Consider the following 72,089-nt stretch of genomic DNA (forward strand, 5'->3'; position numbering starts at 1 on the left):
TCCCATCCCAAAAAACAAAAAGATAGCTAAATAGAATGTCTTGTCACCTAACGAGTGGGAAAAAAAAAAAAAAAAATACTCGCATCAGAATTTCCGATTCATCACAGGATTTTATATTCCTTTGAAATAAACAAAAATCACAATGCAATGTTGGCATCAAAGTTTTCATTTAATCGGATTTCATAAAATGTTTCTTTCATCTCATCATTATAATTTTCTCAATTTTTCATTTAAAATATAATAAACAATTCAATTTTTTTAAATCTCAACTTAAAACTTTTTCAAATATCAAAATAATAATAATAATAATAAATAATATTCTAACAATATTTTTTTCAACTTTCATCTTTTATCTAAAATTATATCATCTAATATCTGAATTCAAAACAGCAAAGATACTTTCTTTATGAGCATTGTTCTAATATGTAGTGGGTATTTCCATTTTTCACTCTAATACATTGTACATGATAAAAACTAGTTGCTTCCACTGAATGATAGATTTACAGCATAAATTTCATAGCAGAAAGAAAAATAAAATAACAGAGAGAATGAGAACTCGGAATTGAAAATATATTGATGGTTCTAGTCATGATCTTCTGAGTCAAGATGATGATCAGCTTCTCACCCTCCAATATGATATGTTCATTAAATTTAGAGCCAGCACTATTGGGACAGATCGTTTGCAAATTCAAAGAGGTGGTCCACCATTTAGATGCAGGTTTAGATTTACAAGATCCACGTTGCCTTCCTGCAATGAATTTTTATTATGACACTGTTGGGATTTGGCAGTCGGAACAGATGTGTGTATATATATATATATATATATATATATATATATATATATATATATTTACCATCTTCATCCCGATCTCAGGTTTCTTAATTAGCCCTTTATATCTACCCCGAGTACTATGGTCCATACCCTTGTACTCGTAGAATCGTAGTTCATACAGCCTAATTTTAGAGGACCTCGATAATTATTTACATGCATGGGCGCAGGAGGGAGGTTGATCTTGATCGTTCGATGCATGGACTTTTTGGGCTATTGATCTCATTGACCGAGACAGACTAAACATCATGATGTTTATATATAGCTTGCGGCTTGAATTAATAGTCGAAGGATTTTTAGGTACTTCTATTAATTAGTAAGGTGGTCCAGGGTTTAATTACGTGGATGAGCCTATCTAAAGAAAAGCATGTAGTACACACAGAATATAGAATGGTTATTCCATCTCTGCACACTGTACATGATGATGCAGGATAAAAAGTGCAAAAAAAAAAATATATATATATATATATATATATAAAATATAAAAACAGATTCTTAAAATCGAAATATAAATTATTTTTGATTTTCTATAACTGTTTAACACTACAAGAAAAATAAATATTTATGACTGATTATTTGTGACGATAACGATTATTTGCGATAAAAATAAATTTATTTTTACAAAAAATAACCAATTTTATTAAAAAATATAATTGATAACAAATAAATAATTTTCGTATTTTTTTATTTAAAAATGGTAAAAAGCGAGGCCAAGACTTCTCAGCTTGCATTTGACCCCATAGAGAACCCAAAGTCACTTTTCTATCTTCATCAAATTATATATATCGGTTGAATTCTTTCGCAAGAAAATTTATTTATAAATTTGTTTGTTGACACTGCAATTAAATATATACGCTATTGATGTGAGAGTATATTAATTAAATTGTCATATCAATTAGTATAAAAATATTTTTTTAATTTTAAAATTTCTTACATTAACTCTTATGAATTCCACGACAAGGGGTGTGCTTAAGCCCCCTAGTATTTGGGTAACATTTTCCTGCTTATCAAAAGAAGTATCTTCATTTATTTTCCTCAATCTTTGACAATCGACTGCTCTCTCTCTCTCTATATGTATTATTCCTTTAACATATTAACAATATTACTGTTTTAGAAGTATGTTCGGTCAAAAACAAGAGTGGAGAACATGGCTATGGAGAAGTAGCTTAACTAGGCATGAAGATGATAACGTATAAAATAATTCCCTCGATCTTGTTCACTGAATCAGGGGACCCATTTTTCTGACTGATGGGAAGAAATACTTAATATATAATTTCATTATATATGTGTAGAAGTTACCCCTGATCACATGAATAACTATACATATAATAATATATTTTTCCAGCAGCCTCTTGTTGTAGATTCTAAGGAATTAATATATATATAGTTTATGATATTTGAGTACTAATGTGAGAGTAGATATATATATATATATATATATTAAATTACTAAGAAATTACATGAACTTGGCCTACTCAATCTTGGCAACAATTAACTAAAAGTAACAGACTTTGGCCTGCTCTTATTCTTTATCCTCTATTGAGAATCTTAAAACCAATTGATTTAGCAGTACTTGATCTTTATGACATAGGAAAATACGATTTCTCATATTTTAATCCTTACTTTTACATCATTTTTCATAATATTTTATGTAAGATCGAAGTTTACATTGCATGATGCATCTTGGGATCCACATTCTTTTTAATTCAGAGCCACAAGAAATTGACCACTCTAAGATGAAATGACAGACAAAACTCACATGTGAAATAGTATGTGCAGATAAAATGTCATTGCTTTTCAATCATATATATATATTTTCAAATCTAAAGCTTAAGAAGTATAAAAGTCAATAGTATCTTTTGTTTTGTTGCAGCTTGTTCTTTAATTCTCGATCCATCTAATTAAAAGTCAGGTTATTTCCGGTAAATTCATGTTTTTCTAGATTGCCGGCCAGCTCGTATAATGCATGATTTCATCACTAGTGTTGGGTTGTATTCAGTAAAGTCATCCGAATTCTCACAACATGCAGGAGAAATATATATAATGCGATGACTCTCAATATTTCTCATATGAAGGTTTTATTATTGTCGTTCATGTACGACGTTGCTATGATTATCGTTATAACTAATACCACCACCATCATCAACCAAAATTAATGATAGGTTATGTTTGGGTGTCAAACCAATCTCAAACTAATTATTGATGAAATTTATTACTTTTTTTTTTTTTATAAAAATTAAATATATCTTAACATTCTCCATATATTCAAATACATGTAACTGGAATCTACAAAATATTACTATTTATATATTAACTTAAATTATTTAAGATCACATCAACACTGAAACGTAACTAAAAGAATCAAATGGCGACTAAAAAATAAGAAAAAGAAAGAAAGGAATTAGCTATATATATATATATATATATATATATATAAATGATAGAGGTAGGGGACTTGGCACAGGGATTGTGCACGACAAGCAAACAGATCCACGAAAAAAAAATGATGTGGTGCGTCTCGGTTTCACTCTTCCATCTTTTCGTTTTTCCTCTTCCATTTTTCTCCAACTTCTATTTTCGACGGACTCCCTCCTCCATTGTCTGTCAATCCAACCAGTTTCAACTGTATTAATTTGCTTGGTCAAATCCTCCAAAGTCCATAAAAAAAGGGGAAAAGATGAAATGATTCTCTACCTTTATGATTTTTAACAAATATCATGAACCAAATGACCATAAGCAAGCTGAGTGCTAATTAAATGGCATGCACGACAGTCATGAATAAGAAGAAGAGAGAAAATTCGTCAAGGGTTTTGTGTGCAAATATATAATATGTGGTTGAGAGTAAAGATAGAGAAAGTCTAGTCTGAGTCTTTAAAGAAAAACGATCAGACGATCCTATATTATATTATATAGATATATATTATATATAGCACAAACTAATAATAGAAACGATAAGATTATGATTTATGAGCAACAAACAGTACTCATGTGAGTGCATCAAATCAGGTTGCTCCCCTGTCATTTTATGTTTGATTATTTTCGACTAATCTGCACGGCATGCTTATTAAAATTAAATGAATTAAAGAGACTCCAAACTATTATAAGCAGGAAAATGAAACCAATTATTTCTCCCATGTCACGTACGTGACGTACGTACATTATGCTCATTTTAGCTGCAAACCCATACTAATTAACGGTCGTCAATTGATCAAGATAACTTCTCGCTCTCGCTATATAGAAGATAAATATTAGGTGAGAACAATCTGAGAAACTGTCTTGCTCTTTCTTCCCTTCCGTAAAAATTAATTAATGAACCATATTCATTTATTTTTCTTTTTCTTTTTTAAGAACGCTTAAGGCTATTTGAGAAGATCAGTAATTATTATGTGCTATGGATATATACGTAATGCTTGTGTCTTATCGTAGTATGTCATGTTAATTAAAATTAATAATTATAAAAATAAATTTAAATATTATATCATGACATGTTTATGATAGGATGAGAGTATCATGTCATGTATTCATGCATCCATATTTTGAAAATATCTGATAGTTTTTTTATTTTTTAAAAACCTCCTTATCGACTTAGCAAATTTTATAGAATAAAAAACTTATAACCAAGGAAAGCAGACAGAGTAGTCCAGATATTAGAATTCTGCATGCATGATATTATTCATCGATCGCTACCACTCTGTAGGACAATGGGCTTCTACTTCTCGCACTTGTTGGATATTTTGTATATATAGAGTTGTTGCTGATGATAATAAAGTATTTCTTTTTCTTTTCCTATTTTTTTTCTCGGGGTTGGGTTCCGGACAAGGTGAGCCATATCTGTTGGAAGGTGGATTCATGTACTGTTGTAGCCTTCAGGGCTGGCAAAGTTCGATCGGTATTTTAATCATAAATTAATTTTAAGACTTTTGGACCTTTTTTTCTAATTCATGTGGGACACCGCCTTTGTTTCCTCACATCATCCTCAACTAAAATCTTCAAAACCTGCCCTGTTAATAGGGGTTTTGAAAAATATATATATAAGTTTTAAAGACAGTACACATGCATGCATGTAGATGGTAATTAATTACTTCCAGTGAAGTTTTTCTGTTTAAGAAGTCAATAAACTTTGCTTGCCGTTCACTTATCAAATCTTTTGTTCTGACACTTGACCGATAATTAATGCATGCATGGCGTTCTGAACTTGGAACATTTGACATTTTCTGTATATATCGTCCCTCGATCGTACATTAATCATTAAATATGTATGGATTCATTGGAAAGTTTGCAATTTTCGGTTCAGAATGTCTCGTCCCTCCTACATTAGTAATCAAACATGCGTTCATTGTATACTGTACACTGTTAGCTAGTTCTAACCCCCCAACTAACGTAGAGAAAAAGAAAAGCAGGACTTCCACTTTCCAAGCTCCAAAAAAAATTAAAAAACCTCCTTTGACTCTAAATAACAATAAAACAACTACTTGGTATCGCTTACATGCATACATGATGTGTACGTGTATATATATATATATATATTAATTCAAACAACTAGATTTATGATAATAATTTTATAAATTAACGTGATTTAATGTGGTATATTAAATTATAAAATTATTTATATTATAAAATATATATAACATATCATATAAAATTATATCAATTTATGAATATATTTTTTTTAAAATCTAAACTGTAATACTTTATATATATACACACGCAGAACGCTGTAAGTCGACCGACCACGCATGGTCTTATTTTTACACTCAGTTGGACACGTCAACTAATCAGACATGAATCCATGATTTCAGTATCATCTTACTTTGAACAACTTGCCCATATATAGTTAAATATAATTCAAAGTATCGCATTCCAAAGCATTTTATTTCGAATTTCAAACTTTTGATACATAAACATATATATAGTTTTAATTACCCAAGAAGTTAAATTATTTACCAATTCAGCCATCACAGCCTATCTCATGTCGGTGGACGCTTTAGAGCACTTTTTGTTGTCTTATCCCATGTACCGCGACTAGAGAGGTCATCATAAGGACGACCACGTCGGACGAATCAAATGCTGAAATGTCACAGCTCACTGATCAAATATGTGATGGATGGCCACAGATGGCAGATGCAATTAATGCGGGTCCAACGTGCTCCATCTGTCTGTCAGAATGTCATTCATTGGGTGGGGATGATATAATCACGTGATAGTTATCCCACGCCAAAGTCTTATGTTTCCTCCAACCTATATAAAGCCTATGGCCCAGGACCACGTGGCCTGACAAACCCACGACTCCCCTCCGAGCCAAGAGTTAGATTATGGGAGAGGAAAAAGCAAAAGAAAAAGAAAAGTGTGGACCTTTTTTCTAAAAAAAAAAAACCCAAATAGATGTGGGAAAAGATTTTAAGATTTCGTTTGGAAGCTCAACTTACTTCAACTCATCATTATAATTTTTTTAAATTTTAATATAAAATATAATAAATTATTCAACTTTTTCAAATTCTAAAATAATAATAATATTAAAAAATAATATTTTAATAATATTTTATCAACTCAACTCAATTCAACATCCAAACATACTCTAAAAATACGTACTTCAAGGTTACCTAATTATTAAGGATGATTTGGTTACACAATTAAATTATCTTATTTTATTTCATATAATTATTATAATTTTTTTAAATTTTTACATAAAATATAATAAATAATTTAACTTTTTTAAACCCAAAAATAAAAATAATATTATAATAATATTTTATTCAATTTTCAACAAAACAACTCATCTCATTTCATAACCTTAATCTCTAGCAATAACCGTACGTCTTGCGTTTTCTTTGTTGGTTTGATAAAAGAGAGTAAAAATTAAGTGCATCTGCGAAAAGAAAATACTGCCACATACAATATATTCGAAATATTTTGCAACAGTTCAGAAAATGTCACGGTTTCACTAGCCAAATTACAGAATGCATTTTAGAATAAAAGAAAACAAATTCACATATATGGATATATCATGTACAGTCCATTTGTTACAAAAATTACGTGATGTTTGGAAAGCAACCTCGCAGAAAAAAGCTCCACAAAACCCTCAAAATCTGATTTCTAATATCGTAGATGATAGAGCTCCTCCATCTTGGTGCTTCTAAATATTATTATTACTAAATGACCACTTCAACGTACAATCATTATTCTGCCTGCGAGCTGCAAGCCTAATGACCGTTCTTTGCTTTCGAGGAGAAGAACCTGGTAAATCCACGCGAATGTCTCTCAGGAGTCGGGGCGGAAGAAGATGACGAGGAGGTTGACTTGGTGGCCCGGTGTTTTGGATGATGCTTTGAGCTGATCGGTGACCTTTGGTGATGGTTTCCCTCCGTATCGGACGGGCTACATGGCGAACTATACAAGTCAATGGGAGACTCGCCACCAAGGTTTTGCACATTGGCAGAAGCAGCAGTGTCCATTTCAGCTAGATCAGAGTCTTGCAAGTTCATGCTACTAGCAGGTTCAGTCTCCATACCCCTCTGACTCCTCTCGCTGTAAGGAGATCCAATAAGCTCTGTTTGAGGACGCAAATATTTCAACTGCTTGCCAAGAAGAAAAATGGTTTCCTGACACTCCGCTAGCTTCTCTGCGGCAGCTGCTAACTCTGTGTCCTGTGATGAGAGAAGCGGGTTCAAATGCTTAGATCTCACTCTCCCTTTTTTCATATTGGTCAGTACTATCGACAAAACAAGGAAAAAAGCAAGCATTCATCAAGCAATGCGCTAAAATGAAGAAAATCCGGTGCTTTGATTGTGTACAAGTGATACTCTCTCCGCTTCTTAAATGCTTGCATGCTGAAATAGGGACTTTGTACATGCTCAGCAGAATATAAAGCTTCTTTTTATTTAATAAATAATGCCAATGAATATGTGTATCTGTAATTTCCCTGGCCTCACCTGTTTGGTCTTGAGATCAATATCGGCTTCTGAAGCACAAACAGAGCAGCTCCCATTCCTAAAAATAATAGGCATTTACGAGTTAGAAATAAAACCAAATCTAGATCAAGCATGGGGAGACATCCCTAATCTAAAACAAATACGAAGCATTAAGGTGTGTATTAACAATGCCATGCAAATCCATGGACCAAAACCAATAACTTAATTGCTCAAAAGCTACTGAAATAGAAACAATCAATAAATGAAACCATTTAATTGGAAGAGCGGCATAAATAAAATGTATTCTGGCCTTAAAAAATGCAACCCATAATTGCCCAGAAGGTATTTTAAGCTTTCTCCTGTCTGATCTAAGATGAGGAGAGTATCAATTTGGAAAAGGCAGATGGCTGATTCTGATCAACTATAAGAGAAGGTTTGATCCTAACCTTTGCAATTGTTGTTGAAGTTCCCCACATCTGGCAAGAGCATCCTGATGACTCTTCTTTTCCCCATGTAGCTCATTTTCCAATGTTTCTGTTTTAGCTCGCAAAAAGTTCAGCTCAGTTTCTAACTCTGCTGCATGTGCTTCAAGCGATCTGTACGACTCCGCCATACATTTCAGCTGTGTCTCAGACAGGCTGTTTGACTTTTGAGCAGATGCTAATTGTGATTTAGCATCTGCTAGAAGGTGCTCAGTTTCCTGTAACTGCGATTTTGTAATCTCCAAGTTCTCGGTATATCTTGCTAGGTCCACGGCCAATCTATCCTTCTCTGATTTCAATTCCTCAAACTCCTCCAATGAGAACTTACAAGATATGGAATTTGATACATACCCTGAGACTAGATTTCCATCATCAGGAACCTCAAGGTCAGAAGTGGGATTAGAAATGTGGTCACAACCACTGTGATATCTTTCCCCTGATAAATCCTTTTGAAGTTCTCTATTCTCAGGTAAAGCGACCTTGTCTATGCAATCAGGACTGCTAATTTCTGCATCAGCATCCTTGTAGCCCAGGACGTTGAACCTGAGTTCACTGGCTTTAGCTAAAACATGAGAAAGGTCAATTATATAATCAGCCAAAGTAGTATTACTGCAAATGACTTTGTTAGAGGTCACAGAGAATAACTCAATTTTTTTACTCAATCCACTGTCATCAGGGGATGAATCATGGACTCCCATTGCCACTTTGCCCAAAAACAATATGAAGTCGTGAATCTGTGAAATGGCAGCAGCAAAATCTTGGCTTATCATATTCACAGTTTCTATAGCTGGCTGTAATAAAGAAGTTTCCATATCTGCAGTTTGCACACCATGTTCCAGATCAGACTTCCTTTCAGATGCAGCATCAGAACAGTGAACTTCCTTGGAAACACAAGTCACAGGGTGCTGACACAGAGAATCATGTGCTTCAAGTAGAACATGCTTAATATCCTCCAAAATTTTCCCCATATCAGCATCCTTGGGCACAGATTCAAATACCATTGAAAGTTTTGATCGGAGCTTCGTCAATGATAGCTGGTCTACACGGGAGCCGTGATTCGATACTGACAATTCCATGCTAGAGCATACCGGATTTTCTAATGCATTTAAGTCATGGTGCTGTTCAGACTGGAGATTTTTCTCAGCATTCACTTCTGATGCATCATGGTTTAGAATTTCAGGTATCTGATCATTTGACAAGTTCCTGATGGAGCTAGCACCATTTGAATTATTTGATAGACAAGCTAACTTCTCCATCTCTAGAAAATCATCCATAAGCTCCAAGTGATTTGAATTTTCAACCCTGTTAGATTTCCCATTGTTCTTTTCTTTCTTCAATTGGGAGAGCTCAGAAATCAATGATGTAGACCAAGACTCAGCGCAACTTCTCTCGTCATCATTTCCATCTTCAGACATGGAGGTCAAGCTCGGTGGATTGCTTGCATTTTGACTTGAAGAACCTTCAGCAGTCATATGAATGATAGATTTTGTCAAACTTTTCTGTTGATTGCAGCCTTGTATTTGTGCTTCTAAACTTTGAACCTTGCTAGCTGTCTTAGCACACAAATTCCTTGAAGCCTGCAATTCACTGTTACGCTTTGCCAAGGCTTCTTTGAGCATCTTTGTTTCTTCTTCCACTGCCAATAGCCGTTCAGTGAGAAACTCATTCTCTTTATGGAACTTTTGTGCATTGCTAAGGGAAAACTCAGGCACTGGAGAGAGGTGTGGAGTAGAAGGCTTAACAGGAGACCCCCTCAGTCGAGTTTCTCCATAATCTCGGCCTAAATTCTCAACCTCTAGCCTCATTTGGGCCAGCGCAGCTGGACCGGGCAACTTCTTCCTCACAAGACCACGTAATCTTTGGCATTCTGCTTCAAGCTTAACTATTTTTTTAACACCCTCCATATGCTGCTTGTTTGCTACTTCTGCAGACCTCATGCTCATGTTCTTTTCTTCATTCCGAATTTCCAGCTCTTTGGAAACAACGTGCAGTTCATATTTAAGAGAACTTATTTCCCTTTGACATGATTCAACATCGCTCTTCAAAAGCTCAATGTCAGCCTCGGCTTGTGACTTTTCTTCATTTATCTTGATTAGCATGTTTGAACGTTCCTGCAAAGATCTTGAAACAGCCGCATTGTCAGAAGCAGACTTCCGGAGGTCCTGGTCTAAGTTAGCTATCTTAACTTCAAACTCATGCTTAATTTTGTCCCACTGCTTGGTTCTAGTAAGAACCACTTCTTGCAATTTCTGTTCATGTTCTTCCTTCAAATTTCGTATCTGTCGCATGCACTCTTTAAGGGCACCATCTAAATGCGATGCCCTATCTTCAGCAGTGAGTTTGGCAAGTGTGACAGATTCTAGATGATTCTTCAATGCTAAAGCTTCTGCTTCAGCCTTTTCCCAACCTGTATAAAAAAAGTACGTACCGATTCGGAAAGTTGAGGCCAATAAATTGAGGGAGACTCTATCATTAACCCCACAGGTATTCAATAATGAACCAAGATTAGATCAGCATCATACCTGAGACAGCTTCTTCAGCAACTTTGGCATGCTGCTTTACCAAGTTTTCCTTGGTAGTCATCTCTGAATGAGCTGCTGACAATTTTTTCGTTCAATTCCTTGATCTGATCCTCCAGTTTCTCCACTTGTTCCTCATATGTCTTCACTTGATCCTCCAAACTATTCAGATGTGTATATGACTCCACAGAAATTTGAACATAGTTCGGTTTTTTGTAGTTTTCCTGTTTTATAAAAGAAGTAAACCACAAAGAGTAACTATGAAGTTATTCAATGAAAAATGCTCAATAACAAGAAGTTACTAAAAAAACTGCCTCATCTACGCTAATAGTATCAATTCCCTACACAATACACATAAGTAGTACAAATAAGATATCACAAAAATGGAGGGGGAAAGGTAAACATGTCTCAATTCCGTAGTTCATATCTTGATAAAAAAAAAAAAAAAGTATTATCAGTTTAGAGTATATTCATGTGATGGCAAATAATTATAGTCTAATGAGCTTCACAAACTAGGCAGCTTGGAGGATCACGCCAACCACCTATTGTCAATAAACAAATGGCAGGCAAGAAAGATTGAAAACCCCTCAATGAATTCACCTGATCAGACAGAGCAGCAACCACCTTTTCAGCAGCTGCCTTGTCAGATGCTTTTTTCTTCCACGGCCAACTCCGTCGGTCCATCTCAGACTGTAAAGTTTGCACAAATGTGAGTTAAAATAAAAAAGGAGCAGTTTGGGAATAATTTCTTTTAGGTGTCAATTGGAGGATAAAAGAATAAAAAAGATACAACTGATTAATAGTATTGCCTTAGTCTCGAACCAACCGTTATTTTAAGCACCTAAGGAATAACTAAACTTCGTAATTAGTAATCCTAGGCTGGAGTTATTAGTAAAGTTTTTCAACATTCCTACTTAGTTAACGTTTTGTTTCCCATGCACATGGGAAATATAATATAGCAAGACCATGGATATGATGTATGGTTATACCTAGAACAAATGTCTTAAAGTTTCACTCAATTATTATGTATTGACATCTATTCTCAACTGGTAGATAGATTCAGAAACTTTATTGCGCCGGACAGCACAAGATAGATTCAGCCAAGGCTATCATATACAGGCATAATGAGTCAAAGTTGTGTTTTTGAAAGCCACGCATTGGCTATCAAACAAAGACATTTGAATCCCTTAGATAGTTAACCATATTTGGTTTGTAGTCCTATTGTGTGCAATGAGACCTTCCGTTGTTGGAACAGGATCTCTCAAGCTCTAGGCGATCAAACAGAGGAATCTTTCATAAGAAACAGATCAAATCTCTAACTGGCAATACCAATGACGAGAGAAAGAGAGAGAGAGAGAGAGAGATGTGAACGATGCTGGAGTAAATGGCTGTTCAATCGCTAGACTAGTTTCCATACTCGTTGAGGAGGACTCCCAATTATAATCCCAAAAATTGAGCAAATAACTTTAAAACTTCATCTAAGGTTCTTGAAGCACGACTCACTGCACATGTTCACTCTAAGACACAAAGCACAATTCCTTCTGAGAAGTTTGTCTGACTTTCTACGGCACGACGGTGGCATTTTGTAATTCATTGGCACAGGCCGAGATCATTAAACAACTGGATGCACATATACAAAACCAATAATTCCGCTTCAGGTTGCAGGAAAAACTTCGAAGAAAAAACACTCGAGCCGCCAAAGTCAAATAGTGGAATAGGTCAGAGGCAGCCGGTGGTGCCGGGGATTTTCTTAGGTTTCAAACAACGAAAACTATTTATTCATAATAGGATTTTTTTATTTCCTTTTCGTACATTTTTCACGACAAAAAACGTAGCCCCTGTAGTGGAAAACGCAGTTCCGACTTTTTTTTTTTTTCTTTTTTAATGGAAGCAGCTACTCGAAAGTACAACCATTCAGAAACAAAAACAAAAAAAAATTTACAGACCGCAAGCACGGATAATGATATACGGTTCTGAATGTCCTCCCAAAAATTTATTTGTTTGTATTTGTGAGTAAGATAAGAAATTGTCTATAATCACATACACCATCCTGTCTTTGATATCAATCTGAAGCTATCAAACATCAAGACAGTGAGAGGGTTTCATTGTATGAAATTGGTATGCACGCCACCATACCAATGCAATGAGGTTAATTATCAAGATCTATCCGCAGGGCTATCTATTGCCGAAGATCCCGATACTACAGAAGAAATTTCAGGACAATCGCAGAAGTTGTGGAATTAGAAACTGTATCGAACACACTGAAAACATAAATTCAACTATATACATAGTGTTAGTTTATTCATCCAGCTTTAGAAGGATTAACATCCTGCTAAGCTAATTTAGATCCAAGTTACTCAGATACACCATGAACAACTTCCAGATGAGTGGCACCGACACAAACTAGACAAAGAAGCAAAAATGATCATTTTCAAAGTCTAATGTAAACAGAGAAAAAAAAGGGGGGAGCGAAGAGAGAGATAGAGAGAGAGAGAATGAATAGAGCACAGAACCGGAACAGGGAACTTTGACGAAGTAAATACCCGAATAAAAACTAGATGTTTTGAGAAAACAGAAGGGAGAGTTCAAAAAATGAAAATCAAGAGGGAACACAACAGATGCTCAGAGAATCCACCGGTTCCCACACACAGAGACAATGCGTTGCAAGCAAGCTTACCGAGTGAAATGCAGCTCCAAGAGCTGTTCTCGGAGAATATGGCAGAAGTGGACGACGCTAGAGATGGCCGTGCTATTCGAGATACAGCAATGGAGATCCCAAATTAGGGTTCTCTGGAGGGGAGAGGGAGAGAGAGAGACGGAGGAGATGGGGGAGTGGTGGTGGGAGGAGGAGGTGGTGGTAATGGTGGGTGAAATATTCAGGACTTCGGTGTCACTTAAAAGGCAAGACGTTGGAAAAGCTCCCAAACCCATCACCTTTAAAAAATAATAATAAAAATAATAATCTATTTTCTATTTTCTATTTTCTATTTTATTTTTCCCCTAATTGTGACAAAAATAAACAATATTAGAAAAATATTTACCCAAATGCCTATTTGATTGTGATTTAAAAATTACCAGAATCTTGGGATGTTTACTAATCGATCGGTATTGGTTCAACCATATGACGTATTTGCCCCTTCAAAGCTTGGGAATGGCGACAGGGTTCCCCCACGGCCCACGCTTGTGGCAGAAGCAACGGCTGAGCTGTACACGATATTTGGAAAGTTCTGTTTTTTCAATATTGTATGTTTTTTACGACTTTGGACCACCGTCACTTACTGCACAGCTCATACGCTCGGTGTTTTGCCGTGCTGAGGATGCGCCGTGTACCGCCACTGCATGACACTCTCATGGTCCACAAAATCAGGACCATCCATCTATCCACTTTCTTTCTTCCCTACGTTTTCAATATGAATCGAAGTGGGAATAAGTCAAATTTGTTTGCTAGAAAGAGGACAGAGCACAAATCAATTAAAAATATTTTTTTATGGAGGTTTTAATATTAATTACGGTGACGGATGTAAAACAAAAAATAAAAATAAATAAATAATTCACTTTAATCATATCTTGAAAATTAGGGTAAGAGTTGTCTAATATTTTTAGCAATTTGGATGAATTAACGATTGTGGGCTCGACGAGTAAATAAACTAATTAATGTCTGGTCGTAGAGATGTGGAAACGTTAATAGAACTAAACCCCTCCCCAAAGGTAATTTATTAGTATGGTTGGGGGTCTATTATTTAAAAGAAAACGGCACTGTGGACAAAGAACAGGTAACATCAATCACGTTTCAAGATGGGTTGTTTGGGAAGTGTCCTCTCTATATTTTTCTTTTATTTACCGTAATCTTTCCAAAATTCATGGTATAAATACATGTTAAATTTATGACTCCATCTAAGTACTATTTTATTTACCTATAATTTAGAAGAGACCAATTAAGTTGTGATTAAATCGATCAAATTATTATAAATTATAGAAACATTTCATTTTTTTAAATAACTAAAAATAAATCATCTTAATTTTGATATTATAATCTTCTCCTCATAAGTCTCCAACACTATGAGTCCCGCATCTTTTGAGTTGACTTTGATACCATTTGTAATAATATAAATAGAATCTTAATGTATAATTGTATTATATATTATTGAATAATTAATTGATTTAAACTTTTTATAATCCTTATAAACTAAATAATTATCGTCGTTCTAAATATTAATACATATACTCTAAAAATATTAGTGAATCAAATTTTTTACAATTTTATAAATGACAAAAAATCCTTTCGCTAAATAATTGTTGGTAGCCTTTCTATAAAGGTGGGGATATAATTACTAATAAATAGACGATTAAAAATGAAAATGAAATTAGCGACTTGCTTAGTTTCTGTACATTTGATATATATATATATATATATATATATATATATATATAAAGTAGGTTTTCCATTGATAGCCAAGCTGGCTTTTGGGATTCTTCACCCACTGAGAAAGTGGGTAGTGAAAAATCATTTTCACCATTAAAAAGAAAAAGAAAAATAAAAATAAAGTGCTAAGCTTGCTTTCGTAACTACTCTTAGATTACGAAAAACTGTACGCAACAACTTAACTATTCCCTTATTGCTCTTAAAAATTGTCAATTTGTTTCACATTCATACCAACTCATTATATCTATATCGATGATGTTATCAAACGTAAGCTTCTAGAGATTATTTATCATTTTAAAAAATCTTTGAAAAAATCAATTATATTCCCACGATTGAGCATGAGATGTAAAATAATTCCATTTAACTTCATAGTTTTGCATGACGTCTGAATCGGAACACTTCGTTTTATAATTTATCGATCCACCTTTTATATATATATATATATATATATATATATAGTTGTGTCCCCAATTCCATGTCCACAAGAAACCAAACGATGTCATCTCTTGCCTGAAACCAGTTCCCTAAAATGACAAACAGGGCATCAATCAAAGATGTTGACTTTTTGCTTATATATTTTATTTTTTAAGGTACAAATACGAAAAAAAAAAATTAAAATTAGTACAATTCAATAGAATTTCTTAGTCTAATGTTAAAGAGATGGAGTACGACGGTGTAAAACGTAGCACATAAAGTAAGTCGGGCAATTATTTCAGTACCATGCCTATTAAAATGTTACACCTCATTTCTACTGCTGTACGGTCATAAATAAGAAGATTCTTATGTTTTTAGCATAAAATAATTTATAATTTCTTATACTGACGTTAAATAGTTTTTCATTTTTAATTATAAGGATTTTGAAAAAATACTGTTATTTATTTGGAAAATGAAAATTAATGCGATTGGATTTTTTTCAGGAATAGATACAATGAGTAATTATAGATAAAAAAGTGAATTTTTTCCGACGAGTTTTGTTTAAAAGGAAATTGTAAAAGTCAAATTTTAAATAAAATATAACTACTTTTGTTAATGAATTTCTTTACCAGAAAATAAAAAGGAAGAGAATGTGTTAACTGGGAAGACCATAAAATTTGTGTCAGAACGTCAAAAATATTTCTGAGGGATAATAAAAGCTGGAACAGCTACAACCGCAGATTAATGAGATAGCTAACTAGTTCGTACCCAGCTCCTTGAAAAGACAACCTTTTTGGGTTTATCTGATCTATCTATTTACAGCTCAATCTTAAACAAAAAAACAAAACAAATTTGGAAAAAAAAAAAAAAAAAAAAACGCCGACAACCTCGTTAAATTAGGTTTAGATATTGAAGTGAATTGAATTGAGTTAAATTGGATTGAAATAATAAATATTATTATTATTTTAAAATTTTAAAATATTAAAATATTTATTATATTTTATATAAAATTTTAAAAAATTATAATAATAAATTAAAATGAATTAAAAAGAGTTTGAAATCCAATTCAAGATTAAAGATCATTTCAACTTGCACGAAACAGACAGACTTACATATGTTTTTTCTTAAATATTAGAAGCTCCATCTCTCGATTTAGAAATGAGTTCTATTATTTATTAATATTACTTATTATGAGGTTGTACCGATTATTTTATTATAATATTATTTTATATTAATTGGTGCCATAAATTTAACTGGCTTTTACGTTGTTGTCTGGTTTGTATCGAAAAACTTTCAATTTCATTTCATTTTATTTTATTTTATTTTAATATTAAAATTTTAATTTTTTCATCTAATTACTACTTAATCATTATAATATTTTCAGACTTAAAAAAAATACAAAAAAAAAAAATCAACTTGCTTAAATTCTAAAACAAAAATTATATTAAAAAATTTAATATTTTAAATTTTAATTCAAATAATTTTAATATTACTTACAGAGTATTTCACTATTATTTAAGTGTCGTTTTGATATCAAGTTGAGATGAGATAAAATATGAAAATTGAATAAACTATTACTAGAATATTATTTTTTAATATTATTATTATTTGAAAATTTTAAAAAATAAATTATTTCTTATATTTTATTTTAAAATTTAAAAAACTTATAATAATAAAATAATACGTGATAAAATATTTCTCTCATAGAAGCTTGCTTTCTCATCTTATCTTGACTCATTATAAGAGCATTAGTATTGAATTATTTAACTGTCAATGAAATGTAAAATTTGACTTATTTTGCATAAGATTACCTACATTGAATTATCCAAATAGAAAAATATATAACTTTTAGCTACAGTGTGTTAGTATTGTGAGTCATATATGGTTGTCTGTTGTATAATGACCAAAATTTATTTTTATTTAATAAACCGCCGATTTCTTTTTGTACACTTCCTGCATCCATATCTCAAATTATTGGCGAGATTTAGATAATTACTGTACTTGATTGCTAATTTTGGTGGGTAGATTTCTACACTCTAATTTGATTTGTGACTTAAAGAAATTGTGGGTAATTTTGTAGGCAGATAAATGTATTTGTAGGCAGTTTGGTTTTAATTAATAGAAAAAAAAAAAGAAAAAAATTATTGAATTTATAATATTTTATTATTATTTTAACTAATAAATATATAATTTAATGTGAAAATAAATTTCCGTCGATGAATTTAGTTTGACATTTTACCCTCACCGTACATTTCTGATCAATTCTATCTGCATACGAGCTACAGTGAATCGAAATTTCTCGGTCGTCCACGTGAACTTGTCCACTGATTACCGCCGTCAGAAGACAAGCTCCCATATTATACTCAACAAAATAGTGGCGCGTATATACAACCGTAAAACATGGAATTAAATATTACATCTTTAAAATTCATTTTCATGCTCCGATAAATAGTTCCAATATTTTTTAGGAATTGAAAATTCCAATTTGTACTCTTTGGGTTTAACTATTAGGGTATCATTTTATTTCTTTTAAATGTTTTAAAAACTTACTGGTAGTAATTTTATATAGAGTCGGGCTAGCCCGCTCAAAGGTTACCGTCTCTCACATTTTTAAAATATCTCTATACACTTAAAATTACTTTTTTAATTACTAAATAAAAAAAATAACAAATGGTCAAATGGAGCGGTAAGATTGAGAGGGTAAAATAGTATTTCTCTTTTATATATTTTTAATATTTAAAAAATTAATTAGAGCTAGCCGGTGCAATAACATAATCCTTTGAGAAATGTTATGGCAGGAGTGATTTAGGAGAAAAGATAAAATACAGCTTATCCGGTAAGAAATGATAAGATTACAACATGTGGGTATTTTTCCTCTTTATATTGGCGGTGGTGATCAGTGCAGTGCGAACAGAATGGGAAAGTACCCAAAACGGAGCGAGTGGGGCCCTGCACGTGTAGAAGCGCGTTGAAGATAAGGCGTATAAAAAAGAACGCAGTCCCTCCACCAAATACATAGTGGAGCAGAGCGGGAGAGAAAACAAAGCAGCATCCAATGATGTCGAGAAAAAAGACACGTGGTCCCTACACACACACGTATGAGTGTTAACAACCTTTTTTCAATGAAGTGGGGACCAGCTGTCCCCACTCCTCTAAGAGCTTCATTGGCACGTGTCGGCAGAAAGCGACCACGTTTTATAGAACCCAGATACTCGGGTCTTGACTCTTGATTACCGAAATGTACAGCGTCGGCAGAGAGAAGAGAGAGCCTTTAGATATAAGTGACGACAAATTTAATGATTAAAAAAAACATATTATTTTTAACCCCACCAAAAAAAAAAAAAAAAAAAAAAAACTCGATCTGGAACATCAGACATTACTTGAAGTGAAAAAAAATAAAAAATAAAAAGCAAAAATAAATTTTTGCGTCTGGCAAATGTGAACATCACAACTCTTATAATGGCTTCAAAGTCATTGACACCCTGTCAAGGCAGTGAGTGAACTTTCCGTGACAGTTTGGAAAATTGTTTTTTTTTAGTTTGAATTTCACTATAAAAAATGTTAATTAAAATTTAAACCTAAAAAAATATGGATAAAAGTGATTGATTGATTTTTTTTATTTTTAAGTTTTAAGTTTTTTTATTTAATTATTAAAGAATTGAATATTAATGAATTATTTTTTTATTTTTTAAAAATATTTAAAAAAATATAAAAAAAGAGAGACAAAAATATAAAAGTACATTTGCACTTATCTTTTTGAATTCTTAGTTGATTATATGCTCTTGTAGCGCTACCCTTTCATTATTTGTAATCATAATTTATTATGTGATATATCTTAAATAATTTAGATAAAGTTAAATAAAACATGTAGTATCAACAAGTGTATTATGATATTTTAAATAACCACAAGGGTTTTTCATATACTCTTATTTTTTATTAAAAAATTCAAAGTTTTACTATTTTTATAAAGTGTCGTTCTTAAGAAAAATTTTAAAAACCATATCATTGTATTTCATTAGAATGCATGTGGAGAGATAAAGATAAGAGTAATACTAGATATAATTTTAGAATATATAAATTTCGTATACCTATTTTAAAAAAAATAAAATCCATCATTTAAAAATATTTTTTTTTTTATGTTAGACCTAAATTTATTTATTTATTTTTTAAAAAGAATGTGCATAACTAACACAGCCTAGCTAAAACCAATAATAAAATGTAAAGAACGGTAATTCCAAGAAATTAAGGGGATTTTACTTTATTTTAGTGAATATCAGACCAACAACACGTCCTTTCTTTAAAGCGAGGATGCACAAATCAATCCTTTGCAATTATGATACCTCTCTTTAAAAGTATGTTAAATCATTACATTCACCTTGTAATGCGTCCAACGCAAGGATTTCTTGTGGGGAAGAACTTAGCCAAAGTGTCTATCTAATTCCCTCATCTAGCACATGAAAAATGACTTTCTGCATATACTTTGACACTTTTAATATTATTTTTATTTTGAAATTTAAAAAAGTTGTATTTTTATTTTGTTTTGTTTAAAAATTTGAAAAAAAATTTAATGATTAAATGAGATGAGATGAGAATGAGTGTGAAAACAAACAAGCTAGACCTTATTAAGTGCTAGTTACCACTTCAACTCTAACAAAAATCATGCTTAATTGGTGTCTAAACTGGCTCTTAAGCAACATGCACAGATCAATTCGATAAGTACTCTTTAAGCGAACTTTTATAATTAATGTTGCTTATTTTCTTAAAATGGTATGTCAATTGCATATAATCATGTATAAACTTTAATTAGTCTCTATTTCAAAAAAGAACATGAATAATACTCTTTATCTTGAGTTTTATCATTGCAATATATTTTTAATGATTTTATATATTGGCCATTAAAATATAAAGTACTAAAATGTGATACATCATTTGTAGTGATACATAACATCGTTTCTTTTAAAAAAAAAAAAAAAAAACTACCTCACAACAAATTAGTTAACATTGAATTGTCATTTATAATTCATTGCTACCGTTAGAATTCCTTTTTTTTTTTTTTTTTTTGGGCAAAATCTCTAGAACTTCGAATAAAAAGTGTTAACAAATAAAAATTAAATTAACTTTGTCAGGACTGATGGCTATTATATCATATCAGGCGTGACGTGAACTTGTTGATACTCCACATAAAGATTTCCACTGAAAAATACTGCAAAGCTAGATGAAGATTAAATGGCCCTATATATGTAGGTGCTTGTTCTGAAAAAACAAGCTAACCACTGAATTTGAATGACCAGCTTCAAGCATTATCATGAATAATTATCACCAGTCGACGATATTTGTTTGACCAAATAATATTTCATCATTTTCTTGTTACGATCAATTTATATATTATTAATGCTGTTTTAACTTTCAGATTAATTAAAAAACTTGGCTAAATTTTTGTTTTAAAGTGCAGACTTTCACGTACGGCCAGGTCGATCGTTGTTCTTTCCAGATATTATTGTTCAATAGAAACTATATAAGATTAATAATTATAAATACGACTTTGAAGATATATATATATGTGTGTGTGTAGATCAGACTGTGACAGTTCATGAATTAATTAAAGATCATTAATAATTACAAAGAAAGAAAGTTTACGTAACTGTTACATGGGTTTCTTTTTTGAGGTGGTGGGGCTGAGTTTTCTCATGTGATGGAGGTTTACGTGGCGTTTGCTGTGTTTTCTAATATCATTAGATTAGTGAAATCAGTGGTTTAGATGTCACCGTTGCCATTCCAAAAGGGCTATAGTTTTTTATATAAGTGTATATACAGTACTGTTAATTGATTCGATATCTGAATTGTAAAGGAGAAAAGGATATATAGAAGGAATTAAGCCATTGGAAGCTTCCTCAGTGACATCGATCCTATTTGCAAAAGGAATTAATTCCAGTACTTTGCCAGCTAGCCAGCTAAGCTATGCTAGATCGATGTATATATAATTAATCATTATATAATATTATTGCATGCATCCCCAAATATATGATCTGATTGGTATGCAATGGCGACTTAATTTAGACTTTAAAAACTATTAGCATGACCTGTAGATTACTTTTGTTTTATTGTTCGGCTTATTTAATTGTTTGGATTGCATGGATTATCCAACTTAATTTATCCAGTACTGCACCTGTTTCTTTGAGTGGGTGGAGGGAGAACGAGCCTAATGCAATTTGATTACATTTCATGACCTAGCTGTTACAATCTGATCTTTAGATATTTCGTGCAACATGTGTTATATATAATTGGGTATATTTTATGTTGGTGAGATTACATGATTATATAAAAAAAAACTTAAAAAAATCATCATACTATTAAACACCACACAAAATGTTTTAGCCAGAAAAAGATTTCATGAAAACAAATTTACGAAATGATATAGCTTGATATGTTGCGTTAAATTGTAAAACATCTTTATTATAAATTAATCTAAAGTATTAAATGAAGTCATTTAATTAGTTTATGAATTTAATTTTTTTTAATGGTTGTAGCAATTCTCTCTATATAAATATATAAAATTGTATATGGTTATACTCGATCCCATGAATCGCGATCTGAACTTAATTCAAGGCTGAGGTGAGCCCATTTCATAAAACACCTTTAATAATAATAATAATAATAATAATAAATCCATGATAAGTTACAAATTAGTACAAATCTTACTTACTGCGTAAAATAATATTATTACTTTAATAAATTAACTCATCCACTAAAAAAGTTGGCAATATTGGCTCCTCCCAACTCGAATTTAATTAAAAGCACAAGGTTTGGATTAATGTTTTCAAGGGGACGCGTAAATTTATGTATAAAATATTTTAATAATTAAACGTGTAAAGACGTGTTACAGTGCGAAACATGGTGATATACATGTGGAACACCTTAGTTCTATGTCGACGTAGCCATATCACATGCATGTACGCAATTGTACACATGCATGTGATCACGTGAAAAGGCCTGTAACCATTTCAATACTATTATACGCTTTTTTAAACAAGAAAGAATTTGAAATGAATTTGTTTAAAAAATAAAAATATTATTTAGATATATATACATATACCAAAAAAACAAAATAAAAACAAAATTGAGGTTTCACCCGAATTTTCTTATTGTGACTTTATACAACTTGAGTTTGCTTGGCTCCTTATACAACTGATCAATCGGTTGGATGAAAAATATGTAGTAGTATCCTATTAGTTTTGAATAGTGAGTTTGGAATTGAGATGAAAAGAAAATTAAATAAAATATTATTTTAATATAATTTTTATTTTAAAATTTTAAAAAAATGAATTGTTTATTGTATTTTGTTTAAAAATTTAAAAAAATTGTAATGATTAGATGAGATGAATTGAAATTATCTTACTATCAAAACGAGGACTAAGTCATGTTTGAGTTATATAACTCCAATCTTATTAAAAAATTTAATGAATTATTAGGCTGAAAATACCAGGCGATTCCATATCGATCTCAACTCAAACCCAAACTTAATATATGCCAAGCCACTTGATAATAATCTAAAGACTATTGAGCCACTATCCTAATTAATATCCCATTATAATAAAATAAAATAAAAAAACATGTACTTTTATCCATCAGATCGTTTAGGTCTCCAACTTAATTAACCAACGAGCTAGGCAACGCGATTCTAGTGGAGATGAATAGTTAAATATTCTTAAAATTTATATGTAAAAAGGAGAGGGAGGTAGTGGTGGTGACATGGGATAAGATCATGAGAATGATTGCTAACATGCAGCCTCATTAATTTTTTGCGTATAGGTTCCATCTTTTTGTGGGAATTTCAACCTTTGCTTTGCTTTGTGGGTACGAAAGAATTTTATTTATGGGTGGGAGCGGTAGTAATCCTCTAGAGCCAAAATTATACCATTTGGGGACCCATCCCCCACACACAAGACAGCTTTAGTCCACCTCCCCCACCCAGATACTTTGCAATTCCAGAGTAACCAAGTTTCTTTTTCCCACCTCGGATTCTATTTGCCTTTGGTACTTCTTCAAGTCATGTGCTATTTTCTTTTCCCTTTTCGCCTCTCTCTTTTGCTCATTATGATCATCTTCTCGTTTATCTTGTCTTGAGCTCATGAAGAAAATAAAGTACAAGTAAATAGTTTTTTTCCAAAAGTTGCACCAAAATCTAGCATTATTCGATCCCAGACAATCAATATTCTGGTAACTTAATGGCACCCTTTTCTCTAAAAGTCTATTTGTTACAGGTAGGGTTTATAAGATTTAGAGCAGTACTGGTACAAGTTTAATTTGGTTGTGCAAGTTTTGTACAATACTTCATAAACAAAAGTGGATTCTGCTTAAAAAAAATATTTCTTTATACTTTTTCGTAGTGAGATCTACTATTTTATAAAGGGAATGCATGAGACTTGTATATTAGAGACTTGTAGAAATTATTACTCGTGAGATTTGATGCTTCTATTGATTTTTAGTTTTTTTTAATGTGTTTCTCATTTTAATAAATAATATTTCACATTTCTCATTATACTCTTATACTCTTTATACGACATTATTCATCAATTTATTTTAGAAAATAAAACTTGAACTAATTGTTGATAATCCACATCAACATAGTACAATGAGACTTGAATGTGTTATTTTAAAAAATAAGAATTGATCATATTCATCATATAGTGTGTTGAGATCAGGATATAGTATATATATAGTAGGATGTAGCTTTCCTCCATTCTACATACTACTCTATACATTCTCATTCTACTACAATGAAGTGACATTTTTCATCAACTTTTGAAATTTTTCTTTTTAAAAAATGTTTATCCAAGGTTGTTAACAAGTATGATATTTTATATTACGAGATGAAAGTATGGTATATAACATTACTCTTTAAAATTCTTTTATGTGTCATTTTAGCACATGAGAATTTATATTTTTTTCAGCACAATTTTTTAACTTAGATTTTTAAAAAACTATGTACAAAAAGGTCATATTCTCTAGCGACACTTATAATAATTTACTGAAGAAAATATTCTCTAGCGTCACCTATAATTTCTACAGATGAATTGAGGAAAATATTCTCCAGTCGGTTTGAATGAAAAAATCTGTCCAAGTATATAGTATATAGCATAATTCTCATGATTAATAATAATGGTACATTGAAATTACAATATGAGAATATGAAAGAGTAATTATTTCCTAACGTTGAATGAAAAAAGAGTGAGAAAGAAGATAAGTCAAGGGAATGTGAGCCTAGGGCAGTAGGGTGCAAACCCGTGGAAATGGCTATGATTATAAAGTATGGATACAATGTCAAGAAATATTGCTCGGATTATAAATGTCATGGATTACCAATCAAAACGGTGATCTGCCAAGGGGGGAGAGAGAGAGAGAGAGAGAGAGAGAGAGGAGGGGACCGGAAGAGGAGGACCCAAAAAGGAGATAAAAACAATTGGCTTTAACGAAGGGTGGGTATAATCATATTCCGTCAACATAAGAAAGGATCAAAGTGATCACTGATTTGACACACCAAAAACTTTGATGCAAGCTGCAATATTCTGGGTCATGGCTTCTCCTCACCGGCATGGCTTTATATTGCTGGGGCTAAGAAACACACATGCACGCGCGCGTGAGACACACACACATATGTATGTATATATATTATATGGCCCATTCATGTCGTTGAAGTTGGAGAGTGGTTTATACTTTGATTTTTGATACGTGCATTTTACTCCCATTACATGTCGCCAAAGTTTTCTCTTTCTTTCGGATTTTTTACCTTTCTGATTTAGAGCTGCTGCTACTTCACACAAACGTACGTACAACGGCAGTACGCGCTCAGAGAATTATGGCACAGAAGTATGACTGCGGTGTAATGTAGTGAATAATACAACTTTAGTGAGGTACGTAGGTGATCTCAACTTCCTTCTCTTAAGTTCATTGAGTATGTGCATCAAGATATAGAAACACCTAAAATGGATGTGTTTCCGCGAACATATCTATTCAAATCTGAAAAAACCTTGACGGCACGGTTCAACAAAAGGATTAATAGGTGTTTGATCTCTTATATATACCTTCGGCAGTACTTTCAAAAATTGGAATCATTCTACAATATATCTCATTATGTTTATAACTTTAATTAATTAATAGTTCTAATGATGTTTTTTAAAAGAATTGCCTTAACTATAAAAAGATTTTATAAAAATAAATTCATAAATTGATGTAATTTGATACGTTACATTAGATTGTAAAGATACTTTTACTACGATTTAAATATATGATCTAATGTATCACGTGAAATTATATCAATTTGTTAATTTACTTTTACAAAATACTTTTTGTAGTTGTAGTACATAATATTTTATCAGTCATGAAGTTTAAAATTTCTAATGTATCAAGTGAAATGTGGTAATGTTCTAGAATTTAGAGAAATATTTCATTCACAAATAAATTTTACAAAAACAAATTCACAAACTGACTTGATTTGATTTGGTACGTTAACTTGTAAAATTATTTTTATTGTAAAAATATGTAACATATCATATGAAATCTTACTAATTTTGTAAAATCTTTTTACTACTGCATCATTCTGTAAGCTTTATTCCCGTTATTAAAGTTGAATAGTGAAATGATTCTCTCATATCTCATTCTGCAAGGTTTTCCTAAACTTCGTCTATTCTTTTTCCCTCCACTAAGGTCCATAAAAATTGCAAGAATCTAACTTCACACGGGATTGCATGCACACAAAACGACAACAAAAGAAAACAACAGGTCGAGCATCACTTGATCACTGTCAAAATCACTCGATAACATCGATCATTATTTTCTCAGCTGACAGCGTTCAAGTAAATTTTTATGGTTGTTATTAATTTATATATAGATCTTACTAATGATGACAAATCAGTGCCTAATTGGAGCAATTTCTTTTGGTAATTCGTTGTTGAAACTAATCTTACTTCTTTACCTCTTTTTCCTTGTGTAATGATTGAAACTATAATCCTGGTTTTTCAGAGTCCGGACAAGACAAAGGTAACGACAAACAGAGAAAAAAAGATATAATATAGATAGAGTAAATTAAAAAGAAACGAAAAAATTATTACACTATCTTCATGCTTTTGGTGGAGATTTGGCAGTTGATCATGGACTGAAAATGAAGTGAACGTCTTTCTTGTTTTGGTCGAAATGAGGGACAAGCATCACGTCATACATGGAGGGGAAGTTGCAGATCATCTGATTCTGGTCGTTGAACGTCCAGAATGGTAGTGAGTTTTTGGTATTTTTTTCAACTGTTCAGTAGTTTTGCTTGATAACGTACTGAATACATACCATAAGTAGGATACAAAGAAAGGTCCCCCCCCCCCAGGCCCAGGCTCAATGGCTCGTGACTCGATCGGTATGACTATAGAGACAGGAGGCAGGAATCCTAAGATCATGACTACGTCTGATCATCTTACTTCTTATGTCTCGCTGATATATCATGACTCGTCAATGATTGAGTTTATTATTATTTTAAAAAAACTAATAATTGATGGAAAATGAAACTTTTATTATAGTCTATGTCAGAAGCCAGAGTGTTAGCTAGGGTTGGTTCAGAGGAAATATATCGTAGAACATAAAAGATGCCAAGCTAGCCAGTAATAAATAACAAGTGCACGGCACAAAGTGGTCCAAAGCCTGTTTTCCTAGACTTTCTGGGGATGCCCAGAATCCAATTCCAAACCCAACATACTTCACAATGTTCCTAGGCAAACATGCTTTAATTGTAACCTTCTAGTTCTAGCCTCGTCATGGGGGTTTGCTTCTTCTTTGTGGGCGGCACGTACCTCCTGTCCTGACCTGCAATCTTGGACACAACGGCTGCAACGTTTTTGGTTCACATGTTTTCCATCGAAAACGCTTCACGTGCATGCATAGCTTTTTTACCTAGGGATAGTCATTCTTTTTAGCCTCTTCTATTATTTACCGGTCTCGAAAGATTAGCATTTCGGCAGCCCTAGTATCCTAGAAACATATGTACTTGAGCCAGCCACTTAGCCAAAAGCTGGAACGTCATTGTCAGATTTCCTGCTTGGTTGTCAGCATTATTGTTTGGTTTCAGTTTTACTGTTCCATCAAAAACAGCAACTTTTGCAACTAAAATAGGGCCTGTGAATCTGTGATAATTGGCCTTGTGATTAATATTGCGCTCCGTTTTGGGCAAAGCAGGAATTATCTAACGTGAACTCACTCGAGGCCCAAACGGACCACATACCTAACATTACCTGTCCATATCCACGAGTATATCTGGCATCATTTGTTGCCTTTTGCTTTTCTTTGGGTTGGGCCTCTCGACCTGAAATATCAATCGAGGTCGTAACGTCATGACCTATTAAGTTTAAGATCATTAATAGAGGACTCAACAAACTTTGGTTAAATTTTGACTACAAATTTTATTTTTATAAATTTAACAAGTTACTTTTTAACAATATCAAATAAAAAGATTAACAAATCTTTTATTATTCTATTAAAATATTGATTTTGAACTGTTTATTTATTTTAACTCTAATTGTAATTTATTCTTGTAATTTTTTTTATTTTAATTATAGTGGATATTCTTTATTTATTTTACTTATAAATTTTTGTTACTTGGAAAACTAATAGGAATTTTACCTCTGGTGTATATATTCTATTGTATTCGTTGAGCTAGTAAGTGTTGCAAAACTGGGAATCGTAGTTAAGATTTTAATATATATATATATGTAGAAATTATCTTGAAAGTTTATATTCAAAAAGTCATCACAGTGGCCTGGTGGGAGAAGTAAGCAGCAGAAAATAATGCATCTCTACTTGCGCTGGAGAGAACCAGCGGGAACATAATATTTTAGTCTAAAAATAATATTTGGCCAGTCACTTTGGCTCAACGAATTTGCCTAGTGACATAATCTGAAGTTAAAATTACTATTCATTTGTTCAGCCCATTGTTGCGCTTTAGCTATTCTTCTGTTAAAATTTAATTTTGTTGAGTCCACTACTAGTGCTCTAAGCTCGTAAATCTAAAATAAAATCTGACAACTTCGGTGTATAAATATATTATTTATTATAAAAAAAATGTTTTAGCCACAAATAGATTATATAAAAATAAATTCATAAATTAATGTAATTTGATTTGCTATGTTATATTGAAAAACTACTTTTATTGTAAAGTAAATCTAATATATCATATGAAGCCATATCCATTTGTGAATTTACTTTTGTGAGATTTTTTTTGTCGACGTAACATTTCTCTAATTATAAATTTATTGTCCTGTTAAAAAATTCAAAATATAAATCTTTATTGAAATAATTGATGTACTTCAAGTTTTACCTCGCGCATTTCTTATATTAATAAACAAGCTTGAAAATTGATTTATTTTGTACTCTAATTTGCAGAAACAGGTTTAAGTAGGGTGTGATGTACCTGCTTGTATGGACTGTACTGAGGAAGGCGTGTATGAATGAAGCGGATATTTTGTGATGTAAATGGGAAATTCAGGTAAGGTGTTTGTGAATTTGACAGAGTGAATTTGAAATAAACATAATGAACCCAGAGGAAAGAACAGTAAGAAAATAAAGGATGAGTCAAGAGCAAGAAGATGATGATAATGGCTATGCTGAGGTGAGTTCGAGGCCACCCGCTTCCTCCATAGACGCAAATAACAGAAAGTTCAACAATATTCCAGAATACCTCAACAAAACTACCTCCCCCTACATATACTGGGAAACAATTCCCTTAAAACGACAACCTTCAAACTAATGTCATGGGCCACTACCTACCCACATTAACTAGGCCCATGGACCACTAACAACAGCAACTAATTAAAATAACAGATAACAACTAAGTTGGGCATCAAGCTCAGCCCACTTTAATGGGATTCATAACAGGGGTTGATCGAAACATTCGTGTCGACTGCTCAAGCGTGTGAGCGGACAACCTGAGAACATGTCCTTGCAAGTGCGCGCGTTTCCCGTAGCCATCACTCATCTATCGTGCACCCATTACCAAACCGTCCAAAGACTCCAAACTCTGTACAACAGCTATGGAAGCCAATCCTGCCTAATCTAATCTTCATCTGGTCCAAATTCTGATTGGACCCAACACCAATGAATAAAATCTTCCTTCTTCTGCTAAAACAAACTCAACTTTGATGTTCCCCAAACCGGACATGTTTCAAAAGAAAGCGATAATTTCCCACTACCACTGTTTCTACTACTCTCAGCTTGATTCTCCAACCTCCTCCCATTCCAAGTGTTTGACACTTGGACTCAAATGCCTGCTACATAGCATTGATTTCGACAGCCATTTTCTAACGCTAGGACATTAAAAGTCAACAGTTCACATGGGTGATTTATTATGCTGAGGTTTCCTGTCATTTTCAACAAAGATTTGTCTTTTGTATGCGGTGGATAGGCACAATATCAATGTCATTCAACGTGAACGTAGGATTTATGCAATGATGCTCAATTGAACAACCGCTTCTGCTGCCCCACTGTGGCGCGAACAAAGGATTTATGTTTCTTAATTGAAATGAAAAATGATCCATCTTTACTTGATCATCAATATGCTTTGGTGCAATGACCCAGTATTGAAATTAATAAATATTGGGTCTCGATTTTGATCCGTAGTTGTGCAAGCCCTTCTTAAATTTCAGTAACAGCCTAAGCCGGACTTTGATAATGGGGTTTATACTTTATATTATAGCTCTCTTGGAACCTGATTTTGGGTCTAAAAATCAGACACGAAAATAAAGAAGTGCGAGGTTCACAATCAAGTCAAAAGTTCATAATTTGGGTACAATAATGGCGGGCTAATCAGCTTGACTTCGTCCTCTATATATGGCCCATCACAAAGTTGCTGCTACCTGATTTACCATGATCGTTCTGAAGGATCCGACAGGTAAAAGAAAAATAATGATGTTTCTGGATCTATTTTCCCTCTTATTCGACCAAGAAATCTATTACCACGGTTCTACCCATAAATAAATCCCACGTTCCATAATTAGTACAGTGAGATTTTACCTCGACAACATCATTCACTGGCATTGGTTTCAATTTTTTTTTTTTTTTTTTCATGTTAGAAATACTAGATCAAAAGTATATAATGAAAAAGATATTACCTCATTGGTAAATCATAGATCTAGTACGGTTGTTCCACAAATTCTCCAGCGTCATTGTTTGCCCACGATCTTCATATCGATATTAGAGTATATTATGTGGTAATACTAAAACAATACTCATGTTCCACAGCCTAGATGCCATGACTAGAGAGAACCATTTGAGAGATATAGCTTGTTGATCTAAGTGTCTCATCCAAAAAAGAGGGAGGGACTATGTAAATAATCCCTCTAGTGTAACCCCCGATTGGTCATTAAGGACCAGCCATCAAGTCTCGTGAAGTGGCTTAACTCTCAATAGAAGGTAAAGGATGTCCACTGTAGTTGCCCATTATTTCTTAGAGTACATACTATAATTTTAAGGTTTCATGACACATTGTCGAGAAAATATAATGGTTGAAGACAAAATTGAATCAGGTGAAACAGAGCAAATGGGAAACTTGTTTTGATTTCACGTGGATTTTGGTACCATTTCATTATAACTTCCACAACGGCCAACATGATTGAAGTATAAACAATTGAATCAATAAAAAATAATATTCACAAAAAAATAAAATAAATAAAGGTACTAATAAAATGATTAAGATTAGCTGGCAAGAAAGCATTATGGAGATAATGGAATGAATTTCTCTACAATTCTCCATTAATTAATCAATAAATCGTAGAATTTACATTAAGAGACCCATGTCGCTAATCATCACTTCCATTTGCCTTGGATTAGATCAAAATCGAAGTGCCTCCGGTCTTCTTCTAGTTTCTGATCTTCACTCCGATTCGAACCAGGGACGACTCGGTGGATAACTCGCCCACCCGTTTGCCATCTCCACCATCATTCTCCGGAGCATTGTATGGTACATGGCTAACAAACCCAGTACCCAACAATATCACAGTTCAACCCATAAAATTGAAAAATTTGAAAACAAAGGGTAAAACCTCCTTGGTTAACTCGGCCGATTCAAATGGACAGTGTACTCGGCGACGACTCCCTTTACGTGTAGGCTGTTATATTTAATTTGTTTGTGGAGGGTTTCCCTCGAGGCTAGCCAACTCGGACTGAGTCAGACCCGGGTCAGAACCAAAAGCGCTTGTTTTATTTTTATTTTTTTATGTAAATCACGAACTGAATCAGCTGGCAGTGGTGTTTTTCTCACCAGATGCTTTTCTCGGTAAGTCCATGAAGCAACGGTCGCGATTCGGCCCAGAAATCAAGTTTGCTCCTGATGCCGACATGGCAATAGCTCTGGAAGTCCTCCAGGTTCAAGAACCGGGCCGAATTACTGGATTCCGGACGGGAGATGTACCGGAGCACCTCCTCGAAGAGTGACTCCTCGCACGGGATCGCCAGCGGACCCTGGTTATTGAACCCGTACTCTTCTTCGGCTTGCACCAGGAGCTTCTTGAAGACGGGGTGGTTCAGGTACGTAGCGCGCACCACGAATCTCCTGCAACTGGTGCCCACGCAGACCGCCACGTGTCCGGAGGGTACGTCGGACGGAATGCGATTGGCTGACATGCGGGCCTTGCTGCGCCACCTTCGCAGCATTTGGCGGAGCCTCACAATGTGGCGGATCTTGCTGCATTTTCCGAGTCCGGCTGACATTTTCTTGGGAAAGTGACGGAAAAGAAGCTCCCTCCCTGGTACTTGGGGTTTTGATACTAGTTTTTTCTTTTTGAAAAGTTAAGAGGGATGAGAGGATGCTGGGGGAATTGGATTGTTGGGAGGGAGGAGGACTATATAGAGACGATGACCCGAAATTGCCATTACTTTTGGCGATAATTACGAGGTTCTGTCTACGATTTTGCAGCTGTTGGATGACTAGATTTATGTTGGATAATACAATCCTGTATTTTGGACGAACCCTGCTCTGAAAAACGTATAATCAATGCAATTATTTAAGTTGTGGCGCGTATTTACAATATAGTTTTATATGATTTTTTAATGCATACTTTTTTATATAATTTTAGGCAAACGGACCAAGACCTATCATAATTTTTTTATTATTTTAAATATTTTTTACAATTGAAGAGATATATGTGATATGCCAGTTGAATTTCCAAATAAAACCAAGTTTGATCCGTTGTACTTATGGGCTGTCTTTTTTAATTATTGACTTGCAAAAGAAGCGTTAATTTAATCGTTCCTCAACTAGTAAGTACCTGAAATAGTTCATTCATGGCCGAAAAGACCAAAAAAAATCCATTTTGTATGAAAGATAAAATACGAGGATACGTGAAAAATGTAATTCTAGATATTTTAGGATGAATTGGGGGAAAAAGGCGTTAGCAGACACAAATATTAATTACTAAAGCAGTGGACTTGTTTAAAGGAAATTAGGTCATGAATTGCAAGAGGTTGAAGCTTGCAGGGATTCCTTGGGGACCATTTATAATATCTAATATTACCGCTTATAATAAAACAAATTATGATCCATAAATACCATTATCTATCCCGTAGTGAAAAATAGACATTATTAAAGTTTAGTGGTAGTTATTTGAGGTTGTCTATTGAAAAACTCGATCTGCATTGGATGTGAGTCTCATCTCTCGTAACAGACTCTGAACGTCATATAAATCCGAAACTGGACCCAAAGCTTAAACATTATTTGATGGAATATTAGACTCATCAACATCGTCAAGCAATCAACAACTGAATACATTATCTCAATTTTAGACCAAGACCAGATAAAAACAAAACAACTATAGACCACATGATATTTTGATGACTTGGGTATCAGACTAAAACCGACATAATGAAGTTTTGATTACTCAATTTAATTATAATAGGTTTGAAAAATTAATAAATCTTTAATTAATAAAGAATATACAATATATTACGCATTTATCTTACTTTAAGATGTGACATTGTTCATAAAATTTTGATAAGCTCTTTAAAAGAAATTAAAAATTAAAATAAATTCACATCAATTTATTTGAATATGTAATCCTTTTGGCTGTATCACTCTGATTTATCAAACAATTAGCTCGGCCAAACAAAACATCCCATGAAGTGTTGGATGGAGGATGGAGCCGTGGGTGTGCAGAGGTTAGGTGGAATAGCGATACTCGTTAGTCGTTTTAACTTGTTAAACCGCCGTCTCATCTCGATTTCTTGTGCTGTAAACTGTAAGTTTGAACTTTGTAGATCCCAAATCTCGAAATGGAAATCTCATATACGTTTGTTCGTTGATTATCCAGAATACCGCCGCTGCCAAGAGACAAAAAAGTGTCGTGTAAAATAGCGTTTGAGCTGTCCTTGTGGGTTGCTTTTGGCGCATCCTAGTCAAAAGAAAAATGAAACCCCCAAACCCACCACGTGCATACTTGGAAGATATAATGGTTTTCTAAACTCTCTTTGCATCTATACTAGTGTAGACTGTAGTTGAACCCAGCTAAAATTCTCAAAAACATTAAGCATTACAAAGTTATTTCTATTTCCGTAGATTACATTATTCACTTTACTTGAACGATAAAATTTGATTTATAAATTTAAATTTTAAAATTTATTTAGTAATTTAAATTGTCATGTAACTACTTATTATTTGTGTTCTATACACCACATTAATAATAGATTTTTTTAACATTAATAAGTACCTCACGAAGGCGCAATATATATATATATATATATATATATATATATATATATATATTATATTCTCCAAATCTGACCATTTCCATGTGCAGGGAGGCTCCACCCTCCCCCATTTCTTTATACTCCAACAAACAAACGGCCAAACTGTGCCCTCCTAATAGCTCCTTTCACACCCTGACACCCATATTATATTATTAGCATCTTACCCAATCAAATTTTAGCCTTTTTAAAAAAAAAGAAATTAAAATCAACACAATGATAATCCTTCGATGTGGGACTTGAAAAGTTTCAATTAAGATCAATCAGTTTCATTATTTCCCCCCACCTTCTTGATGATTTTTGAAGGTCTAAACCCATTAGCTAGATGACTAGGGAAATTAGGATCTCTAAATGAGCCAATGCGGATCCGTGGGTCCACGTGCATGTTATGGCTTCGGTCTGATGCATCCCCTCAAAGTGTCCAATTACTAAAGATGGTACCCCACTTGTTATGATTTAAGGATCATAGCATTTATTTTCATTGTTCATACACCACCATACAAAATTAAAAAACCACATTTGAGCGACATAAACCTATAAAAATCCTATAATCGAATCATGTTACGTTCATTAATTTCTTTTGTTTGTTTTCTTCTTACAATTAATTTTCATGTTCCTTGTTTCTATTCAGACAACAATTTGTAGGCAGATTTGGGGCAATATTTGCAGGATTTATGGGAAGAAGGATAATTCCGAAACTACAGGATGCAACCAACCCGGTTCATTTTTTCTGGTTTAATTTTCTTCAATTACGTGGCAGCACAGTACTCTAAGAAAACAGTTATCCCACTTCACAGCCAAATGCTGACATGGCACCGTCTTTGAGTCTCGGAAGGTATTAAGTTCTAATTTAGATAATGAGAATATTTTATATATTTTTAAAATATTTCATTATTATTTATTAATTTATTTTTTTATTTTTTTATTATTATCCATAAAATATTAAATACAAGAAAGAGGTTCTTGCTTCTTAATGGTAGGGACACAGCTATGAAAGACCACCTCACGTTGGATCATAATAATATAATATAAGTTTTATTAAAGTGCTACTTTTTCTTTTGGGAAAAGGCCGTCCAGGTTCGGAGCCGCTTAGTTGTACTGGACTGTGCTACGGGTCTCACGGCCCCGTCGTCTACTTCTCGTACGGGCAGTCGCCATTTTCAAGTTTAGATAAAAATTAAAAATTAAAAAAAATTATTGTTATAATATTATTATTTTAAAATTTAAAAAAAATAAATTATTTATTATATTTTATATAAAAATTTATAATGATAAGATAAAATGAGATAAAATAAGATGAAATAATTTCTATATCATGAGAGTTAAAAGTTTTTCTCGTAGCCAATATTCCACTGACAAACAAACCCCCCCCCTCCCAATCTGTTCATATTTTTATTCAATTTTGTAATTTATCATATTTTAAAGATAGTATTTTCATCATTGTCGATTCAACGTGTCAAGCATGTGATAACATATTAGAGAACTCAGATTAATTAAAATGGTGATGAATATTTTTGTTGTCATTACTTTTCATCTTGCAATTTTTATCAAAAACTCCAAATGAGTTTTTTTGGGGACAAAAAAATAAAAGGATTTATATATGGCATATTTTCACTTGATTTATATTTCAAATTTTTATTTTTTTTATCATTTTCTTTAAAATAATTTTTTAACATCCCTAATCACTAAGAAAAAATTAAAAAAATATATAACTTTATTAATACTTACTTCCTTAATTATTAAGTAAAATAGAAAAAAAAAATCAAATACAAATTACATAATAAATAGATAATAGTAAAATAATAACCCTATCATTAATCTATTCACTTATCAATTATTTCTAAAGGTTATGGTTTTGATGGATCAAATCTCAAAAAATATTATACTATATATATTCGTCATTCGGTATTTGACGTACGTACTTGACAGTGATCTATAGAATAAGGGAAATGGACAAATAGGTTAGGAAACATCAAATTATACAAGGCTGTTTGTTAGTTTATAATGCCGGAGGCAGGGATACGTGTGCTCTTATCTGGTTTTAATTGTAGTAGTGTTAATTTGATTTGTTTCAGAATCGCTTTATCCTTTGTCATCCTCTAGGCATTATGGTAATTATCAGTTTGGATGAAGTCCGACATGGATATTGTTACCACGAGATTATAAAGTATAAATTATTCCCTGGCGGCACATGCTAAGCTAGCTTACACACATAATTAATTAAGAGCCATATATATATATTTTTTTTTTCAAAAAGCGACGTCTTATCTGCTTTATCAGCTGTGCTTTTTCCTTGAAAAATAAATTAAATTGTGCTTTTCATTTTCATGTCACCCACTCCCAGTTGGTACGCAAAGCGGCTTCTGTGTACACTGCCACGTGTCCCTGGGTAATGGCTGTTAGATATAATTGTGTAGTATTTTTTGAGCAAGCTAGCCTTGTTATTACAAGCGGTTTGACGTATACTGCGTATTAATATTCACGTGATTTTTTTATTAAAAAAAATAATTTTGAGAGAAGAAGATCACCTACCTTATAAAAATTATTTTTATCTTTAATTTATACCATTTCATTAAATCAATATGTTATATGTCAGCATCATCAGTGGATGGTTTAATGAGCGAATTAGTTTATAAAAAGACTTTTAATTTTGGAGCTAGCCGTATAAATAAGACGTTTTGAATTCAAATCTTTGCATTTTATATATTCTTAATTAAAGCTATCGGATTAAAAGAATTTATTGAGATGCATTTATAGGAAACTCTATATAGAGGATGTATACAATGCATGTAATTAGATATTTCATTGTTATACAAAGTTAAGTGGATAGAAGTGTCATTAAAAAAAAAAAAAATGTAGATAGAAGTGGATGAATCTGAAAGCACTAGCACAGAATAGTGCAAATGAGGCCCAAGTAATGCGGCATTTTATTTGCTCACGAGAAGTTCTAATTTGCGGAAGATTTGCTTCACGATTTCTGTCAGAACATAATGCAACAGTACCACATGCATGCACGCGCATATATAGATCAACGTGACTATGTTCAATCGGTTAAAATTACACGTGCTAATTGCTATATATATATACATATATATATATATATGTATGTATTGAAAGAGGCTAATTAAGATGAAGAACTCAATATATTAAACGATTATTTATTAAATCATGTGCCTCCATAGTTGAATATTGCAAGTTTGACTCGATGTTTTTAAGGTTGAGTTTAGATGTTGAGTCGAGTTTAACTGAATTTAATTCTTTATGAATGGTAATAAATTTAATAGTAAAGGGAGTTATGTAGGATCCATTTAAACTAAATTTAAAATATATTTAGATGTTAATATAAGTTTAATACTTTTTATGAAAAATTGAAAAAGATTGTGGGTCCTACTTATAAATATGTTTTAAGTTGAAAAAAATTATAAGTCTCACGTATAAGAAGATTTTAAGTTAAGATAAATTTAATAATTTGTGGATCCCACGTATCCAAACGTACCGTTTTTCTTTGACCAGTGATCTTGTTCAATGAATTGAGATTATCAGTTGGCCATTTTGAATGAGTTTGATGAGAGAGGCACCGTTCCATGAAATATTGTCCAACTACGTACAGTAAAAATCAGTCACATGGGTTGAATAAAATGTCTGAGACTTGAAAAGGAAGAGAGAGAGAGAGAGAGAGAGAGAGAGGGTACTTGTGGCCTGCTTGATTGTGAATTGCACGGCTTTGTTTTTTAAAAAAAATAGATTTCAATTATTTTAAAGGTTTATCCGAACTTGTGCATCCAAGATTGATTTCCACAAATCATTTTCTCATCAAAATGAAATTGACATAAAATGGTGGCATGTGTCATTATTCGAAGTCTCTTATAAATGAATCCCTTACCAATATCATCACATCGTTAAACAAAAAAAAAAAAAAAAAACAATATAGACGAGAGGCTATATATGTTGATAACTTGTAAATTTACATTGCATGTCAAAACGGAAGAATGAGTCATTCGCAATCTGTGGAAATAATTCAAGCCGTGTTGGTGTAGTCGAAAAGCCCACGCCCACGACCACGAATATGCTTTGGGCCTCGATATGATGCTCATACATATCTATACCCATAAGAATAAGTAATAAATAAATAATAAAATATAAACAAGAAGAGGGACACATAAATTTATGTAATTTAATATAAAATCTTACATCCACGAGTTAATTGGAAAAAAAAAATCTACTATAATGATAAATTTATAGTTTGTCATTAACTCACATTTATCTCAATACAATAGAGAAAATCTGAAGTTTGAATGAGAAGCCATCTTCCTAAGGAGAGGAGATTTTAGAGTAATTCAACATAGTAAAATCTACCCAAAATCTAAGGAGATTCTCAGTCAATTTATTTATCTATGGGCTCAATTCTAAACCTTATACTAGGGTTTAATTCTCGGCTGTCTGACTTTATACACAACATTTGTCGTTATAGCAGCGATCCTATATTTTGAAATGATGTTATTATCAACTAGCTATAATCCTTTTATTTTATATATTTATAATTCGAAGACCTTCAAAGTCTTACAAAATCTTCAAACATGATTGAAGGCAGAAGTTCTTTTTTTGTCATTGAAGTGGATACCGATAAGAATAGGAGAAAAGATAATTGAAAAGAGTAATGTTACATTCTTATTTCATTTTAATTTCATTATATAAGATGCTTAATATTTAAAATAATGATATAGACATAATAAATTATACAATATATTATATAATAATATTATAAAAAAAATATTTTTATAATATTACGTTATTTTTATAAAATATTTTATAAAAATATTATTCATTTAAAATATTATTATACAATATATGGTATTTGTAGATCATTAAATGCCTAGCAGTTGCTCGCTGCCGCAGACTGCAAAGGCACTGACTAGATCTCTGCACAGCCTTTAGGTACTGTGGTTGATGGTAATTTCAGAGATGTCGAAACTGTGTCAATCTAATCAGTCACAGGCAACTGTAACCTAGAGTACCAACAAGACGTGCCAAATAAAGCTTGTACTACTAAAGCAAAAGATTCCTTAGGGACATCAACGTCCTTCAAAAACAACCATCATGGTTTTTCCATCTTACCCTAACGAATTATAATCTTCAATATTGTACTGCTAAAAGAGTATCGGGTGATTGGACTCTTAACAGTGTCCTTTGCCCCTTCCCCCCCCCCCCCCCCCCCCCCCCCCCCCCAACGTCTCGTCACTAAATGACGTAGAAATTCTCTCTTTTTAAATACCTTTTTTATCTGTGGAATAAAAAGGTATTACGTACGGATCCAAGCCAGTTATTAAAGCACACATTGCTATCTATGCGTCAGCCTAAAATACCTGATCATTATGAATGTATGGAGCAAAGAAACATCTCAGCCTCAGGGTTGGGAACCACACATGGTACTTTAAGATCATAATTTTTACCACACTTCATATTTTATATTTTTTTAAATTTTTTAATTTTTAATATTTTTTTTAAATTTATTCTTTTTAAATTATTTCAAACTTTATATTCATTATTCATATAATAAATATTTGATTAAAGAACAAAATTAAAAATTAAAAAAAAATATAAAATGTAGAATGTGGAGTGTGAGAATGTTGTGGAGATTTATTCACAAAATAAATAGCTCAAACTCTATTATAAAAAAACATCTCTTATATATGGTCCATCAATGTGCCTTATGCTTATCAAATATTAAGGGTTTCAAGGAGCATTATGGTACGTATAAACGTGCATACACCACCATGATTACGATCCCATTATATTCACTGGCATTTAATTTCCATTTTTCATTTCCCAATACAGTCGAGCTAGCGCTTGTTCTTTGCACCCACCTATCTCACTGGATCAGTTTTCCATATTTTTTTCCTTTCTTTCTTTTCCATTATTGTAAATAACGTGTTTCACACCACCAACTATACGGATAATCTGCAGCAGCGAAGAAACAGTGCTGATTGTCCTAGGTAGACTCCGATACCTAAGTCAATAACAGTATAAAGATAAGTGTATATAAAATGAAGACGTAAATGTTTGTGTTTGTCACCTCTAGTAGGTTATTTAAAGAAGGATGTGGCATGATGGCGACTAACTCTAATCACCAGTCTCGTATCTAATTGTGGGTTCTGTCTCCAACTCTTTAGAAGTTATCTATCACATGGTTGTGGTTACAAGCGCCCTGGTTGTGAGTCGTATGAAACCTGCCGTTAAGAGCCTATCGATCTCCTCAGCTATACCCGCACACTTCTCCGTGCTGAATGACCCCATTTTCTGCCACACTTTCTTAGCTTCTGGGTTGACACAAAGGTTGTGCTTTATGATTGTACCATCGATCCACGGCATGTCTTCGTGGTTCTAGGCAAATATGTCTCCGTGTTTGATCAGCAGCAGTTTCAGGGCATCTTGGTACTCTGGTGGGAGCTTCGAACCAACCCTTGTGGTAGGGGTTAGGTGTTCTGGATGCAACCTCACTATATGTAAGGGCTCATTGGCCTCGGCTTGTAGTAAATTGCTTTCATCCCTAGCTTATATGTCTTCTCCCTCTTCTAACTAAGGGGTGGTGGCATCTGTTCATTTGAATTGCCTACCGATCATACCGTCGGCGCTCCCCTCTTCAACTTCTGGACATAACACTCCCTAGCCAATATCTACTCACCTCGGACTTCGCCGACTCCCACTTCTGATGGGACTTTCATTTTAAGATGATACGTGGAGATAACCACCTTTTAAGTTATTGAAAGCTGGCATCCCAATATGGTGTTGTAGGATGACGAGGTTTTGATAGTAACTGTGAGGCGCCTTGCCCTATTGTTATCAGAAGAGTGATGACACCAATAGGTTGAACAGTTTCTCCTAAAAACCCAGTGAAGAGTGTGATGGTCGCAGCTTGTCGATACTGATCCCATTCTAGTGAATGCATCCCAGAAAATGATATCGACGGAGCTCCCATTGTTGACTAAGACTCGTCTGGTCGTGTAGCTGGCTATCAGCAACATAACAACTAAGGTGTCGTCATGGGCATACACAACCCCCTCACATTTCTCGTCCCTGAATGAGATGCTTGGAGCTGCCTTTGTCTTAGGATATTTATATGGTCTGTCGGCTATGTATACCTCATGATATATTGCCCTGCGTGCATGGGCTTTCCTACTAGATACTGTAGCGCCGCCCCTAACGAATCCTTTCGCTATTGTGTGAATTTCACCTAGGGGGTCTGTTCTTGATCTCTCCTAGATTGTGGAGAGTTATTTATTCTCTGCCCTTCTTGTTTCTAGCGCGTAGGACTTCTGCCTCGTTTGTGCTCTCTCTCGCAATTCTCCTTGCTCTGCGACGATGTAATCAGCCAATATCATTTCCAGTTCCTCACTTCTAGACATTTCTTCAATACGGTGATGCAATCCTCAGTCCGTTGGCCTCTACCTGGCAAGAGTTCTTCCTTCCTTGCGGTCCTACTATTCTCTTGTATGTTATGGTTGTTATGGATCAGTCGGCGCCTTTGTTCTTGGTGTCTGGTGTATCAATCACGTTTGTCATCTTTGTGACTTCGTCCAATTTTTTTTTTTTTTTTTTGTCTTTTCCTTTAGAATTGTTCTGGCTTTTGTTCTCAGGCTTTGCCTCATGCTTTGGTGGTTCTAGCAGAGCCTGTAGTGTGTTTTCTGCGACAATGAATTCATCTTCTCGATCCATTCCTTTAATGTATATGACGTTCGTTTGGCCAACTTAGCCATGAACAGACTTTAAGGCTAGATTCCTCCCATAAGTGCAGCCAAGGTAATCTTTTCATCATGATCGTCTGTGTTGAGCCTCTCTTTATTGAAATGCGACAGGTAAGTCTTCAGGTTCTCCAATTTCTTATGTTTTATGGTTAGTAGATAAACTGCTAGCTTACGGCGCCTTCTGCTTGTCATAAACTGTGTGAGAAACTGCTTAACAAGCTCCTCAAAACTGTTAATAGATTCGGGGTGCAGGATCCTGAACCACCCCCATGTTATTCCTTTTAGTGTTGATGGAAAGGTGCGACAAGCTACTTTCCCGGGAAAAGTTGTGGAGAGTCATGTGCGCCTTGAAAATATCGAGGTGATCAACAAGATCTTTAGATCCATTGTATAGATTAATCTGCGGCACCTAAACTTCGCCGGTGAGGAATCGACATGACCTCCTCGCTGTAAGGGAGGTCTGTGTGTGTGAAAAGCTGCTCCACGGAAGAGGAACCACCCATCCTCTTCAGCATCTCCTCCTATTTTCTTTTCTATTTCTTTACTATTAACTCCCTCCGCGCTGTATGAATCTCATTCCAGTTGCCCGTTTTGAGCTGGGGGATTATCCCTTTCTCGCTTCAATTCTTCGTTCTTATTTTGCAGTTGTTCAACGACCGCCCTTACTTGTTTCAGCCTTTCCTTCGTTTCTGCTAACCTTACTTCTACCTCTGTCATGCTCGTTCATGGATCCCAATCGACTTGTGATTGCGTAACGGTTGACATGTAAAAATCATGTTGAGGTATATGGAGATCCCACATATAGTACCACTGTAAATGACGTATTTCATACCACCAATCGTACGAATAACTTGCAACAGTGAAGAGATGGCGCTGATTGCCCTGGGTAGACTCTAATACTTAAGCCAGTAACAATATATAGGTAAGTGTATATAAAATGAAGATGAAAATATATATATATATATTTTTATACCTCTAGTAGGTTATTTATAGACGGATGTGGCGTGATGACAACTAACTCTAATCACTAGTCCCGTGTGAGCATAATTCATGATTTCTTATTAAATAGAGAAAATACGTCCTATTTTGTAGGAGTTATCTCGCTCAATATGATCGTATTCAATTGTGGTTTCTATCTCTAGCTCTGTAGGAGTTATCTGTTATATGGTTGTGGTTATGAGCCCCCGATCGTGGGGCTTCTAACCCTAAGCATTGGGCTAACTTTCTTGGTCTTATTAATGGGCCCGAAGCCCAAGGCATCCAAATGTCCCCTCCAATCCCATTTGTTAGCTATTTCGTTGTTTTTATAAATAAATTCTTCATGGGCTCTCAAATATGGAGGCGAAGTGGAATTTCATGGAAGAGCGAAACTATTTATAATTGGAAATAACTATTAATGGTGAGGATGACTAAGCTGATAAAGATTATTTTTCTAATACCGTATTAAATCAATAATATTCTGAACAACTTAAACAAAATAGATATATAAAAATGAATTTAATTATTCATTTCATATTTGAACCAAAAAAAAAACTTAATCCAACATTCACATTTATACTTTTATCTTATATATATAACACTCAATATTGCCCATAAATCATAATCGTAAACTGGTAGTGGTTCGGGGACTATGATTATAAATTCAAACTGACCCACGATGTAAGGAAAAGCACGTCCGTTGAAAGGAGGATACAGTATAGATGGTGGCCGAGTTGGCAGAGTTGCCTCTACCATGAATGTACGAAAGAATTTTATTACTCATCATTTTAATATATTACATATTATTTTTTTAATTTTATTATTTTTAAACTAATTAAATATTAAAAAATTATATTCAATATATGAGGTAAAGATGGTGGATGGAATTTTTTTCCCAACAAAAGAAACGATGCTAACGTACGTTAACAAAGTTAACCTCTCACGTTGTCTATAATTCAGAGGAACAAAGTACAAGCTAACACGCTCGCTTTATTTTTTAGTTTTTAATGATATGATGTGAACGCACGCTCAATAACCAAAATGCTTTCGAGTGCTTGCAGCCTTTTCAGACCATAATTGTGGACGGTGCAGAGAAGAGGACGATGTCCGAAATTGGTACGACTGCAAGCCCACATATTCTAATACTGGACGAGACACAATCAGAGAAGAGAAGAGGACAATGTCCGAAATTGGTACCTCAATATTAATCTGAGATGGTGTTTTCTTTTTGAGGGTGCTACTAAGCCGTTCCAAGTGTCGTAAAAAATATCTTATTAATTTTATTTTTTATTATTTTTGAATATTTTTAAAAAATATAAAAAAAAATCAATATATTAAAACTTACTTTCTTAATTATTAAGTAAAAAAATTAAAATAAATAAAAAATTAAAATAAAAGAATAAATTCAACAAATAAAATAATATTTTTCTTTCTTTGCCAGCGAGATAATCACCCCATATTAAGATAAGATTATTGTATTTTTTAAAAAAATTTGTTTTTAAGGACCTATTAAAATAAAAGAATAAATTCAGCAAACAAAATAACATTTTTCTTTCTTTACCAGCGAGATAGTCACCCCATAGTAAGATAAGATTATTGTATTTTTTAAAAAAATTTGTTTTTAAGGACCAATTTTTTGGATTGCTCGTTTCAAAGAATCGTTACTGATCATGTAGGGAGCCCATGCCTTAAATAGCTGCCCACTTTTTTAGTTTTTTTTTATCTACAACTTTTATGACATACTATCTATCTCTTTTACATGCTACATTTGTAATGATTTTGCTTTACCAACGTATTGCATTTTTTCTAGCGAAAATTTATTATGCGCCTCAAGTTGACACTTGATTATTAGTCAAAATTAATTTTTTTTATTTAGTGATTAAGAAAATAATTTTAAGTGTATTAATATATATATTTTTTATTTTTTTAAATATATTAAAAATACCCAGCAATCAAGATGGGGCGGCATAGTAGCCGCACCCTTTTTTTCTGTTGTGTATAGTATATATGTTTCTCATGCGAAAAGAGATATAATTATGTTTAAAATGATAAATAATTTTGCATAATAATTTATAAAAATAATTGTGTGCATTATTACTCGTTAGAAAACGTATAATGTGCAAATAGTAATGCAATGCAACTCTCTCTCAAATTGAGAGTCTCAATGATGGTAACAGGAATCCAAGTATGATAATCAACGACCTCATTGACATGGAAGAAGTTTTTTTTAAGTGCTTGAAAAACTTTGGCAGGTGGTACGTTGGGTGTTTAATCATTTGTTAACTGTCAAGAAATTGTTTAATGAAAGCATATCATTGCAAATGATTGGCATAACTTAGCAAATAGATATGGAGGAGTCTCAGTTATGACTTGACGAGCAGATCCTACCATTAACCTCTTAATTACTATCTCAATCTTTTGTTTAATTCTACACCTTTTTTCTGCTTTCTAAACCGAGAGACATGCAAGTCGCGAAATATAACATGAAAGGATGGAATTTGAATGTAGGAGCTACGTAGCTTGCTAGCATATATATATATATATAGAGAGAGAGAACTGCTAGGGTGCTGCTCAGCCATGACCGTTGGGAGTGTCCCTTAGGAAAAATCTTTTTTTTTTTTTTCATATTTTTTAACATCTTTAAACATTTTTAAACAATAAAAAAATAACAATACATTACTTTCGTAATCAATAAAAAAAAATTGTATAAACATTGAAAATAAGAAGACAAAATGTTTTCTTAAATGACTGCTGTCTTTTTTCAATATATTCGAATCCAGAAAAGATTTCAACAATCCTCTTGAGCATTGGTAATGGCCTAGTCATTATCAAGTCTAAAATTTAATTAGAATCTTAATTTTTGGCTATAGTATCAATTTTTTACTAAATGAATCTACATTAGACTAGCTATCTTAAAATTAAAATAATAATATAATATAATATATTTTATTTTATTTTTACAAATACAATTCATATATTTCTTAGATCTTCATGCTTTATAGAAATAATGTGTCCACTCTATCAATATTCGCAATAAGTAGAATAAATAAAAAATTTTACTAGTGTATGCCATGTATATTTTACCATTCAAAGAGAGAGGGAGGTGATGAAATAATAAAATATTACTTTCCATTGTAAATAGTAGCTAGCCATGTTTGAAAATGACTTAAGATTTACTGTAGCTCAAGTCTTAAGTTTTAGACCATTAGCTAGTCTAATGTAAAATTTTTTTCTCACATCTAACTAAAATTTAGATTTACATTAACATTTGATTATTTCATTACCAATGCCCTCACATGCTCCAAATGTCATTCGTAAAGGAGATAACAAGCCCAATATATAGCCCATCAAGCGCGCAGAGAGAGAGAGAGAGAGAGAGAGAGAGAGAGAGGTGTTTCTGAATTCTGATACTTTCCAAATTTCCATACAAGACAGTACGGGACATGTTACACTACCGGATTATACGGGAAACTCTGCACGACCTTTTCCTATGCATATTCTGCTGATTAAAATAAGAGTCGCTCACATGGGAGGTTGATGGAAACAAGGAGAATCATTCACCAACTCAGAAGCCTTATATCTTTCCGACTCGTCGCTTTCACCCAAAACACATCTAATAACCTTTAAATATTTCATTAGTAAACAATATTCAAACACAGACTTTATAAGTTCTATATTTCGTTGTTTTTTTAATGGATTTATGCGACGAGAACCTAGAGCTGTTATAGTGGTGGTTCTGATAGAGGCCCCGTACCTGATGATGATGATTTAGAAAAATATTCCACCTATACCTACATAGATCTGTCCTACATATATATAATTTCTAATTAGTAGATTAGCTAAGCAGATATTGAGCTGCGATGGCTATAACAAGTACATGGTTGAAATGAAATGTACCTTACACTCCCAAACCCCTCCAAAAAAAAATGATTGATGAATGGTGGTTCCCCATGGCTTTTTTGTACGCTCTACGATTGACGAAATCTCGAGCTTGTTTCTTGGGTTATTGGCATCTATCCAATCTACCTGTAGCGTCACAAAGCATTGAAATCCAACATCAAGAATCCCCAAAAGAACCCAAGTTCCACTGTGAACACTATCCTAGTTGGTTTATAAAGACCATCTGGCAAGCAACAGGTTGGGTGAGTGACCACGTGATACCCAAATGTTTAACCAAAAAAGAAAAAGACAGAGCCATGCTACCTCAATATTAAATGGATCCTCCAGACGTGGCCCCTGAAAAATTAACACAAATGTTTCAGGAATGGACTTGGGGTGGCTAGTTTGGGCCATTCGGGCTCTGGTTTGACACAGAAAGGGAGCCCTATTGCCTAAGTTCTAGGTTGAGGCAGAACTCTCTGGGCTACTAAGATGGATTTGAGCTAGCTCCTGCCTCTCAACTGTTCTGGATCAACCTTTTCAGATTCCAGACTGGAATTTCCAGTAAAGAGAATTTACATGCACGTGATGCACCACCTGATTGTTTGTTGTATTCTTCTTAAAATAATTAAATTATTTTACTCATAATTTATATACTACACATTTAGTAAGAAAAAAAATTAAAAAAAAAAAAACAAAAAGAGTGGTGTGTGATATGTGAGGATTATGAATATAATTTTTCTACAATAAATGAACAAAATTCTAGGCATTAAAATGAAATATTGATGCCACAGACTAGTGGTTGAACAAATAAGCATTCACACACGCACACACAGAAAAGCAAACATAGAACATAGTAGTAATTAAGTATTCAGACACAGGGTGCAAAGAAAGAGCATCGGCACATGTACTTGTCAACATATGAACTTACCTGAAGTTCAGAGATCAAGTGTAAACCATCACGTGCACTAACTTTGCACCAAAAAAAGGAAACAAAAAACACAAGCATGATATTGGGCTAAACGTTCACTGTTAATCAGTCGTTAGCGCAAAAGGACTATTTTGCATCATTAATAGAAGCCAATTAACAGTTTTATCAGGCATCATATTCACATGTCTGCTTAGAATATCACAAGAGTAACAAAGTTTAAGAGCAAGACTAGTAGCAAAGCCATTGTAAACTTACATCGTGTTCACCAAAACATAGAGATTTTCCCAGTTGTTTTTCCATGTTTACTTGTCAACCAGATAACAGAAGATCAACGCCCCCGACCCAATTGATTTAGCTCACCAAGTAACCATTCTATCATAAAGAATAAGCTCATTCATACGGATTCCAATAAACTGTACTCCAAGCCCCATAAAAGGGAAAAACAAAGAGTACATGAAAAGCAGAGAGCTGAGCACGCAGAGGACAGCTTCGGAAACCTTGGTACTAATGCTACACAACCTCCACACACCATATTTTTTTAAATTTTTAAATTTTTTAAAATCTTTTTTAAACTTTTTTTTTGAGTTTATTCTTTTTAAACTAATCAATTCTTCTATTCATTATTTATATATTAAATATTTAATAAAATTAAAATTAAAAAAAAATGTGGTGTGTAAAAGTTGTGTGAATAGTAGAAAGTTACATAGATTTTTTCTTGTAATAGAACTCAGTCATGAGTAATGCTACTCATCATCCTAACTTACATCATCCTTTCATCATCCTATAATATGGCATTAGGTGATTGGAAATTATTTTTTACATTTCACTTGTGAACTTATCATTTAATGTCACATCATGAGATGATGTGAGAATGATAGAAGTTGGAATGATGAATAAATTTTTTCGGATTTAATTTGTGTAGAGATATAATACAAAACCCTACGAAACCCTAACAAACGAGAGGGCTCGGGCTCAACCGTCAGGCTCTTCTTTTGTGCGTCACTTTAGGCGTGCATTCGACGGTTCTGCTAAATCTTTTACGGGCCTAAGGGCTCCTGGGATTTGGGGCGTGTTGTAAAACGATGAAGGTAAGGGGCTCGACTTTGTATGGGCTTTTTTCTCATAATTGGTCTTCTTACATACTGGTTTATTACGAAAGAGAAAAAATTGAAAAGAAGAGAAAAACTGTGCTGTTTCATCGTTTGGTACCTTATAAACTTTCCTTTGCCAGTCTTTCACAAAGTATCATCTCTGCCTTTTATTTTTTGTAAAAAATATTTGTAATTGTAAATTATATAACTGTCACATAATTATTTTTAAAAAAGTAAATAAAACATGAGACTTATATAAAAAAATTAATTTTTTAATAGTAAGTTTCTCTTTTTTAAAGTAATTATGCGATATTTATACATTTCATGATTATACATAAAATTACTCTTATTTTTCTTTTGTCGCATCGTATTTGTCAATTAACAATATTTAGGTGAGACGGAATTAGGAGTTCTTAATTATTTAATATAATCAATTTTCAACGCATTCACCTACTTCTTTTAGATCTTAAAAAACCTTTGACTAAATTTGTGATAAATCTCGCAACAATTTTTCTTTCGACCCACAAGATAAAAAGATTTAATTAAAAACTCATCTATTTAAAATGAAATATTATGGAATTTGATTTGAAAATAAAGTTAGTGAAAAGGTGTTTGTCTCTATTTTCTTTATCAGATGGTGTCTCAATCACATGTCATCTTTTTTTTTTTTTTGGCATAAAACATGGACTCGAGGTAGTAGGTGACAATGCAAGTCTTTCGTCGAGTTGTCATGCCAAACACATTTTAATGGTGTGACGGCATTAAATATTATAAATAAATTACGTGCCATAACTTTGATATTAAGATGGATTTTTTAGGCAGTTTATTATCTCTATTGGGGAGAATGAAGATGGATGAATATCTATGGTAAATAAGGGTACTTTGGCAATTCAATGGAGGTAAACAGCAAACAGTAGAGGTGAACATGAGTTTTGTAAACCGGGCTTTTTTTTAAGATCACTTTCAATGGATTAGTTAAAGTTAAATGACATTTTTTTTATGAATGTAAGAGAAATTTAACTTTTAACTATTACATTCACATAAATCTTCACACTGTAATAACTATTTTTTCATTATATGACAATAAAATAATATAAGATAAATTTGATTTTAATTATTCACATCAAATCTTCACATTAGATTATTCATCTATTCATATATAATAATGAATAACTAATAATTTCAAAAATATTTAATTTTTTTATATCTTACTATTCTACCTATTATTTATTAATTAATAATCATATTCTTAATAAATTAATATATCACTAACTCAAATTAATATACCAGTTGTAATAAAATATGTGATAGAATGAAAGGAAGAGATAAATAATTAATAAAATATATATTTTATGTATATATAAATAACCTTTAAATTTGAAAAAATTTAATCACTATAACTAAATTATAAATATTTAAAATTTAACTAATTTATTATTAACATATTTTACTCAATGATAACTAAATAGTCAATAAATTCAACTTTTAGCTTTGAGATACTCTAACAAAGCTCGTGTGTTCTAGCGGCTAGGCGCTACTGCCGTATTGGTAGCTCAATCACTGTAGCGAGAAGCCATGCAAGAGAAAAATAGCCTTTCGTCTCTTCTTTTCATCGGAAAGCCATGAAAGTGGCCTCGAATCTCGGTCCAAAGCCACAAAGACCGAAGTCATGAGAATGACTGCATGAATAGTATCAATCATCTTTACCCAAAAAAAAAAAAAAGAAAAAGAGTAATATCTCAGAAAACTTGTATATTATATATATTTTGAGTTTTGGGGAGATAGATCACTGGAAGACAAAATGGAGCTCTCTCTCGTCAGAAAGTTTCAGAAGCAAATGTCCCCTTGAATCCCTACAATCTGCACTGCTTCCATGTTCCCCCCCTCACGCCACGGCGCCCTTTTTTTAGGTTCTTTCACTCTCAATTATCACTTGTGGACCCTCACACACCCCCCAACATGACTATGCATGTATATTTTGTACTCATTCCTCGTCTAAAATTCTCTTCATTAATACTCTTGTTTTGACCCTAATAAAAGTTTATGATCTCCATAATAATCTCAATCATTTGTTTCCTTCTGTAAAGTTTCACAGTCGCCTGGCCTATCCTCCTCGAACAACATTTTCATTGGATGGCTGAGATGTTTTTTGACCGACGTGGGCTCTTCCTCTAATTTGCTTTACTTCTTTTTGTTTTTGGTTAACTTTGTTGGTATGCCGTATACAACCCATATCTTGTTCATTTGTTCTTCAACTTACTAATTCCCCATCATTATTGGTGGAAATTTCGAGTTCCCTTCGATCTACTGGTGATTGGGTGACGTTGACACAGATAATTTGACGTTTACATACACATTAGCATAATGTAATTTTTATTCAATTGACAATATTAAATATTGCATAACTTAGTTATGTTTATTTTTTCAGTAATGATATTTCTTTTATCTTGAATTACAAATTGACGTAATACATTTTGAGCGATTTCTTAAGTTAGTCGCTTAAAAAATAAAAATAGTTTAGTTATAAAAAGATTACATAAAAATAAACTCACAAACCGATATGGTACGTTAGATTATAAAATTAGTTTTATTATAAAATGGAACTAACGAATTTTATGAATTCACTTTAATTTATAAATTTATTTTATATATTTTTTTAGGCCTATAATAATTTCCTAAATTAGATGAAGTCTTAATTGGTCAAAGTTGTTGTACGCAACATATTTTTCCACAAATCAAAATGAAAAGAAAAATATAAATATGAGCAATCCCGTTTTAAATTCTAGGTCCTTTGACGCTTTAAATCTATCACACACCTCCGGCCTGTAAACGGAGAAAGAGACGTGTAAAGTAATAGCAGAGGACTTTGCAGATTTGGCATGCTATGAAAACGAAATGATTAAATTTCTCTGTCCCTTTCCTTTTTCTTTCTTTCTTTAGGTTGAGTCCATCATTTATATTCCACCTGACCTTCACCAAAGTGCGACGCGTTCCTCTTTTATTTTATTCAATTAAGCGCATTGTCCAAAATTAATAATGACTGGGAAAGCAGATCAGAATGTGTATGGCATTGGGTATTCGGCACATTATTCGCAGGGGCCCCCCTTCACGCCGCTGATCTCTTCTGCTCCAATTCCTGCTATTCCACTTCTTTTACCTATCACCGTTCAAACAACCGCACCATATGATTGCCCACTACCACTGCATCCCCAACTTAACACTCTGATCCGTACATTCTCTTCCACTGCATCTTAGAAAAATTAAATAAGATAAGTATTCCAGTTTTTTGCCACCATAATCCATTGATTAATGATTAATTATCCTTTTAAACAAAAATTCATACCAAAACCACGTCATTTTTGGACCGATAATTAACTATTGAGTGATTCCTTAAAAGAAAATTCCCATTATAGAATATTAAGATTAATGATAAGCCTCAATAAATTAATGTGCCAGTCAGTCGTGTGTTACCCGACCTAACAAGTAACAACAGGAGATCTCCTACCAAAGAATCAACAGGTTTTTTTTTTTTCAAAAAGAATCATCCGAATTGAGCTAAATTCTGTTCGAGGAATGCTAAAACCTACATTTTCATTATACTTTTATTTCATTACGTAAATATCATACTTTTATCACTCTTCGAAATAAAAAATAAAAAAATCTATGGATAATATAAACTCATCACAATGAGATAAAGTGTGATTTATAGAATTTTTAATTTCAGAAAATCATGACCAAATATAAAAACATAATTTAATCCCATCTACGGTAGATTTTGGTTTTTTTTTTTTTTTTTAAAGTCTTATATGTTAAATCAACGCGTGTAATATATTTTTAATACCCGTCTCTTTAATCTAGTCTAGACTCTAGATGTTATAATTCCAATAAAATTTTTGTAAGGTATTCTGATGACAAAAAAAGGGTTGAAGCACCACAGTTAAGCCTGTAATTAATTGTTGATAGGCCTTACCCTAATTAGCGTAATACTCAGTCTCCAAAAGGGTGGTCTGAATATCGAAATTCTCCTCTCCACTCAAAAAATAAAAATAAAAATAAAAATAAAAACTTGTAATTAACTGGCTGGATAAGCCGAGAAAATACGACGAGATAAGTCTCAAGCCCATTGAACAGCCGACAGCGTGCAGCAGTTCGAAAGTAGGACAGTTTCCAAATCCGCATGCCGCATAGAATTCGGTGTCGGATTCGAACCGTCCGATCATGTACTCACATCCACATGAATTAATGTGCGAGTGACATTACTTTCCTGACCCGTAGATAACACGTGGCATTAATTAATTGGTGGTGGCGTAGATTTATTAGTATGCTGATTAACTTCACCGTTCATGGACTTCTCTTTTTTCTGCACTTTTGTCTAAGGATAATAAATCGTGTTTTCGTATAGTTTTTTTTTTATCATTAATCATAAATATTTGATTGTATAGGTCAACCTAAATCTAATTCATTAAGTTAAATATGTCAAATTTTTAAACCCTTATCCAACCTATTTAAATTATGAATCTTGTCGTGTCACTCGTTTTCATTTATTTAATAATTAATTATAAATATTTTAACACGAAACGACTCATTTAAATATATTTGTTTCATATAAATAGATTGAACTAAAATGCATAACTCATTTGACCTGATTAACATAATTTTAAATAAAATTTAAAATCAATATTTATTAATAACTAAAATTTCTGAAAAAATATATATTAACATTTTTCAAATTTTAACATATAATAAAACTAATATTACAAACCATACAATAACAAATATGAGCATAAGTAAAAAATTACAATCCTAATAATAAAAACATAAGCATATTGAAAAATATCAATATTACAACTTAATAATAATAAAATTTTAATTTTGAAATAAATTGTAAATTGGTCAAAATGGGTTGATTTGGTATTAAGCAGGTTGACTCGTTTATAAATCATCTTAACTGGTCAACATGTTTTGACTCGAACATAGTAACATCAAACTCAAACCTGCTAATTTTGTATTATGTTTGTATTGAATTCACAAATCGTGTCATATATTACCACCCTTACTTTTGTGTATTGGCATGTGATTGTATAAAAACAAGTATAAATTTTTGGTTTAGAAATGTTGCGGATATCTTTTATAAAAAAATTAATTTTACTAAGAAATAATAATTTTTTATATTTTGATGGCATGGTCTGTTTTTATAAAGAGTATACGTAACATTTGAATAATTTGAATTTGTACGAATAATTACTTTAAGATCTAGATAAATTATGAAAAGTGACCTTTTATTTTTTGACTAACCTATTAAAAAATATCTCATTAGCTATTGTTTCTTCAATGCTATTAAAATATTATTTCCTCTCCATATCTTTGAACAAAGGTTGCAGCTACTATGCCGTCTCAACTTGATCGCTGGGCGGTATGCTCAGTGTAAAATGTTTTTTTTTTCTTTTTATATTTTTTAACATATTTAAATACATTTAAAAAATAAAAAAATACACAAATACATTTAAAATCACTAAGTAAAAAAAAAAAAAAATTAACCAGCGGTTAAATAGAGATGTAAAAATAAGTGGGTATAGTAGTGTTTTTTTTGAACAAATGAGCATTATTTGAAAATTTTAGAACATACTATTATGAGCAATAGAATTGCCATTAAATGTAAGATTAGCCAACTTTTAGATTAAATGATGCACACCAATTTTAACCATTATTGGCTATTAGAGTAATGGATGTATAAGCCCCCAATATACAAATCTTGTACATATCCTGATATCCTCCGTAAAAAATGTAAATCTCATTAAAAAATAATATATTTTTTTTATGATGGAGTCTATTTTTTATAAATAAGCAGTATAAAATTTATTTATTGAGACTTGTACAAATTATTAATATGGGCTATATTTTTACTTACTATATGTTCCAGGGAAGCTGATACCACTCCTCTCAAGCAGGCAGGAAACATGAAAGATCCAAACATGTGGGCCAAAAAAGGGATATCTGTGTGATGTTTGATCTTACATAAGTGGTCCCACGTGGCACCATCTAGTGTGGTCTGGACTCTGGACCCTAATGGAGTAGGCTGTAAGAGACACCTTTTTGTTTGTTGGTTTGTATGTTGTTGTTTAATATGGGGGGATTCCGTATTTCTTATGGAAACAGTGAGAAGGAGATTTCGATACGTATTAAATTGAGATGAGTTGAGTTGAATTAAATTTAGATAATAAAATATTATTAAAATATTATTTTTTAATATTATTATTAATTTAAAATTTAAAAAAATTAAATTATTTATTATATTTTATATTAAAATTTAAAAAAATTATAATAATAAGTTGAAATAAATTTATTATCTAAACGTATTCTATTTTCACAATTCTTGTTAATTCATTCTATATCATTTCATCTAATTATTATAATTTTTTTAAAATTTTATATAAAATAAAATAAAAAATTTAAAATTTTAAAATTTTAAAATAAAAATAATATTAAAAATATATATTTTAATAAGATTTTATTTAATTTTTAATTTAATCTCAACTCATTAAAAACAAACAAAGCGTAGGGATGCGTGCGCGACGCTTTTGCGTATAGAAGCATGCAACAGAAGTTGTACTGGGGTGGGGGGCCGATGCCCATGCACATGGAACCATGGAAACAGTGGGCCGCAAAGACATCATTCCTAATCATGTGCTCCGCCTGAGCCATCGAATTATGGAAAGCTCACATGTTCGCAGCACCCCCTTAACCACCAACCGAGCCTAACTCTCTTGCAATGTTTTATCCATTCTATCATTTTATTTCGCGGTTTAAAGAGTTATATCATGAGACGGTGTTGTCCGACAATCACCCCAAACGAGTTGTGTAACTAGGAATTTAAAATTGCGGGGTCAAATTTAAAATATATATATATTGATGGGGACCATGGGGGAAGGGAATTTTTTTAGAAAATTCTCTTTATAAATACATCTGAACCTTTTTATCTTTTTTTATAACTTTGGTCCTTGGAGGGGGCAAGGGGCAATGTAGTTCCGCCCGGCCCCAAACAACAGATTCAGTGCAAGAAATAAAAACCAAATCGAAAAATGGTACAAAATATGGCTTGGTCCCATCGGATCATTATATTGTTTTGAATCATCTAGTATTGCAAAAGGTTCATTCGAGAGGAGGTTGAGCACTACTGCCTCTAATTGTGTCGAGGTAATAGTTTAAGATGTCAGATCTCACATCTTACACTACTGAAAGAAAAACACATACACAAGCTTCCTATAAGTGAAAAGGAGAATAGCTCAAATATCTTTGTAATCAAGCTTTTTTAGCACCTACACTAGAAACATATAAAACAAACAAACAACAAAAGTTCAAGTATGTTGCATATGTGTGATTGGATTTGTTTGCAAAATAAGGTGGTTGATAAGGATGAACACGAGTGGCAGCGTGTTGTGGTCTTTGGTTGTCACCGCGGGTGGTAAATGATAAGCTAGAACAATCAACTGAATTTGAATGGAAAATGTCACCCAATCAAATAATTTGAAGACGTTGAAGAAATCAAAAAGATAAACAAAATTAAGGGAAAAACCTCATCACTCACGAGTCACTCAACAGAAATCTATTGTATCCAGAGCTGACAATGTATGTAGGACGCATACCTACCTACTCATCGAAAAGACCCAATACACATTAGTTCAAAAATTGTTAGAAAAAGGTACGGAATAGTTATCACCAATAATTTGGTCATATTTAATGTTGCTATAAATTGCTATTAAACCAGCCACTATAATCTTATCTCTTTAAAAGCCAAAATGACATCCACCAAACATAAATTATATGCTGTTTTTTTTTTTTTTTAAATCATAAATTATATGCCCACTGCGACGGTATTTAATCCAGCTCAGATCTGCATAATTATAAGAATCTACCTATGTACCAAAGAAAAGGACGAACTTAACCACACAAGTAGACTACATTTGTTCTAGCTGATAATTCACATCTTCTCCCAAGCCTTTTTTTTTTTTTTTTGGGTTAAATCTAGATGGAATACCATAATATATACTTATTAAATCTACCCTTTTCTTATTGATTTTATTATTATTATTTTTAATCATATATGATAATATAGAACATTTTAAATAGTTTCACTAGTTAAGCCACTTAAAAAAAATAAAATATTTAATAAATATTATGTTATTAAGATTTAAATGATGAAATTTCATAATTTTGAAATGCGATTGCTATTGGAGTAATGATATACCTATAGCCCTCTTACAATTATATTTACATTCAATATAAAATTATTAAAAAGAGATATAAATTAACCATTTTCTTCTTATTAGGGATAGTGGGGTATCGAGGCGAAGCGGCTAAGAGTATCCACATTGGTCTATATATATGTATATACAAAGTTATATTTACATATTATGATCATAAAATCCTCTACATTGGTTTGTGTATATCTAAATATTTAGCTAGCTATGAACAATGCTTATCTAAATTTAGATAACTACTTCACTCCACAAAACATATTTTAATCATTATTTATCTCTCCTTACACTCTCTCTCACAATCTTTTCATTTTCTTCCTATTTCAACAGCACAACAAATTTTCACTGCACATTCATTTTATTATTATAATATATTATATATTTTTCATTTTATTATATTTTTAATATAATATATAAAAAATTATATTTTTTATTATTGTATTTGTATTATTAATGTCAAATATATGTAGTGGATGCTAATTATAAAATATATATAAAAAAATTGATTTTAGTAAAAAATTAATAATAATATTTTATTATTATTTTGTCGCAAATATGTATAATTTAATATAAAAATTTTACTTAAATGGTAAAATAATTATGCAAAAAAGTTGATTTTGTATATGCAGCATATAACAATCCTATTGCTACAAAGCATGCAAACAGACGTGAGGGAGGGATTCGGGTGATCCAAAGGAAACACAAACGACGCCGTGACCGCACAGTCAGCAATGAGACACGTTTCAGTTAATTTAACGTGCGACTCCTGGTTTTATTTTGTCGTGAACCGCACGCGTGCCGAACGGTCAAATATCAGACGCAAAGAGTTCAGAAAGAGCCTTTTCTTTCTTTGTTTCTTTCTCTTTCCCTTTCTCTTTTTCTTTCTTTTTCTATACATATGCGTATATATATAGAAAATTGGTGGAACAGGCGAAAGTAGAGAGAGAAGAAGAAGAGCCTTCAAATCACCGTAATCCACGTGCTAAAATGCGCCACCATGACATTCTTTCTTGTCCTACGAAAGCACCTCCAACTCCCTCCCTTTTTTTCTTCCGCGCGCACACACTCTGTTCAGCCTTTCTTGTACTGTTTTCGTGTTCTCATAGCATTGTTCTGCTTTTTTCCCATTTCTTATTTTAATATTTATGCACTCTTTTTAAAAACTTCCTCACAGTTAAAGCTGCAACGGAATCACCCACATACGGAAAAGTGTGTGCGCAGGATAAGAGCTTGCACTCTTCCCCGTTTCAAACAAATAAACACACCGAGAGAGAAAAAGAGAGAGAGAGAGAGAGAGAGAGAGGAGGCCTTTTATCTTTGGTGTTGTTGATTGGAGAGGGAAGGCAATGGAGAGGATCGGTGTCATGAGTATGTGGGGGTGTTCATCGAAAGGTCGGTTTCTTTTGTAAGATAAAAACAAGCACTCGATTACAATACAGAGAGAGGGCCACCCATGCTTTGGTCCGCGTGCTTTGATACAAACTGATGGGTTTGTTTCTTTTCTTTCCATTTCTCTTCCCTTATTTGGTTGTGCCCCAAAGCCCCACCTCTTAATTTGCAGACCCATTCCGCAGTTTTTGTTCCTTGATTTTTGGATTCTTTGGGGGTGGGGGGCTCGGCTCTGCTTTCGTGCCCGATTGGATTGTTTGTTTTTCTCGGAGGATCTCTAATACTGAGACGAGGTTTGATTGTAATTTCCCATCTTTCTGGAGGAAAAGTTATGAAGGAGAGGTAAGCTGAAGAGCTAGGACTTATTTTGGATGAGAAATGAGACTTTCCTTCTTGGGACTAAGGGGAAAGTTGGGGTTCTTGGTGTCTCATTGAAGATGTTTATGGGGCACACATGATGGGTTGTGTTGAGGAGAAAGTCAAAGCTGGAGGGTTAAGTAGTGGGGCACGTACAAGTCTGCTCGAGGAGATGAAGTTCTTGAAGGAAATGCAGGATCAGTCCGGTCTGTTCTCTTTCGTGAAAATCTACTTTATTTCGAGTTTGAGTTTGGCTGGGAATTTTTTGGGTTTGAATTTTTTGGGGCTGAATGTTTTTCATATAGGCGTAACCTGGAGCATATTTAATACACTTCATGACGCGTTGATACCGCATTTGCTTTGTTAAGTGAATGACTCATAAGTAGTTTACTGGAAGCATTTGTGTCTTTCATAGAATATTTTTAAGATTGTATCTTACTTAGGATATGTACGGGTTGATTTCAGGAGCCAGGAAGGCTATAAACTCCGAGTTATGGCACGCTTGCGCCGGTCCCCTTGCTTCATTGCCGCAGGTGGGGAGCCTGGTGTACTACTTTCCTCAAGGTCATAGCGAGCAGGTTTGCATTTGTTTCCCTAACGTTTGAGTACCTTACTCCAAAGATTAACCACTATTTTGCTGCAACTTCTTTTTGCTAAGCTTTCCATTTTTTCATTTCCAAAAATTTGCTCTGTGATGCGCTGCTATGCTCTTTAAGCTGCGGCTAGTAAGGTATAGCTAGTGACATGCAGGGGTGGAAATCGAAATATATCAAAATGAAGTGATGAAGGAAGAATAATATTTTTGTTCAATTACTTGATAAAAAAAATATTTTTTTACAATTAACTTTCATCATATGTTCGAGTTCCATTTTTTGTTATTTGTTTTCGTAGCTGCCGTTGAGTCCCCCACTGCATAAAATCTTGTTTGGGGGCGCCTCCAGTGTGGCCTTTATTGTGAAATAGTAAAGCATTTTTGGTCATCTAATAGTAGTAGATCTAGGATGGGAAATTGGAATAATGGGATTCGTTTCCTAGTTTAGTTGTCATTTTGTAATTTGCACTACATCTATTTTGAATATTTTTTTATAACTATGAGATTACAAATTTGTAGCTTATACGAAGGCATATTGGGAAATTTATATCGTCGTTAGAGTACTTGAGATCATTCGGTGCCTTAATAACAGTGTGCATATATATATATATATATATTTTTTTTTCTCTTTTTCCTTGTGTATTTAAAATTAAAAAAAAAAAGACTTTCGGAAAGAGACAAGTTATTTTTTATATCCCTTCCAGTATGTCAAACATGCAGCTTTCTCCGTTCAATTGAAAGTTCAGGTTTTTGTGGCTTAACAGAATGAAATTGGTAAACAATGTACTGATTATAAAGGGAGGAATTGTATATTATTGGGCTACCTGCTTTCAATTGAATTACTGCATTATAATTGAGCTAACTCATTTGGGCCAAGAAGTAGAATATTTAATTAAATGAGGTAGAGTGACCTCTATTATGATATCATGTGAAACCACCATTTATTCTAAAAGCTTAAATTGAGTGAAAGAGATAAATTTAATTATTTATATTATATTTTAAATATACTTATCAAAAGAAAAAACAAACAGGTTTTGCATTTTTAAATGAAGGAAGTTTGTATACTTAGGTTTGTTTCATAAAATACTAAAACAAAAATGGAGCTTTTTGGAAGTGATTTTTCTGGATACATGCACCGGGTCTTCTATATTCAGTTTTACTGTTTTTTTTTTTTGCCTTTATAATTGCTAACACCATTGTACCATTCCAGAAAAAAATGCTAACACTATTGTGCTTCTATTTGAAACAGGTAGCTGCTTCCACGAAACGGACAGTTACTTCACAAATTCCCAATTATCCGAATCTCCCTTCTCAGTTGATGTGCCAAGTTCAAAATGTCACATTGCATGTATGTGTTTGTCTATGGCTACTTGCCTGTACAGCCTGTACTCATGGATGTTATTGCTTATATATAACATTAGACCATCTATGATTTCTCCTTTTCTTTACATTTTTTGATAGGCAGACAAAGATACGGACGAAATTTATGCTCAAATGAGTCTTCAACCTGTGACCTCTGTACGTTTAGTTACCTTCAAAAGTGTTCCAACAATCCAGAAATTGAAAGGATTAAAGAACAACACGAGTTCTTGGTGTAGGTTACTTATTTCCAATTATTAATTTATCATTATCTCCAGGAAAAAGATGTATTCCCTGTACCAGACTTTGGGTTGAAGCCCAGCAAACATCCAAACGAGTTTTTCTGCAAAACGTTAACTGCAAGTGATACAAGCACACATGGTGGCTTCTCAGTACCGCGCAGAGCAGCAGAGAAGCTCTTTCCTCCGTTGGTGAGGCTTTAAAGTTCCTGTGTTTATAAATACCTGTCACTGTTAATAGGAGTAATTCAAGTACAAGCTCCAAATAGACGAGTCTTGCGTAGGTTCTTTGTGAAAAGGTGGGTCCTACTAAAAAAAATAGTTTTTTTTTTAACATTTTTTTTCAAGGTGAGATCCATTTTTTTACAAGGACTTGCGCGAGACTTGTCTATTGGAAACTTGTATAAAACATTTCTCCGTTTATAGAGGTTAGGGAATGCTTTATATATATTTACCTTCAAATGGAATACCTATACCAGGATTATACAATGCAACCACCAACTCAAGAACTTGTTGTCCGCGATTTGCATGATAACACCTGGACATTTCGGCACATATACCGTGGTGAGTTTGCTGAGATTTCTCTTTTTTTTGTGCTACTATATGACTTTTAATGCGTAGAATTACTAGTTTTTTCTTCTCTAGTAAGTGCTTGCCTTTTCTAGTAATCATTAAAATTTCTTTTAGACTTTTTCCATCCTGCATAGTTGTAGCTTGTTTGTTTATATGTACTTGTCCTCAATGCATTAGAGATGTACTATCTATGACCTATTGTTTCTCCTTTATATAGGACAACCGAAGCGACATCTTCTCACAACTGGATGGAGTTTGTTTGTTGGTGCTAAAAGGCTTAAAGCAGGTGATGCTGTCCTTTTTATCAGGTAAATGGTAATCACCTACCTGGCTGTCTTATGATGCAATAGCTGTTGGTATCGTTTTTCACTTCCTTTCATGTTTGACAACTTCTGTCTGCTTTACAACTTCAAGGAAGTTTATTGTTTATCGATTTGGGTCCGGTTATTGCAACATTTTTTGGAATGAACAAAACCGAATAATGGTCCTAAAACCTCTGGCCTGGCAAACGGTTAGCAATGCTAAGTGCTAATGAGACTTTATGATTTGCAGTTCGGAAAGTCCCAATAATTTCCGAACAAAGTTCATCTAGGTTGTACTTTCATGGAGTGTTGAGATCTCCAAATCCAAGAATAATCGAAGCCATCCTAAAGTTTGGGGCTATATTACTTGCCAATCCAATGTACTTTACTTGTAGTAGTAGTGATACCATTCTAAACACCATTTAAAAAAATAAATAAAACCCCCCACCTGTTACGCTATAATATACTGCCCTCATTTGATGGTGCATTTCATGGCATTGTTACAAGGGATGAAAAGTCACAGCTACTGGTTGGCGTGAGGCGTGCCAACCGTCAGCAAACAACATTACCATCATCTGTTCTATCTGCTGATAGCATGCACATTGGTGTCCTTGCTGCCGCAGCTCATGCTGCAGCTGACCGCTGCCCATTCACAATTTTCTACAACCCAAGGTTCACCCAATCTGCGATCTTCCACCTACTTTGTTTTCTTTGTTCTTTTTGCCACACTCCTTTATCTTCTATCTGCTTCTTTACCCTATCACTTTTTTCTTATTTGTAGGGCATGCCCTTCAGAATTTGTCATTCATTTAGCTAGATACCGCAAATCTGTCTATGGGACGCAACTGTCAGTTGGCATGAGGTTTGGGATGATGTTTGAAACAGAGGAGTCGGGTAAGCGGAGGTAATTTTCTTAATGCCTGGACCTGCTTCATTTTTGTTCATAGCCTGCGGGTATTGTGATTAATTATTGGTCAAAATGTATGTGATATGGGCCAATTTATGTCCATTTAGAATCTAGTTGACAAAAACACATTGATATCAATGTTATCATGGCGAGTTCTTTGCTCGATAATTTTAGTGGACAAGAAAATATAGCCACTTGTTTCTGCTTGACCAAAACACGCTGCTGCATTATCAGCATGAGTTCATTGCCGGAGTATGCTTATAAGAGTCTACTTTTTTCTTCTCTCCTGCAGGTATATGGGTACAATAGTCGGTATTAGTGACTTTGATCCCCTGAGGTGGCCTGGTTCCAAGTGGAGAAATCTTCAGGTGGATTAAATGCCTATTTTTCAAGGGACTAAACTATTTTTCTATTTGATTTTTTTCCCCTCTTTGATGAAATTGTTTTTCCTTTTGATGTTTGTGAATCAAAGCTCATGTTTGTTTTCTTAACAGGTGGAGTGGGATGAGCCAGGGTGTTGCGATAAACAGAATAGGGTCAGTCCATGGGAAGTAGAGACTCCTGAAAGTATTTTCATTTTCCCTTCTTTGACTTCTGGTCTCAAGCGACCGTTGCACTCCGGTTTTTTTGGTAAGTCTGTCTTTTCAGTGGTTTTTTCTGTTCGAGTTGACCATATATCTATCTTATGCCCATTTATCATGCTACCAGGAGCAGAAACTGAATGGGGACATTTGGTTAAAAGGCCCCCTGTCCAGGTTCCTGAAAATGGAAACGGGAATCTGCCAAACTCAATATCTAATATATGCTCAGAAAAACTGATCAACATGTTACTGAAACCTCAGATTATTAACCATCCTGGAAACTTTTTTTCTACTCAACAACAAGAATATGCTACTAGGGTAGAGCCCTTACAAGATGTGAAGACCATGCTGGGCACGATGAACCAAAAGTCTCAGTCCATCTCATCAGAAGGTACATCCCCTGTTCCCCCTCAGTCATGCCTTGACCAACAAGATGTCGTGAACTCAAATTCATCATCGAAAGCAATTGCACCAGGAAAATTGAACCCTCTGCCGAAATTTGAAAACCAAACACTGGCTGGAGCTAATACAGAAAAGCCAAATTTTGAGCCTGACATTTCAGCAGAGGAGTTAAGCCAGGTGACATCCACTGGCGAGTGCAATGAGCAAAAGATGGCTGCAGGACCTATGAGTCTTCAAAACCCTGTAAACCAGCCAACATTCTTTAACCAGAGCCAGGAATCAATACAAGCACAAACTAGTCTGTGGCCTATGCAGCCACAATTGGAATCATTGATCTACCATACCGAACAACTTGATGTACCCCAATCTGATTCTTCTAATCTAAATGGCTTTCTTCCTTCCCCAGACCTTGATGAATGGAAATTTTATCCCTCATGCCAACCTCTTAGTGGGATGTTTAGATCACCTGGACCTCTATCTGTGTTTGGATTGCAAGACCCTTCAACATTGTTTCCTGAAGCAGTTAATCCTTCTCTACCTTCAATGGGACAGGAAATTTGGGATCATCAACTTAATAATTTAAATAGTTTATCCCAAGCGGAGCAGCTCTCTTCTTTTTCACAACAAGACCCATGTAACGTTAATTGTACGTCTAATTCAATTGTTTTAAGAGATATGTCAGATGAGAGCTACAACCAAAGTGGGATTTACAGCTGCCCTAACATTGATGTAAATAATGGTGGAAGTGCTGTGGTAGATCCTTCTGTTTCAAGCACCATTGTGGATGACCTATGTATGCTAAAGAGTACAGATTTTCAGAATCCTCCTGATTATTTGATAGGCAACTTCAGTTCTGGTCAAGATGTTCAATCACAGATTACCTCAGTGAGCCTAGGAGACTCTCAGGCTCTCTCACGTAAGGACTTACCTGACAACTCAGGAGGTACGTCCTCGAGCAACATAGATTTTGATGAGGGCAGTCTTCTTCAGAATAACTCATGGCAGCAAGTAGTTCCGCCTGTGCGAACCTATACAAAGGTATGGATATTATTAAATTGTCAAATTATTGCCCCACACTGAACTGGAAGTTTATTTGTATTGTGTGGCCTTAGTAGCCTATCGACCTGGGAAACGTATGCGTGTCGATATATATCCACAGTTTTGTCATTATGTTCATGGAGTATATCATGCCCTAGCATGTATTGCCAAAATGCCAAGACTGATGCACTGGCTGAATTGGATTAAGTTCCAATGATTCAGTGGATGCCAGAATATGTCATAAACTCTTTATGCCTGCACGTTGTGTATTCTGGAGGCTCTACTTTTATATAAACTTGTCCAGAGGTGATGAATTTGTTTTTTGGCTTACAGGTCCAGAAAAAAGGATCTGTTGGGAGGTCTATTGATGTCACTGGTTTTAAAAACTACAATGAACTGTGTTCTGCAATTGAGTGCATGTTTGGACTCGAGGGGCTGCTCAATGACCCAAGAGGTTCAGGGTGGAAGCTAGTATATGTAGATTACGAGAATGACGTTCTACTCGTAGGAGATGATCCTTGGGAGTAAGTTTTCTTTCTTCTGTTTGATGGTTCATTTGCTGCTCTTGCTTTGTCTGCATAAATATTCAGGAGCTACTCTCTGTCTCAGCTACAAAATATGCCTGGTGTCTGTGCAGGCAATTTGTTCGATGTGTCCGGTGCATCAAAATCTTATCACCTTCAGAGGTTCAGAAGATGAGTGAAGAGGGAATGAAGCTTCTAAACAGTGCTGCAATGCAAGGGGTCTAAGTAAGCATGCTGGACATTCACTTGACTGCAATCATCCTCGAGATCACATGAGTCTGATTTGTGGGGAGATCTCAGTTTCTGGCCAGGAACTGCATGAGTTTAACTGGGTCTGGCACGCACCTCGATCAGGCTAGTTGATGTGGGTGAACGGTACTCTATTACTTGCTTTTGCCTTTGTAAAGCTGCAATGTGCTGTTTGACATTTGAGTCGCATTTGTTCGAACATGAAATTAGACGTGGAACCCTTTTTAGTGTAATAGAGCTTATGGTTGATAGGGAAAGATTAATAATTAAGGACAACGCTAGGGGGCCGCCCAGCGTGTCCTGCTCGGTGTGCTCCTAGTGTATTTGAGATTTTGTCTTCAATTTTTTTTAAACAACTTTATTGAAAGTCACTTCCTTAATTATTAAAAAAAAAAAATTCAAAATACTCGTATCAATAATTGCGCTTGATGATCAATGGTCTGGCCCATTATTGCCGGGCTTCAGCACTGGTTACTGCCTGCAATTAGTCAGCCTAGTTTATCATTGATTCATTATATTATATTGTGAAAAGCAAAGTTTTGAATACTATTTTAGTGATCGTTTCGGTCAAGATACTGAAACGAAATATTTTAATACCAGTACCGTTTCAAGATAGTTTATACATGGATAAATTAATTATATATATAAATTATATTCTAAAATAATAACAATATAAGTCATAAATTCAATAATACTTTTCAATATAAGTCTTAACAACGTATTTGTAAAACTTAATAATACTTCTAAGTCCTCAATAAAAATTTTCTATCCTAAACACTGAACATACACAAAACAAAGTGAAGTTTGTTTAGAAACCTCCTCAGTTAACCCCTTTGATTCAGCCTTTGAGCCTAGAATGACCAGAATACACATAAGAATATAGGTTATTTAAAACAAAAATAAGCATCATCATCAAGCTTGAAGATAACTCAAAATGTGGGGTCTGGGGCTTGAGCGTCTACATGCGACAGAGGAGCAACATCGACACGAGCTGAAGGAGGCGACGATGACGGCGTGGAGAGGTATCCTCAATTTCAGTTTAGACTCTAGGCGACGCTAGGGAGAAATGAAAGAAGGGGAAACCGGGCAAGGCGTGGGGTGAGTGATTGTTGACTCAGGTCTGGCCGTGTGGTTCTCTGGGCACCGGTGGCGATAGGCAGAGGACAGATGACCGATTCAATAAAGGAGAAATTTCTCTTTTGTTTCTTGCTGCCGACCACGAAAAATCAAGGGAAAAAGGAAACCTTAGATTTTGAGTTATTTTTACGAAAAAGCCATTGACCTTTCATTGTAATTACAAAATTGTCCAGTCCCTGATTTACTACTGGACCGAAATCGATATATCGGCTGAAATGTCGAAAACTGGCCAGTATTGACCGAAACACTCCAAAATGGCCGACATTTGACCCGATACAAAACGTAAATGTTCCGGCATGGTAAATACCAGCCATTTTGGTCGGTACGATTTTCAAAACTTTGGTGAAAAGTAAGCCCATTTCATGTGCCGGGACTAGCCAATATTGGGCCTGATTCCGCTGAAATGGAACTTTTTAAACCCAAGTTACTAGTGACCCAAAATCTCTGAGCCACGTGTTGGAATTGATCCCCCGGCGGCGGGAGTTTTCGTGAGAGGTGAATGGGAGCGACAGCTTTAGATAACAAAGTTCAGACAATAAAAGCCATTGACCAACTTCATTTTTAGCATTAAATTGCTAATTTTAGTATTTATAACATGTAGTAACTTCATATGCTGGCAATGTATTAAATATTGAAATTGATAAATCCTGAAACTAATCATTTAATTTGAAATGATAGATATTAGTGGTTCTGTTTTTTTGGGTAATAAGATAGAAGAAGATCGAGATCCTACTGAAGTTGTACCCGTAGGATCACTTCGTGTCTGAAATTTCACAACAATAACACGAATTCAGCGTTGAAAAGTGGAGATTTTCTTGCAATTCTTGACCGACATAAGGGCCGCCGAGTGAGAGAGAGTGGCTAAAACAATCTATGCAGCTAAGAAAGGAAAACATTAATAGAAGACACCAAGTTCTTTAATACAAAGTGAAAGAAAAGGAAAAAGAGTAGCGCATCCTTTATAACTCGTACAACATGAAAGAAAAATTCTATACACTACACTACTATCCCACTACGTAAGATGTGATACGTTTATCATCATTGAATAATCCCTTATTAGATGATTCTTGGTGAAAAATGTGTCACATTTTACGTAGTGTGATAAAAATAAGATAAGAGTGTGGTATCATTACCCAGTCTGAAAAGACCCAAAAATGAAAAGAAGAAAGAAATGTTGATGAAGACAGTGTCACTGTGATTGATTGCACTACCAAGAAAAAGGCAGAAAGATATCCAAGCAAAAGCTAAAAAGGATCCGGTCCTTTACTACTTTAGGAGTCGGACCATGAGTCGGTTAACTCATTCGCCTCCACCATGCATATGGGCTGTAGTGCCCAATACTTTGTTCCGGGTGGGGTCCGGTTTCCCGGGCACATAAGACTCAAGGGCCATGGTTCGTGAGCAAATCCCCCTGTTTGGGTCTATGGCCTCTCTGTAAAGAGCAATATTGATGAGTCTGCATTGAAGGTTAAAGGTATTTGTAACTTTGATGTCAATATTGCGCTACAGTAAATAACCTTTTTGAGACCTTGAACTTGATCAATATTTCACAGAACGAGCACTTCTTGCTTTTTTTCAGTACTCCTACTATCCTCAATCAAATATTTCAGAGTGAAAAATGGTGAAGGTAGCTGCATCCAGTACCAGTATGTGGTGAGAGAGGTCTAAGAAATCAAGGCTGCAATGCAGCAAGTGCCAAATTCATCAACCTAGAATTTAAGTCCCATAACCGTAGAACTAAAGAAAGGACCAATCAACAGCCTGCCAAGGTATGACAAACCCTTATTGCAATCATGTAGTATCTATAAGGGGAAAGTCAAACTAATGATTGTGATAAACAGTCCCCGTTTTCAATGCATCACTGATGTTTTTATTTTGGAAATTGGTAGTATCTACAGTTTTCTAAATAAAATAACACGAATATCTTATAACAGAGATTAGTAAGGCACAAATAGTTTTCTGATTAATTTATCAGTTTACTCCAATGAACAGATCCGATTATCACTTTCTTTATGCTTACCTATAAAAAGAATGAACACATCAGGAAGAGGAAGTGGATAGAAATTAATGGATGTTGAGGGTCATGACTCATAAGCAAAATTTGGTGGACAGTAGCCCATGCTGGTTATACGAATATGGTCGTAGGATGGGTGGTGTTAGGCCTGGAGAGGTGGCTCGTGGGCAATATTGATCCAATGCAAAAAAACTCATCCATTACTGCATGCAATAAGGGGATCTGAATTGACAGAATATCATAATTTATGTACTCTTGACTTCATGGAGTCCATATAACAAGCAATGTTTAATTCACGCACAGATTACAATCGAGCTAATGCAAAGTCAAATATTCCATAAAACACAAGCACGAAAAGTCCTCTAACATGCAAATCACCATCTGATTGGTTCCAGAATTTGCAATATAGTCATTCACTACAGAGATTATTGGTAAGAAACAATTTTAACATCCTAAACAAAAATTGGAATAGTGCTAATAGTTAGGATCTGAGTAAGGCGCATCTTGATTCAATTAGAAACATTATTCATAGGGAAACATATTTCAGTGCTAAAAACTCAAAATGTCAATTCAAATACCTTAACAGAAGCAAAAATACACTATGACTCTTTCATTTCCTAACATTTGATTGTCCAAATAAATAAGATGGCTACCATCCCCCTAAAGCACAGGATAAGAGATATAACAACCTTAAAGCTACATAACATATAATCCTTCACTGCTGATTTGCAGTCGGCGAAACAAACAATTGACACACTTATTCTGCTCTGTAAGGAATATCAGGAGGATGTTATAAGCAATGAATCACACAATTTCTGTGTGAACAGCGATAGATATAGCAATAAATATCTTACCTCTTGGAGTTTCCTAGTGAAGCTCCTGTCATACTCTTACAGGCTTCTGTAAAACGGCAGACAAATAAACCTCTAATTTCCCTGACCCGGCTGCGTCTGCCTTCTCCCCCACGACCCATTTCAGCTTTTTATATCCAAACCTTTCAATCAACCTTGTCAACTCCGTTTTCTTCTCTTCATTCGCACAGTAAAAATTATCCAACCAAAACAAGCCGCCAGCCCTCAGAATGCGATCAATATCAAACATAAGGAACTCCAATTTCTCAGGTCTTCCCCCGATATCCAATCCACTTGAGGCGTGAACCAAATCAAAGACATTGCCATAGAAAGGGAACCGATGATCTAGACTCAAGAATAGAGCGAAAAGTCCTCTTGCAGCGATAAATTCGCTAAATGGGGCATCAATATTCAAGGTATTAGAGATCACAGTCACATTCCTCTCTGCCATTCTAGCAGCGAAGGTACCTGACCCACCTCCAATATCAAAACCAATTCTGATCCCTCCACCTCCCAAAGCTAAGACATCGTCAATAAGAAAATCATTTTTGCCTCTAGCCTTAACAAACCTCTGATTCTCATACCCATTAACCAAATCAAAACAACCAACACAATCCCTGCTCAATTTCTTGTTGTTCAAACACTCAAAACTTTTACACCCAAGCCCACTCCAGGTAACATTCTTATCACCAACAGGTTTCCAAAGAGAAGTAGGAAAAGGGTAGAGACCAACCTTAGGAACAGATTTGGAAAAGCACCTCCTTCTCGGCAAAGGCTCGCATCCGCGTAAAATTAGCTTCTGGGCAAGGCTCCAGTCATCAGGGCATGGTCCAGAGACCTTGTAGGCCATATACTGGGACAATAGGTCCACGGATTTCTCACAGGAATGACCCACGGAAGCCACCATTTCAGTGATTCCAGTTTTTGAATCTTTCCCCAGTGGGAGCTGGTGGGGCTGGAGATAGACTTTGAGCTCGTTAGCGAGATTGGGTCTTGAAAGATCGAGGCTTTCATAGCCAAGGAGCTCCTTCTCCATCTTGGCCAGCTTTTTCTGCGAGACAGCGATCTCTCTGAGGATCAGAGAGACCTGCTCCGAGATAAGAGAGATGTTCTTGTGATTGCGGAGAAGTAAGTGGTTTTGGTGGTCCTTTGGGGAGGATGTGAAAGCGTAGAGAGCAAAAAGATTGGTGGTGAGCACGGAGAAAAGCATGAGAATGTTGACTGCTGAAGAGCACAGGGATGCTCTTCTGAATCTGGCTGTTCCGTCCCCTATTTTAAGAGAGACCGAGCCCATCCTGCGTTTGCTGCTTCTACTTTTCGACCAAAGAGAGAAGACAGTGAGTGAGAAGGTTCTGAGAGATTCAGATTTGTGAAGTGGAGCAGGTGGAAGAGAGGACTGGGCAAATAATCTGTAATTTAAGAGGGCATTATAGCATACAGCACGCAGTCCCTTGTAAATTAAGACAGTGACTTTGATGCTGGGTGGTTGTCGGTTGTGCTTGTGATCAGATCGGCTGGAGCTGGAACGAAGCAAAGCTGTCTTCGCGTTCAAGCTTAATTAGACGTAGACATCAATTTTATATTTTTTTTAATAAATAAGTTCAACCTCTTGAATATTTCATTCATTGAAATAAAGTGTAGAGTGATTATTATATAAAAATATCACTTATTTCAAAAATTTATGAATTTTTATTTATTTTATATTTTAGCAATTTACAATCCTGTCACGTGATAATGTGATATAGGGAAAATGTTACATTTTTTTTACAAGTAGAAAAATATTATACACTACGATATCGTTATATTCATATTTTTTTATGTGTATTATTTATAAATCTGAGATATATTTAAAAAATAATAATGAAAATATTACATTAATAAAATATGTTAAGAAAATTGATAAATCTATGATTAGTTTATAACTATTTTATCATTCTATTTAAAATGACGGGTACCTGTATAAGATTGATTTTTTTTAATGAAGCGTCACAATTATATTAATTGATTTAAATTGAGTTATAACATATTTCATATGATAGTGTAGTATATAGCATATTTCATAATCTTTATGCCGTTACCTATTTGTTGTTTACGCATAAGTGAATATTGTTACTTATCGAATAAAATATAAAATAAAATAAACTCAATTTTTGTAGGAATTTAATCATTTAAATTTTAATTAGGTGCAGCAGGTTCCCAAAAAATTCATTGCAAGCCTGTCCCTTAGGGCAAGGCTGATATATTCAGACATAATTAGTTTATATCTTTTTCCTCAAAACAAATGCTAATAGACTAATTAAATTTGAAAAATACTAAAAGTAATTAAGAAAAAACTTACAAAAAAAATTATTTTTCTACG

General features: G+C 33.8%; 4 protein-coding genes and 1 non-coding gene across 6 annotated transcripts; 1 reads left to right on the top strand and 4 right to left on the bottom strand.

The window, feature by feature from the left end:
- Positions 1–6,799: 6,799 nt before the first annotated feature.
- On the bottom strand, positions 6,800–13,646 carry LOC121259096 (filament-like plant protein 4). The gene is given in 7 exon segments (XM_041160587.1): positions 6,800–7,473; positions 7,759–7,816; positions 8,184–10,626; positions 10,742–10,829; positions 10,831–10,962; positions 11,339–11,428; positions 13,416–13,646. Coding segments are annotated over 6 exon segments (3,249 nt in total). The 5' UTR covers positions 11,423–11,428; positions 13,416–13,646; the 3' UTR covers positions 6,800–7,029.
- Positions 13,647–31,328: 17,682 nt separating this feature from the next.
- LOC121261640 (auxin-induced protein 6B-like) lies at positions 31,329–32,411 on the bottom strand. Its single transcript, XM_041164107.1, has one exon. It carries the CDS (start codon positions 32,310–32,312, stop codon positions 31,860–31,862), a length of 453 nt encoding a protein of 150 aa, XP_041020041.1. The 5' UTR covers positions 32,313–32,411; the 3' UTR covers positions 31,329–31,859.
- Positions 32,412–47,833: 15,422 nt separating this feature from the next.
- On the bottom strand, positions 47,834–47,897 carry LOC121261724. The gene has a single exon (XR_005939952.1). It is a non-coding gene; the product is annotated as a small nucleolar RNA snoR101 (small nucleolar RNA).
- Positions 47,898–58,150: 10,253 nt separating this feature from the next.
- On the top strand, positions 58,151–66,058 carry LOC121260556 (auxin response factor 5). Of its 2 annotated transcripts, XM_041162486.1 has the most exons (15): positions 58,151–59,168; positions 59,428–59,540; positions 60,804–60,902; positions 61,016–61,072; positions 61,192–61,344; positions 61,632–61,716; positions 61,943–62,033; positions 62,535–62,699; positions 62,809–62,931; positions 63,227–63,302; positions 63,429–63,564; positions 63,643–63,906; positions 63,991–64,955; positions 65,289–65,479; positions 65,593–66,058. In XM_041162486.1, the coding sequence occupies exons 1-15, from the start codon at positions 59,060–59,062 to the stop codon at positions 65,702–65,704; spliced, it is 2,739 nt and encodes a 912-aa protein (XP_041018420.1). In that variant the 5' UTR covers positions 58,151–59,059; the 3' UTR covers positions 65,705–66,058. The 2 variants fall into 2 exon arrangements, with proteins under 2 accessions (XP_041018420.1, XP_041018419.1); XM_041162485.1 differs by having other exon boundaries at positions 58,153–59,168; positions 63,643–64,955.
- A 3,406-nt stretch (positions 66,059–69,464) lies between these two features.
- LOC121260363 (probable methyltransferase At1g29790) lies at positions 69,465–71,274 on the bottom strand. The gene has a single exon (XM_041162204.1). The coding sequence runs from the start codon at positions 71,022–71,024 to the stop codon at positions 69,762–69,764; it is 1,263 nt and encodes a 420-aa protein (XP_041018138.1). The 5' UTR covers positions 71,025–71,274; the 3' UTR covers positions 69,465–69,761.
- Between the last annotated feature and the right edge of the window lie 815 nt (positions 71,275–72,089).

This window comes from Juglans microcarpa x Juglans regia, chromosome 4D (assembly GCF_004785595.1).
Source record: "Juglans microcarpa x Juglans regia isolate MS1-56 chromosome 4D, Jm3101_v1.0, whole genome shotgun sequence".
NCBI classification, from domain to species: domain Eukaryota; kingdom Viridiplantae; phylum Streptophyta; class Magnoliopsida; order Fagales; family Juglandaceae; genus Juglans; species Juglans microcarpa x Juglans regia.

Excerpts from the sequence above, each read along its gene's own strand:
- LOC121261640 (XM_041164107.1), bottom strand. The coding sequence starts at position 32,312 with ATGTCAGCCGGACTCGGAAAATGCAGCAAGATCCGCCACATTGTGAGG.
- LOC121260556 (XM_041162485.1), top strand. The coding sequence starts at position 59,060 with ATGATGGGTTGTGTTGAGGAGAAAGTCAAAGCTGGAGGGTTAAGTAGT. Across the intron at positions 59,169-59,427 it reads GGAAATGCAGGATCAGTCCG|GAGCCAGGAAGGCTATAAAC; the intron begins GTCTGTTCTCTT and ends GGTTGATTTCAG. Across the intron at positions 61,345-61,631 it reads AGAAGCTCTTTCCTCCGTTG|GATTATACAATGCAACCACC; the intron begins GTGAGGCTTTAA and ends TACCTATACCAG.
- LOC121260363 (XM_041162204.1), bottom strand. The coding sequence starts at position 71,024 with ATGGGCTCGGTCTCTCTTAAAATAGGGGACGGAACAGCCAGATTCAGA.